The sequence below is a fragment of the Ochlerotatus camptorhynchus genome, unplaced genomic scaffold (genome assembly GCF_037179485.1).
Source record: "Ochlerotatus camptorhynchus isolate MF236.1 unplaced genomic scaffold, CSIRO-AGI_Acam_v1.1 ptg000084l, whole genome shotgun sequence".
Lineage (NCBI taxonomy): Eukaryota > Metazoa > Arthropoda > Insecta > Diptera > Culicidae > Ochlerotatus > Ochlerotatus camptorhynchus.
The window spans coordinates 3,470,909-3,542,997 of record NW_027040574.1 but is presented as its reverse complement, the minus strand read 5'-3'; the positions used below and the strand labels follow the sequence as shown (position 1 = coordinate 3,542,997).

At 41.9% G+C, this 72,089-nt stretch overlaps 2 protein-coding genes across 3 annotated transcripts; both read right to left on the bottom strand.

Moving 5' to 3' along the window:
- Window positions 1-5,811: 5,811 nt before the first annotated feature.
- Window positions 5,812-7,805, bottom strand: Gba1b (Glucocerebrosidase 1b). Its single transcript, XM_065218166.1, has 3 exons — window positions 7,571-7,805; window positions 6,041-7,499; window positions 5,812-5,970 (listed from the first exon to the last, which is right to left on the bottom strand). Exons 1-3 carry the CDS (start codon window positions 7,701-7,703, stop codon window positions 5,871-5,873), a joined length of 1,692 nt encoding a protein of 563 aa, XP_065074238.1. The 5' UTR covers window positions 7,704-7,805; the 3' UTR covers window positions 5,812-5,870.
- A 14,137-nt stretch (window positions 7,806-21,942) lies between these two features.
- nau (nautilus) lies at window positions 21,943-71,688 on the bottom strand. 2 transcript variants are annotated; one of them, XM_065218234.1, is made up of 5 exons: window positions 70,942-71,688; window positions 56,419-56,541; window positions 56,258-56,341; window positions 23,625-23,703; window positions 21,943-22,733 (listed from the first exon to the last, which is right to left on the bottom strand). In XM_065218234.1, the coding sequence occupies exons 1-5, from the start codon at window positions 71,419-71,421 to the stop codon at window positions 22,411-22,413; spliced, it is 1,089 nt and encodes a 362-aa protein (XP_065074306.1). In that variant the 5' UTR covers window positions 71,422-71,688; the 3' UTR covers window positions 21,943-22,410. The 2 variants fall into 2 exon arrangements, with proteins under 2 accessions (XP_065074306.1, XP_065074307.1); XM_065218235.1 differs by having other exon boundaries at window positions 56,258-56,320.
- Window positions 71,689-72,089: the final 401 nt, after the last annotated feature.

Sequence of the window (72,089 nt, the reverse complement as noted above, 5' to 3'; positions counted from 1 at the left end):
TGTAGTTCTATCGAGAGTCTTTCAGAGACGATAGTTTTTGTTTAACTGCAGAAGGATATAAATCGTCCTCTAATCTATGGGAGCTCTTCGAAATCGCCGTGAAGTCATGGATTCCTTTGCAACATATCTGGTGAGATCTTTCCTTTATTGTTCTCTTAACATTCATTCCATTATTATATGACACATTGTATGCTGGGTATGGGACGGTCCAACCAGGGCACCCGATTGAAGCGATTTGGATGGGGAGAGTGGAATTTCCAACTTCCTGTCGTTAACAGATCGTGAATTGAAAGCGGGCTCTTCTTCCCCACCCATTGGGACATCCCCTCGTGCGATGGCTTGTACATTACCGGGTTGTAGGATTTTATTGTTGGAAGGAGATTCTCTTTGATCCCGCGGACTAAGCCCAGGGGTGCGACACATCCAAATTTCAATTTTCGAAAAATCTCACGCTAGCTAATTAAACTATTAAACACCTTTTATCGTCTCTTGCATCTAAATCCATCTGCTCACATCGCTCTACATCATTTTGCAGGAAATCTTCATAATCTTCATCAATCTTCTCTCTATCTATTAAGCGTGCGCGCAGCTGACAACAGCAATGCAAAAAATTTCCTGCATCTTAGATAGAGTCACCCCCCTCGGACTAAGCGTAAGTGTCTCTGCTTACAGGTTCGCTTTTGGCCCTTCATACAATGGTAAATTGAATACAATCAGGCAGGCATGGAAAATCATTTGCATTCATTTCATACATTCATTTACATTCATTTGCCTCTAACTTTTTTCATCAACAGCATTCCGCAAAATGATGTATAAAGCTTTTGTAGGTTTTGTTATTAGCTACAACTTTTGCTCATATCTTAAATCTGTATCTCTTATGCATCACGAACTAGGGCGGGCAGAACTTGTTACTGTTTTTCAGTGAATGTAAAATACATTCACTGAAAAACAGTAGTGGCTTCTGTTCGCTCTGGTTCATCATGCATAAGAAAAACGGATTTGACTTGTTAACAAAAGTTGTAGCTAATAACAAAACCTACAAAAGCTCTATACATCATTTTGCCGAATAGCGTTGAAGAAAAAAATTAGAGGCAAATGAATGTAAATGAATGCACGAAATGAATGCAAATGATTTTTCATGCCTGCAATCAGGTGTTGTACCTGATCAAGTCGTATGAGGTGGACAGTCCACTGTCTAATGGGATCGCTTCACATTTGAATCGGCCGTTATAGATTTTCGAGAGAAAGTTAAGTTTAAGTTTCATGTCGGTTTGTCGGTGGATTGCCTACAAAAAACGCTTTCCCTAATACAGATTAATTACAGACCGAATTGCATCCGGTCTCGCCGAACGGTGCTTATTCACGGTGCGGTGTTCGGTCGGTCGGCATCAGCAGCAGCAGCAGTGCTTTCGGCGCGTGGCGTTGAACATTGTTCTCTAGTACACAACGAAAGGCTGCAGTCCACATGAGCGTCCATTCACCGAAGAACGAGGACGAAGCCGCACCGCTACTGATCTATGCCAAGCGTGTCACCCTCGTTCCAAACAACATACAGCTCGTCAGTCGCATCTGTGTTGAACACCCTAATAGTTCACCATTACTCAACCATCACGACAAAACGGTTCGTTTCAGGACCACCATAAATTTGTTGAAGAGTATTTTCTGGACATTTCTCAACGTCATCAATCGGAGTTCAGTTCCCATAAGTTTAAATCTAACCATGTATTTTAAGGCAACATTGGAGGTGCAATTTCAAAAACCAAAGTTGTTCGCGGCATGAAGTGGTCGGATTTTGATCCAGTGATGATGGATTTTAACTCTTAATACGCCAATCGGTAGGGAATTTTTCTACGAATCCGTTAAAGCTAAGACTTTATCAATTATCAAAAGTTACTATTAGAAATTGCACGAATGTGCAACTGTTGCTATGATAATTGAATTATCACCGATTGCCTGCGAAAAGCACTTTCCCTAACACAGATTTCAAAATCGAATTCTATTCGGTCTCGCCGAACTGTGTTTATTCAATCACTGCGTGTGGTGAGTGGTGGTGTTCGTCGTCAACATCAGCAACAGCAGCAGTGCTTTCGGCGCGAGGGGGTTGTACATTTTTCTCCAGTACACAACGAAAGGCTCCCCGCAAGCAGCTAGCTATCAAGAGCCCTCGATTCACCGAAAAAGGAGGAAGAAGCCGCATCGCTACTGATCGGATTCATCAGCTTTTCGTGAGTCGCTGTGGGCCATATATGCCAAGCGCGTCACCCTTGTTCTAAACAGCATACAGCTCGCCAGCCTCATCTGTGTTGAACACCCTAATAGCTCAGCATTACTCAACCATCACAACAAAAGGGTTCAAATTCTCGCTATGACCGAATACCACATGATTTTGTCAAGTAACCCGAAACACTTCGAATTAAGATAAGGTTTTCTCCTGAACGTTAGAAAAAGCAAAAAAATCTCGAAAATCTCGCGATTGGAAAATTTTAGCAAGAAATTTCTCCAATCAATTTTTGCTTTTTTTATTATCTATCGATTCCTGCGGTATATAATTCGTGCCTGGTGGCCTCACAACTGGATCTCGAATGCCGAGCTCCATCGTCGATGTCATCAGAAGCCGATAGCAACAGAAATTCGAGAGCGAAAGTGGAGGTGGGTCGGCCACACACTTCGACGGGGCGGAAACGAAATCTGCAAGCATGCGCTGGATTGGAATCCGGCAGGACATCGCAGCAGAGGCAGACCCAGGGGCTCATGGCGGCGGAGCCTCAATAAGGAAATTAAGCACGTCGATAGAAATCTGACCTGGGCCCAGGTCAAGGCAAAAGCGAGCAGCCGCCCAGGATGGAAGTCTTTCACGTTGGCCCTTTGCACAGCTGGTGGTGCACAGGACCCTTAACTAACTAACTAAAATAAACCAAAAATTCCGTGCGTTTTGTGCACGAAAATGCATAATTTTGTCATTAGAAAACGAGGTGTTCCGTGATGGGAAAAAGTGGTTTCCCTAACACAGTCGCCGAATATTGATACCGAGCAAGTAATTCTACGTCAAAACTACGGTCGTGTCTTAGATACAACCTCTTTCTTTTTTTTTATTCAGTTTAACACTTTTGGGAACTCCCGCGTCTCCTTTGAAAACTGGATTAATTCCGGTACCTTTTGAAAACATCCAGAGCTGATGGAACTCCGAGAGCTCCATGAAGTTTTTCTAGTAGCCACTTCAAACTGTCTAAACTTTCCGAGCACTTCGAACTTCCCAAATTTCGGGAAATTTGATTGTTTAGGAATGTCGGTGCTGGCAACATCGAACACAACAAAGCTGTTCGGAAATCCTAGATTTACTGGAACACCGAATATTCAGAACTGGGTGATCTCATTGTAGAAACTCCCAGATGTCTAGAAACTTTAATTACTTCGGCAATTTCTGGAACTTTTTGGAAACGTCCTGAAGTGTCGGACTCTGCGTGCTGCAGGAACTCAAATAACTAACAAAAGCTCCCGATAATTTTGAAAGCCTTGAATGCTCTTGAAAGTCTGGATTAATTCTGGATACTTCCAGTGATGCCAGTAGAGCTGCAACAACTCATTGAACTTGCTATGAGTTTCCTGAAAATGGAATCTTGAGAAACTCTCGTAAGTCGTGAAACTCCCCTACAATAATTCATGATTCCGACTAGATTCATGTCCCTAGCGAATAATTATATGAAGTTTCATGGGATTTTTAGAGGTCTAAAATTTGTTTATTTTTGCGCTCTTTAAAGGACTCAGAGGGCTTTAGAAGCTTCTGGTGACGCCGGTGGGTATCCCAGCCCAATACACAATGGCGGACGCCGTAGAGGTGGCCTCATCGGTTGGAGGTTATGTAGTCCGTGGGTATGGTGATGGCTCTATTCCATAGATGTGGAATTCAACCGGCCGAATTCGACTTCTGTTTGTTAACAGACTGACGATAAACTTTCTTAAGACCGATCAACATGCCACTTCGTCTAATTTATTCCAGTAGTTCTTTTGTAGTGTAATGTGGTAGCAAGTGTAGTGCACTTAAATTAGAAGCAGGTATTTGATTGGGTATTCTAATTTGAATTCAAACAAAAAGAGACATACAGAAAACGATAAAACTTCCGTGCATCAAAAATACAGTAACATTTGCCATGTGTTTCCGGATTTTTCTCTGGGATTCCAAATCCTTTGATGCCCCTGCAATGTAACATATGTAGCATTTGTTTTTAAAGCCACCGTAAAGAAGTTGCTGTTCCGATTGAGAAAAATAGTCACCTCTGCGATTTCCTTCTTCACGTACACGGCTTCTAAAATTCGATATTTCAGAACCTATCTCAAACGATTTGCTTACATTTTGTTTGGTGATTTTACGTAGAAATATCAGAATAGTTTCTAAACTCTGTGCATATCTAATGTTGAAATTAAAAAGATCATACAAACATTCAAAGTCAATTTCAATAATTGCTTACTCTACATCCTACAAAAAAAAAACGAATCAAAGAACCCGAAACACGAAGCCACCTCCCAAGTGACTAATTATAAGCTTCTCAGTTGAATGACTCGTTTCTTTAATTGGATTATCTCACATCTCGTAAGGCCGACTAGCTGGACTCAACTGGCACGGCGGAGACACGTGTTATAAATTCCGTAGATTTAACTGCCATTATTAGTAAATCTTTAGCGTGGAGCGAAAAAAAATGGAAAACACTCTTTCCGAAATCCATGCCATAAATACTGTAACCTTCCATCACAGAAGTCACCACCATCGGCAACGAAACACGGGAACTGAGGAAAAACAGAACGAACCCTTACTATACCATGTCAAAAAGACGTGAGTGAGAAGACATCGTAAAATATGACGATTGCGCGCGTCAGACAGAAGGCAAAAACAAGCAGATCACCGCCACCAGAACACTCAATCTTTCCATTTTTTCCACTTTCAGAAGGCGTTCGAAACAGTTCCACAGCACACTACTAATCCTTCTCAATTACATTCAAAATATACTCATCAAAAACGATAAATTTCCTGAAATGATATCTTTATTGGATGACGCGTCGCCTCTTCTGGGTGTCGTTTAAGTGCGATCGCGTCCGCCGTTGTTGTTTGGAAAAAAAAGGCATGTGAATGAATCGCTCCACCGGCGGCGTGGAGCCGGGTATGAGGATGAAGCGCAAACAAATAGGATCATAATCGGCTTCTTAATACACACCCGCGGACATAATTTATCAGCCTCTCGAGAGGTGCAACTCTTCTACTATAAAGTCGTTATCCTCTCGAGAGCTTCGGCATTGTTTCAACTCACATAACTAGTGCCTTCCATTGCCTACTTCAATGACTCTGATAGCACCTGGTGACGCTTAGCAGCAGCACTCCAGTTCAGTTTGATCGCAGGAGTCATGTTTTGCCAGACGGTCTGCCATCATGGGTTGCCATGGCAGCGGAAATGTTTCGAATCTGAATGATCCTGCCCCGAAGCAGGCAGGCAGGCAGGCAGGGCAAGGGGTCGGGAAGGGGCAAAACATGCATATCGTGGAAATAGACCGTGACAGTTTCTTGTCTTCATGTGACAACTGTCGCCGCGCCGCCGCCGCTGCGACACACATCGTCCGCTGTAAATGAATGTTATTTTAAATCGAAAAATGCACCCCGGATGAACGGATGCCCGAACGTGCCAAATCTTTGTTTATGCGTTGGGATTATCCATGGGCCCCGGAGAAGGAGGATGGAAAGAATGCTCCTCGCATGGCTCATTTGTTGCTTAAGGTTAGGGTCGTCGTCGTCGTCGGTGTCGGGGTTTGACAGATAGTTCCGAGTTTGAGCTTATTTTTGGTTTATTGTCTTCCGTTACAAATTTCTGTGACTTGGGCTTCAATTAGGCGTAGAGAATGGAATGTATCGACTTGGGTGGGACCTCAATGTCAGTTAAACCTCGTTCCGGATCGCGGATCTTCAGCTCACACGGACTGGATTTTCTGAAAGGATTAAGGAAAATTCGATTCACCATTTGTGATTAATTATATTAAACGAAAAATCAAAGCTTACTTGTTGTAGAAAACTAGAACCGTGCGGTTGTCAGGTCGCGTAAAGCCTACTACGAGCATCCCGCTGTCGTCGCTTGTCACTTCGAATCGGATCGAGCCTTCTGTGATGAACCTCGAGTAATGTCCCAGCCCGTAGAAAATCGGTTGTTTGTACAGCTCGTCGCCGGTCGTTCCGTTCACAACGACCGCCGTCTCCACATAGTTGTTGGCGTAGTTTGGACCTCCGATCTCGTTCAACAGTAAATTCCAATCGATCCATCCGTGAACGCTGTGCTGAAGGTCTTGCATTATGTAGGTTATGTAGGATTCAGCTCGATCCCAGGAGCCCAGTATTGGACGGTGCGTTTGAAATGGCTTATCCCCGAGCGACGCTTCCGTGTTGAAGATCAACTTGCCCGGATACAGGCTGGCGGCTTGATCCAGCAGTCCAGGAGGAGTCACTCCATCCCAGTACCAATGGACGGCCAAGCCATCCACGTACTGCGTAGCATTAGGATGACCCTGATCCATCTGCGAGAACCACCAGGGAAACGTATACCGCTGATCGTCTCCAGCAAACAATTTGACGTCCTTGAACTCCGAATTCCTCAGCGCAGGGCCCAGGTTATTACCGACCCATTTTCCTTGATCCGTTGCCACCCAACCCAAGCTCATGAACCGGACGAAAAAGAAGCCGATCACGGCATTCATCGGTTCATTACCGGTCGATATCGCCCAGTAATTCAAACCAGCCTCCTTCATCAACTGCAGGTACTTGATGTGGTAGTCGGCCCACGTTTGATAGTACTCCGGCTTGAGCCGACTCGAACCGGTCCAATCATTGTTCGTCTTCATCCACCTCGGTGAACTCCACGCTGCTCCCATGAACTTGATCTCATGATTATCGGACACCTCCATAAGTTCCTTGATTTGCTCGATCTTCACCACATCTCGCCTATCCAGTTCGGTAAAGTTGGATAACTTGCCATCATTCACCGGTGCCTCATTGTAGGCCCACGGTTTCAGATCGAAATCACACCCTCCGATCGGGATCCTCATCAGATTGTATCCGATTCCAACTTTTTTCGAGTAGTACGATCGATAGATACTCTTCCTTAACTCCGGTTTCAACCGGCGCAAATTGTACGAAACAGCCCCGGTAAACGCCCCTCCAAATCCAACCATCCGCTGATACTGCCTCTCCCGATTCAGCTGAATAGTGACCGATCGCGTACTCCTTCGCACTATCCTTTGCTTCGGCACCATGACTACCGCCGGCAAGAACGTGACATTGAGATTGAATACCTTCACAAACTTCCCCCGTGATTGTGCGAATCGGGCTCCATCTCGGCTGCTGGAAACCAGCATGAACTCCCCCGACTCACTTGGATCCTCGAACTGCAACGTATCGCAGTAGGTCACATTGCACACGCACACCGAACCGGTCGGGTACTGACGTAACGCACATGGAAGCGACGCCACTGTTGGAAACAGACATAACCATCAAGAGTTAGGTACACAACTTACATCATAATCTCACGTTCGCACTAACCTGAATCGAAGTAACCGTCGCCGATCACCAAGGTGACGAATGTTACGAACAGGAACTGCCTCAACATGCCTACTGGAACCAAGTTCAAGGTTGTTGTTCTCGTGGAAGGCAACGGCCTTATTTTACACTGCATTACATTGGATTTGTTTGACAACCAGTTTTTTCTTTCTTTCAAATATTCGCGCAAATTGTGACTGCAAGCTGACCGTGTGTGTTGTCACAATCGTGTACCGTAAACAACTGGACGAGCAAAAGGTTTCGGAAAACAAAAACGGCAGTGGAACGCACCATGGCTGGGAAGCATAAAGAGAGAGAGAGGGAAAGTACTAGTTTATGTGGTGTTGATAACGAAGTGATAGGAGATAACAGTGGGAAGAGCCGGCGCAGGTGGTGTAGTGGTAAGTGTAGCTGCTTTCTCACCCAAATGGGTCCTGGGTTCAATTCTGATTTTTCTGAAGCATAAAAATCTCTGGTCACGCCTTCCTTCGGAAGGGAAGTGTAAAAGCCGTTGGTCCCGGCCCATGTGTGTTGAATGAATGGGTGCGCGATATCCTACGCAGGCGTGTGTTAGCGTAGATGCCTTCCTTGCACATTCGATTGCCGTCAATGGATGGCAATCGATGTCCGTCGGTGATTGGCACTAGATTGCGGAACAGAGACCACAGAGACCGATGTTAAAGCTAGACCAACAATTGAAATAGGCGGAACAACTAAACGTAAACAATGGCTTTAAACGCAAATTTCTCGAGAATCATAATACACCCACGCAAACTAACAATGCCATTCGATAAAGGAGATTTGCGTTTAAAGCCATTGTTTACGTTTGGTTGTTCCGCCTATTTCAATTGTTGGTCTAGAAATAAAGGAATGAATAAGAAGAAGAAGAACAGTAGGTAGAGAGCGAATGAATGAGCAGTGAAGTTGTTAATTCTGACTGACGAGGAGTTTAAGCCTAGACCAACTATTGAAATAGGTAAAAACTAATCCTGGTTGTATCTCTTTTTCATTTGCATGCATTCCGGGTGACGAGCGAACATGATAAAGAAGATGGCTTTATCACAGAGCCCCGTCTCGGAACGAGTGTATTGTTGAACGACATGGTCTTCGATTCAAGATTGGTTTCTGTAATGATAAGTATCACGATCTTTATCGAAATGTAAGTGTTATTGACAATAATCATAACAATCAACTCGTATATACATTGAAATACATAAATAAAAGGGAAGGGACGGTCCAACAGGGCACCCGATTGAAGCGATTTGGACGGGGAAAGTGGGAATGCCAACTCCCTGTTGATAACATTTCGTGGATAAAGGGTAGGCTCTTCTCCCCACTCATTCAGGCATCTTCCTGTTTGGTTGCTTGTCTTTTTGACCAATTGGCTGATCAAGTTGCTGGAAGGAGATGCTTTATTGTTCCGTAGATGCATATAGGCGACTTTGCCTATCGATCTACCTTATCCGTTTTTGGCCTTCATACAGCGACATGTTGAGGACAATCAGAGGTTATTGAGCTTGATCAAGACAAACATAGAAGAGAGCCGACTGCTGTCGGACTTAGTTTCCATGCTACAATGGGTGGTAAACCACTATCATCATCAGTAATCATATCAATTAATGATTTCTGTAAAAAATTCTACTTCAGTTGGCTAGTATTTTGATTTCTACCCGGTCATAGGTAGCTTCATTTATTCGCTGAACATTGTTAGCAGCGAGAGGAGCAGGGCGTCGGTCTGAGATGACCACGTTGGTCATGACGAGAGGAGCAACACAATAGTTGGGTAAAGAAGAATTGCATTATAACACACCATCTACTGGAAATGCTCTCGCAAACGTGGGGCTTTAGGTAGTGATGAAACGTCGCTAGAACTATTCCACAGCCGCAGTCAGTTATGAGCAAAAGGAGGACGCACATCTTTTGCCTGTAGACTTGAAAACATACTTCAAGTCTCCGCGTACATCGTACGGGCTAGGCAAAAGATGTGCGTCTGACTTTAAAAACTGTCGCATTAATGGCCCTTCGCTCATTTTCAACTTCTATTCAATTTTTATACTGCCGTACTCTAACGGAACTATCCACCTACCCTCTTCTAAAGATCATTCACTAGCTAAAAAATTATCACACTAAAGCTTCATGTTAGCATTTCCAACCAACTCTGAAAATCGCTAACTTCGCGTATGAAGCAACATAAAAACACTTTGAATGTAGATTTTTGGTTTTCACCACAATATGAACAACTTCTTAGGATCTTCCTTCACAGGACAGTCGTCCTTTGCGTGAGAAGAATCACCACAATTCATTCATTTAGCTGGCACGTAGCAATTTTTGGTTCCGTGACCCCATCCATGGCACTTACGGCACCCTTTCCCTTTTCACTCGGACATGGAGCATTAGACTGATGCAAAATTTGACTTTTTCGCTCCACAGTTCTTAAATGGTTTCAAATCGGGTCCTGATTAGCCTCTCAAAGTTACAACTCATTTGGTTAGAAACAGACTTCGCACAAGCCATTTGAAGTTTACATGTAAATTACTATGGGAAATCTCAACTGTTTGTTCAATGCCTTCTAGTCTTTTTCCATATTGAGCTGCGGAACAGTTCGATAGCCATTGTTATAGAAAATTTTCTCAGCTACAACTTTGCTCAAGATTGTTTCTATGTAAAACGAGATAGGAAAAAGTTATTAATTATTTAAGAGATTGGTAAACTTATGACATGATCAAGCAGCTGCTCTGTAGGCAACACTGTATTTTGCAGTGTGACATAGTAGCCATGATTTTTGTGTCCTATTCAACGCCCCAGAAACACCAATGTTGCCTGCTGAGCAGTTGATTGAGCATGATCATAAGACATCAGCGCATTGAACCATTGATAACTTTCAATCCTTGCATTTAATCAAAAAGTGGTCTTGACCAAAGTTGTAGCTGGGAAAATTTTCTACAAGTACAGTTGAAAGTTTTTGAAACAGACCGATATGGTGAATTATTAGATAGACATGAACAAAAATCTTGGTTTTACCATAGTAATTCCCATACAAACTTTAAATGGTTTGTGCCATCTCAGTTTCTCACCAAATGGGTTCAAATTTTGAGAGGTTAGTCAGGATCCGATTTGGAATCGTTTAAGTATTGTGGAGCAAAAATTTCAAAATTTGCATCACTCTAATGGAGCATATACACTTAGAAAAATTCATGTAAATTTAGGTGCTCTGAGAGTAACATATACGAGCGTCAATTTTGACATAAATTTGAGTCACAAATGACGCGAAATATAGCTTAATCAAATGTACTTTTCGTCTAGCAACGAACTTTTCAGTCTCAGAACACTTAATATTACATGACCTGTTTGTTTACGTCTCATCTTTTATGTCAAAGATGGATTCCGTCACGTGTAAAATTAGTTATTTCTAAGTGTGTAAGGCTAGCTTTTTCCAAGGCCTTAAGGTTGTTTAGGTCACTAGACTTGGAAGTGAATTAAATAAAAATCATTAGAAATCCCGTTGCGCGAATCGCCAGGACGGGATTTCATTTTCATTTTGATTACTTGGAGTGGCACAACTCCAAGTCATTTTGCCAGTTCATCTTTGATCTGAACCAGGGATTCGCCACTCTGCCTACCTTTGTTGATTTGTTTATTTGTTATGTTTGCATCAACAGACTAGAAATAGTCCCAATGATGTGTTGTAAAAAAGTACAGGTTAAACAGACTACATAGCGGTGCCGGTGGTGTAGTGGTAAGCGTGATTACCTTTCACCCCAGCAGGCCTGGGTTCAATCCCAGTCGGCGCCGCCGGGATGTTCTGAGGCATAGCATCTCTGATCACGCCTTCCTTCGGATGGGAAGTAAAGCCGTTGGTCCCCGGTTCATGAGTTGATGGGTCGATAGGTAGTAGGGTCCAGGTGTGGGAGCTGCCTTCGGTCAGCAAAAAAGGCACAGAATCTTCAGCGAAGCATATTCCGTGTCAAGTGGAAATCAAACATCGACGCTACTCGGTTGAACACTCGCTGCAAGCCGTAAATAGCGCTCCCTAACCTATAATTAGTTCGAAGAAGTGGAAGTCTTAGCATAAGACTGTTGCGTAGTGATCGAGGTTGAACATTAATGTTCACTAATGATCGAGGTTGAACATTAATGTTCGACTTCGCACTCGATTCTTCCTTGCAGAGTATCGGCGACGGTTAAGGCTCTGAAAACATCTATTCGGATACGTCAGGACTTGACATTGATCAATTGACAGCGATCGTAGCTTGGAAGACGAAGTGAATATCTCCAAGGCAGCTTACGGAGCGTGAAGCGAAGAAAACTTCGTTGCACAGATTCAATTCGCTCGGCATTGTAGTTCGCAGAGCAGTGTTCCAACGTAGATCGCACGAGAGAGCAATAGAGCGATTTCAAGCAGTAAATGTCTGTGAAGTTCTTAGTAATCTTGAAGACAAAGACAAGATTTCTGGACGCTTTGTCGACGACATACGATATATGGTGTGAGTATGTCAGCTTTGCGTCCAGAAAAAAACGCCTTTCACGCAATGCACCCGTTCGATAGTCGTGCCTAGTAGTTTGTAGTTGAAAATAATCGGTTGTTTCTTACGTGAGAAAGTAATGATTGTAGTGAGCGGATGCGCAGAAAAACTTTCAGATCGTCTGCAAACGAGAATCATGGCCCTGTGATAACATGGTGAACGTCGTCGAAGTAAAGGAGAAATACCAATGGTCCCAGATGGCTACCCTGAGGTATACCGGACTTTGCGCAGAAGCTTGCTGAGCGACAAGTACCCAAAGTTACTGTCAGTTGGCGCTCCGTGAGGTATGAACGAAACCATCTCGAAAGATTTCCACCCCAGATCCCTAGCCTATCAAGCTTAGCGATCGCAATTTCGTGGTTCAGCTTATCGAAGGCTGCCGTAAGATCTGTGTAAATAACGTCCGTTTGGGTCCGAGCAATCAAACTGTCTGTGATGTAAGACGTTAGGCACAGCAGGTTCGTAGTTGTGGAACGCCCAGTTATGAATCCGTTTTGATCTATACTTAGATATTGCTTGCAATGCGCATTTAGGGACTCTATGACAACCAATTCAAAACGTTTTGATACAGCACTCAGCGACGTGATTCCCCGGTAGTTGTTTACGTCGCGTTTGCTTTCCTTTTTATGAACAGGAAACATATCCGCAGTCTTCCAGCAAGACGGAAAAATACCGCTGGAATAGGCGCGCAGTGGATCTAAAAGACTAGTGATGTTCTTTTATAACAACCTTGAACACACGTTCAGTTTTGGTGTCGTAAGTAAAAAAAATGGTACTGTGTCTCAGTAAGATGCTTGAGAAGACGTTTGAATCCGTCCAAGGTTTCAGCCAATACACGACATTCACCCCGACGGCCAATTAGCAGTGAAAACTTGAATTTAACGAAGTTCAAAAGTTCCGTGTAGAGTATGGAGATCGGAAGTTTTATTTTTATTTTTTTTTTATTTTATAATCTTTATTTAAGAGATTTTTAGCCGAAGGCTAGTTCATCTCTAGAAAATTGGAAGTGGTTTTCACAATAGGGGGAATATTTTCCTTCTTGGCATTAAGTCGGGAAAGTTTACTGGAATTTTTCCTGGATGATGAATCTTTCTCATCATCCGTGAGCAAATCAAATTGATTGCTCAAATTAATTTCATCAGAAGGGGGATAAAGAGAATGCCTTTTTCTTTTAAACTTAGGCGCCATGGCGGCAGTAGAAATTTTATCCAAATCGACTTCCAAACAAGGATCGAAGAGAAATAAGAGTCGAACAAGGTAGAAAATGTACAGGTATATTGAGTACTGAAAAGTGCTGCTTAAATTTGTTGTATCTTTAGGTTGCAGTAACACCATAGAGGTAACTCTAAGACTAGAAGGTCCCGAAGAAACGTGCTCAACTTTTTGACTCAGCTCTGGTACTATCTTCGGTCCAAAGCTAATCGATTCACCCCTAGAAACATAGGAAAATCCAATAACCCCTCATTTTATCTGTCAAACTTTCATAGCGAATCAAAACAAACATAGTGTAGTACTAGAATTCCGACTGGAATGGGGTACGTTAATCGATTTGTTTGGGACCAATAGGCTAGTCAAGTAGTGAGCCAATTTAAAATCGATAGTTTCGTATTGATTGTTGGTAACACTTCCTTCAGCAAAAAGCAAATAGATCCGCACGGCAAGAGGCTTTGTCACCTTTTTGCACTATAGCACACGTTGATAATTTAAATTTTTCCTTCGTCGCCACTTTTATGTTCTCTATAGTGGAGCGAAGACAAGGTGAAAGTAGCAGGCTTTTCTCGGTTGCATGGATAACAAAAACGTAGCTTTCTGGTTAAGATTTTCCAAGTGACTAACTATCACCTTTTTTATTCGATCATTCTATGTCTCCTCTCGACCTGTCGAGTCATAGCCAGCTTTGCTTATATCGATCACATCGATCGGATTTTCTCCCGCACTCTAAAAGCGGATACTACATGCACTAGTACGACATAACAGCATGATTGACATGATCATAGTGCTTTACAGATGCAGTTGAGGCTGGTATAATGAGGAATAAGAGAAAGATTTCAATCACGACGGATGAAAATAATAGTAAAATAAATCTTCCGAATGTGTTGAATCACCAGATTTGATTATTTATTCAGGGTAAAAAGCACATAAAAACATATATGATCATCACTTAGACGCTACTGCCACATAATTCCTCGGGATATTCTAAATACTAATTTAATAACATGGAAACGAAATAATCGACTTAGTAATTCCGGTTCAGTTGAAGATCTTATCGGGATGGAAATTGTAAAGTTTAGTTTATTGTGCTGAAATCGAGAGAAACTCTACGATTTTTTTTTCAAAACCTGGCCGACAAAACGGATATACATTTAAGAAACTTTAAACAAACTAACAACAGTTAATTGAATTTACCACTAACGTTTAATCGAATCAATTCCTTCTATTTTCATCAAAGTCGTCACCTCCGGCCTCCGAACGAATCGATCGATTATCGTCACCTCATAATGTCACTTCCATTTCCACACGGCTCTTGTCACCGAAAAACGACTGTGAGAATACGGTGAGAGTTCATCGGCGTTAACCACATGACTTTTCTAATGACGGGGCTCGGTAGCTCAGTGGTTACCGTTTCTGCTTACTGAGCAGAAGGTCGGGAGTTCAATCCCAGGCCCGTCCCCTTCCTTGCAATTTTTCACTTTGCCTTATTCTATATCCACTAGATTTTAATGAAAACAAATTCTTCTTTAACACCGATCGCTTCACTTACCCACAGTGTGGGTCCTGATCTAAAAATAGAAATTGGATGAGTGCGCGCGCGCGCGTGTGTGTGTGTGTGTGTGTGTGTGTGTGTGTGTGTGTGTGTGTGTGTTTGTGTATCATAATCGCTCTACCAAAAAACGATCCCTGCGTGTGCGTGTGCAACCTTTTCCCACATCCAACATCCCAGTGATTTCTCGTGGAAGCGCAGAGGATTTATCGGTTTCCTTCATAGCGAGTACACCACGTCAACACATTCCTTCCCATTCCCTAGTTGACCTGCATTCGGACACGGCCGGCGCTGGTATTGCTTAATATTAGATCTCCAGTTCTTACACATTGAGGATGAATGTTAGTCCCAAACATCATCTGTTGGTTCTCTGTGTAATTGCAGCTGATCTGGTAATAACAGAGCAGCAACCGTGGGCGGTCAATCTGATTCTGATTTTTTTGTTAACCAGGTGACTTTTCTAACTGCATTCGCCAGCCATAATCGGGTGACACAAGTGACTCGAGTTACCTCCCGCGCAGAATAAGCCTCAGCAGTGTTGGAAAAATATCAAAAAATCAAATCTCAACAATGCCCAAGATCACGCTTGATTTTCGTAGAAAAAAATCAACAAGCAAACATCTGCGGTTGATTTTGCAAGCTGTGATATCGCAGCTTGGAATATCAACCTAACAAAACTCATAAGCTGCAAATCTCACCTGACTGTGGTGAGATTGAGTTTAATAAATTTTTGCTTTACCCCGAACACAACCGAAGCTTCCATAACGGCTGGCAGCAGTCCCTTCGTGCCTGTCATCGGTGAAGAGTGAAAAGAGATAGCAAACTATACTTTCTCTTTCTAAGAAAACGATGTGAAACGGAATCATTTTTGTGTCGAGTCAGCTCTCTCAACTTAATTTTTGCACGTTGTAAATAGTCTCGCAATATCAAAGGAGCTTGTAAAATCAATATCCAGCAGGATAGTTTGTTCCAATATCACGCGTGATATTGAGAGCGTATGAGACCACGATGGAAAATGAACAGGTGGGCAGGAACTCACAGTCTCCCAGTGTTGGTGAGTTCTTTGCCGTTAATGTTCACGAAAAGTTCACTATTTTGCTATACAGAAATTCAAAACAAAAATTTTATCTGCGGATTTGAACAGTTTTTGACCTGTTTCATACTACCGGAAGGTGTATGCTGGTCACAAATGCCGTGCCAAACTGATTTCCTACTCAATTAATCAATCTTTGATGTGAAATTCGCTAATAAACACGAGGCGCATTTCGTATAGCAAACATGCCATAACAAAATGGGCATGGTTCATTTAAGTAAACAAACTAACACTTCTTCCGACTGTTACACCTATGTATTAGCCGTCTCGGTATGAGACAGTGAGCATTCATAAGGGCGTATACGCGATGATCGATTCTCTTCATCGATTTTCTCTTTTGTTAATAACTCGCTAGATTTAACGTTTGTCGGCAGTGCTGATAAAAATCCTTTCTTCTACACTCAATTTAGCTGAAAATGAAGAAAACCTTAACAGATAGACTAACTACCTGCATGAATTTGAATTTTGATATAAACAAATTCCCTTGATCTAGGCAACCTCTGAGTATCAAAAATAACATTTGTTTTTCTTCATTCGTGGCTGGATTCTCATTATCGCCTCTGTTGTTGTAAATATTGATATTCGTCTTCATCTTGGTCGGGATGATATTGAGGATCAAATGCAAAATGATTATTTTCATTTTAAACAAATATAGCGCTGAAGAACGTGGTTTTTAGACATAAGTCGACGGCAAATTATTGCCTCAAGCTGAACTGATGATAATATCGATGATTTAGGCAGTGTGGTCGACAATGTTCAAAATAATCATTTTGCCCAAAATGTCGTTGATTATTTTGCTTTTGAGGATCACTTCTGATTTTGACAATTTTGGGTTTGATAATCGAGCACTGGTGAATATCAACAAACGCGTATTCGTTGGTGTATAATAAACTCATTTGTTCATTTTGCTCGTTTCGTAACTACGAAGATGTTCAAAACAAACGCAATTCATCGACACTGGGTTGAAGCGATACTCCTTGCATGTGATGGTAAATGATAAAAACAGACACTGTTTGTCGGTGCGTTTGCTGTTGGTTTTGATAGCCAATGCAACCTGTTACAAATCTATATTGAATAAATTCTACAAAATTGTTTCGCTTAGCTGTAGCAATGCAAAGAGAAAATCGATGAAGAGAATCGATCATCACGTATAGGCCATTATGCATGCTCACTGTCGAAATATTATTTGATTGCTGATTTTGCTAAAACTGAGCCTCAGTATTAACTACATTTAGGGTAGGATCAGAGGAATGCGCAGACTTCTTCAGTGTCTTGTACTCAATCGAGTATTAGTGTAATGGCAAATGCCCACCGTGTGTGTATTTACAATCTAACTACCCACTGGCTGACAGTGGCATTATAGATGTAATCCTTCTGCAACTATCTTTAATATAAATAATTTACTTACTTAAGGGTCCTGTGCACCACCAGCGGTGCAAAGGGCCAACGTGAAAGACTTCCATCCTGGGCGGCTGCTCGCTTTTGCCTTGACCTGGGCCCAGGTCAGATTCCTATCGACTTGCTTAATTTCCTTATTGAGGCTCCGCCGCCATGAGCCCCTGGGTCTGCCTCTGCTGCGATGTCCTGCTGGATTCCAATCCAGCGCTTGCTTGCAGATTTCGTTTCCGCCCCGTCGAAGTATGTGGCCGACCCACCTCCACTTTCGCTCTCGAATTTCTGTTGCTATCGGCTTCTGATGACATCGACGATGGAGCTCGGCATTCGAGATCCAGTTGTGAGGCCACCAGGCACGAATTATATACCGCAGGCATCGGTTGATGAAGACCTGCAACTTTTGAGTGTTCTCCGCTGATACACACCACGTCTCGCTGGCGTATAACAACACAGATTTCGGATTTTGGTGCGTTGACTTATCTGGTTGTCACGGTTACGTTCCGTAAACTCGCAAAGGCAGCCTTAGCCTTCTTGATTCGTGCACCTATGTCGCTCTTGGTCCCGCCGTCCGACGCTATTTGACTGCCAAGATATTGGAAACTTTCGACCTTCTCCAGTGCTTGCCCTGGTACCGTAAAGTTGGAAGGGTTGCCCGTGTTGACATCCAACGATTTGCAGAGGAGCGTTCGGCTAGGTCATTGAGCTTACTCTGCATATCAGAGCGCCGTTGTGCTAGTAGAGCAACATCATCAGCCAAATCGAAGTCGTTGAGATGCTCCATGGTGATAGGTTGCCAAAGCAGCCCACGGTTCGGTACACGGTCAATTGCACCTACCATGATCTCGTCGATTACGATGAGAAACAGTAGCGGTGATAGTATACATCCTTGTCTCACACCAGCGACTACCCGGATAGGGTCGGACAAGGCTCCGTTATGCAGAACTCTGCACGTGAAAGATTTTATCCAGGACTCCCTTGCGTCTCAGGGCGCCCCACAGATTCTCGTGATTGAGACGGTCGAAAGCTTTTTCGTAGTCAATGAATACCAAATAAAGGGACTCTTGGAATTCATTGACCTGCTCCAGGATGATGCGAAGCGTGACAATATGGTCCACACAAGATCTTCCGGCCCGGAATCCTGCCTGCTGCCGTCGGAGAGTCGCGTCGATCTTCTCCTGTATCCGATTCAGGATAACTTTGCACAGAACTTTGAGAACAATACACAGTAACATGATGCCTCGCCAATTGTCGCACACAGTCAGATCCCTCTTCTTTGAGACCTTCACTAAGATGCCCTGCATCCAGTCGGCCGGAAAAGTCGCGGTGTCCCAGATATTACAGAATAGTTGATGCAACATTTGTGCGGATAGCATGGGGTCAGCATTGAGCATCTCTGCTGATATGCGATCGACCCCTGGAGCTTTGTTGGATTTCATGCTTCGGATAGCTGTTTCAATCTCCTACAGTGATGGGGCCTCGGAATTTACGCGAGTGATGCGCCGCACCCTAGGCGGATCATGCCGAGATGTTGATGGCTGGTTGGCCGTCGAAACTTGAAGAAGTTGTTCGAAGTGCTCAAACCAGCGTTTAGCTGGTCAGTGGGGTCGGTAAGCAATTGTCCAGTCGTGTCCTTCACTGGCATCCTCGGGTTCATCCTTGCTCCACTCAGGCGTCGTGAGATATCGTAGAGGAGGCGTATATCGCCAGTGTTTGCGACTTTCTCCCCTTGGTCGGCCAGGGAGTTCACCCACGCTCGCTTGTCCCGTCTGCAAGAGCGCTTGACTTCCTTCTCTAGAGCCAAGTACCGTTGATGGGCTTCGTTCTTGGCTCCTCTGGTTCTCGCCCGCTCTATCGCGGCTTTTGCTTCTCTACGCTCCTCAATCTTTCCTCTGGGTGCGCAGCTCACCCAAGTTGTTCTCGCTTGTTTCTATAAAGGCATTCTTGATGGCCGTCCATTGTTCTTCTACGCTGCCACCTTCTGGAACGTCCGCAGCTCGAGTCTCAAGTTCTTCAACAAAAGACCTTTTTACCGCTGGATCTTCAAGTCGGCGTGTGTTGAACCGCCGCCCGAGTTTCTCCTTCCGTCGCTGGATCCGCGCCATGCGTAGGCGGATTTCACCGATTAGAAGGTGATGGTCAGACGCGATGTCGGCGCTGCGTTTATTCCGGACATCAAGAAGGCTCCGTCTCCATTTTCGGCTGATGCAGATGTGGTCGATCTGATTTTCGGTATGTCCATCACGGGAAACCCACGTGACTTTGTGCACTGGCCGATGGGGGAAGAGCGAGCCCCCGATCACCATGTCGTTATTGCCACAAAATTCTGCAAACAGCTCGCCGTTCTCGCTCATTTCGCCGAGACCATGGCGCCTCATGACACGCCCATAGTCCGTGTTGTCGGAGCCGATCTTCGCATTGAAGTCGCCAGTGTAGATCTTGATGTCACCCTTTGGAACCTTATCCACGACGGCATTCAGTTGACTGTAAAAATTCTTCTTGTCCTGTAGCTCGGCAGCATCGGTTGGCGCATAACATTGGATTATGGTAAGGCTACGAACCCGCGTTCTAAATCTGGCAACGATTATCCTCTCATTAACAGGCTCCCACTTGATGAGCGTAGCACTTGCCTGAACGCTAAGTAGGAGACCAACTCCACGATGGCGGGGAGCGTTTTCACCTCGAATACCAGAGTATAGTAGTACCTGTCCCGACGGCAGTTTGTGTTCTCCAAAGTTTGGCCAACGAACTTCACTCAGTCCCAGGATTTCTAGCTTCATGCGTCGCGCCTCGTTGGCAAGTTGTGCCAGTTTACCCTGCTGGGCTAACGTCAATACATTCCATGATCCAATTCGTGTCCGTTGTTTTGCGCTAAAAGTCGTTGCCGTTATATCAGTTCGATGTCTTTCTCTGTTGGTTTCTGTAACAATTGTAAAGGTTTCAGACACAGTAGGTGGTTGGCCTAAGGTCTCCTATCCGCCGTGATGGGGCTGCCATCTTAGGTGTAGCTTCCGGGGAAGAGCATTTCTTATTCAGCCGCTGGATGCCAGTCAGACGCTGTTTGAACCGCACCTCCATGGTGAACAGACGCCCGGGTTGGCGAAGCATTTCCTCTATCACCGTGCTATGGTTACCGCGCCAGTGTTCGCGTCGCACCTCCTCACTCTGCTATTGTCGGATTGACAACATTGCCCAGGCTACGGAAACCAGCTGTGTCCATGTTTCAGCTGGCAGTCTTTTGTGATCATATGACTCGTGAAGCCGTGAGGTAGGAACTTGTGAGGACCGGAGCTAGGTATATCGCTCCTTCCAGATTGTCACTCACCATTTTGTAGCCCATATAAATAATTGCAAGAAGTTTAAATCCGGAGGTTAGAAAGTGACAGCTCTATCGCAACTCCAAAAGCCCATTTCAAGAACGCAAGCATTCCGACGCTATTTTCGTATACGATAAACCCCGCTTTCAATGTGGGAATCATTATTAATGTACTGGAACTTTCAATCAAGCTGCATTGCTTGATTGACGCGTATTTAATGAGTTCGAAATGTTTGTAGTGTCACTAGTACTAGTACTCGGGAATTAAGTATGAAAATATTATAAAGGATAAAATGGAACGGATTCACCAAATCTGGCCAAGTGAACCCAACAAGCTAGCTTGATGTTTTAGAGGGGAAGTCGCAATTGTAAACGGTTCGCTTCACGGAGTAATCCCATAGAGGTAACTCTAAGACCAGAAGGTCCCGAAGAAACGTGCTCAACCATTTGACTCAGCTCTGGTACTCTCTTTGGTCCCAAGCTAATCGATGCACCCCTCGAAACATAGGAAAATCCACGAACCCGTTATTTTATCTGTCAAACTTTCATAGCTAATCAAAACAAACATATAGCGAATTCGTTTATTATCGGGGTTGGAACCAGTTCCAACCCAGTGCGAAACCGAACTTTTTGTCAGTGCGAACCTCAACCTGAGCTAGGTTTCAAAAACAAACGAGCAAACTGACGTTTGTCAGAAAACAAGCAGACCCAATCCTGATACCCGATCCAGGTTGGAACTGAATAATAAACGAATTCGCTAATAGTGTGGTACTAGAAATTCGACTAAAATGGGGTACGTTCATCGATTTGCTTGGGACCAATACGCTAGTCAAGTAGTAAGCCAATTTAAAATCGTTAGTTTCCCCCGGTTGGTAATCCGGTTTGTGGTTTGTGGTCAAAAATTTGACGGGAGGAAATTTTTTCGCTTCCAGCACTCTTTGATCAACAATGGCAAATTTCCACCGTCTATGCAAATTAAAAACAAAATCTACCTATGGATGGTTGTCAACGCTGGCGAAGATGAGTGTCTAAAACCTCTCAAAATGTGTCCACGTTGAATGCGGACAGCCTCAAGCTAGATATCGATCCTTCGGATCAAACACCAAGCGTCTCCATTGTTTCGTTCCATAACCCGTCCGTACTAGTTTCACAATTGTTCATTTGGGAAAAAGTAAATTAACTCATTTGATGTTTAAAAATAAATTTATTTATACGATTGTATTTTGTTTCCACTTTAGTAAAAATATGTTTCAGTAATGTTCACCAAACTGCATTCTATTGGTTCTACGCTTCTTCTGGTGAAATCATTCTGCAAATAGTCCGAATTCCTACCAAGTAGTCTTTGGCATCCTAATGACTCGAAAAAGCTATACTGATGTTTGCTGCAGTTACTAAACCGAGCACTAATAAAACCTAACCTAGAGCTCCTACCGAAGAAAACTAAACTACACGCGTAATTTTTCGTTTTACCTTTCACTTTTGAATTTCTAAAATGTGTCTGCGCCCTTTTTCTGCTAGCTACTGCCAACTCGCAAATGACTTATGCGCGGTCGCCAAAAACACAAGAAAAGCATTGTTTATTCTCAACGTAGCGAATATTTACAATTAATTAGTGAGGATCCGGTCCCCATCCTAAGAGCAGTAAGGGCGCGAGGCAGGATAGCAAACGAGAGATTTAATATTATTGCACTTATTTGAACTATGGCATTTATCTACATGCACGCATGTGTTTGACGCACAGAAGACTGCGGTCGGTTTCTAAGGTAACGATGTCGTCGTCCGGATTGCTGTTGTTGTTGATGGTGGAACCGCAGTAGCCAAGGGAGGCGGTGGGGGCAACGGGGACACTGAAGCCGCCGATGACGACGAGGAGGATGAGGATGATGACGACGACGACGACGACGGAGACACGAACGAGATTTGGTTTAGCGGAGCGCTATGGTGGTGGCCAATAGAAGAAGGTACTCCGTTTACCGTAGACGCCGCCGCCACGGCCGCCGTTGTCACGTTGGTAATACTTTGCACGATCAGGTTCAGACAATCCAAGCTCGACCCATTGGCCGCGCTCGATGGTGTGTGGCCTGCAAAGGGATGGGAAGAGAGAGATGGGTATAGATACTTTTCAGACCGATTTAGAACTATAATCAGACTTGGGAATCTTTTGGACGGTTGCGAGTTGTTATTGTTTTATTTTTGGTGAATTATTACTAAACATGTATGATGTAGGGTTATGTTTTAGCCGTTACTCAAATGGGGAAGATTTCCTAGCTCGTATAGAAAAGAGGGAAACTAGAGTATAAATAGAACCCGTATTTAATTTATATACTCAAAAATATCTCTTGTGAGGTCATTTCTACCCGAAATCATAGGTTGTAACTAATCCAATTATTCGCATTTTCAAGAATAATAAACCGCATACAAATCACAGGCAAGATCACACAGAAAAACGACCGATATAAATCAAATCACGGATGAATTCCTAATTTTCTAATTTGGAACAAAATCAACTCGCACTGCGCTCGTCAGCTCCCCTCTCTCTCTCTCTCGGTGGTGCGGGTTAAGTTTGATGGCATCACGTTGAGAACGATCACCAATGGCAACCGTCATCATCGTATAGGCTCTGAGCTGAGATCTTCTGCTGGTCTGTTGGCACATCATTAAGTGACGATATTCTCTACTTTCTCAAACCGTTTCGGTCTCACAACCACCGCGTTTTATTCAGGGTAAGGTAAATCCATCAGGAAATGAGCGATTCTCACGATTTGCAGCAAATTCAAATGATGCAAAATGTCAAGTAGCAGCTCGCGTGGCGTGTCGCGGCATGGCATACTACATTTACCTAGTCTTGTAATGGCGATGAGTTGGCTAAATGCGATGAACTTTCCCTTCTGATTTGAATGACGGATGATGAAAATTGTTTTTTTCCTCTCTCTCTCTCTGTTTGTGTTTCTGAATAGGGCCCTATTACTTACCGGTGATTGGAGAGTAGCGATCGCTGTCCTTGCTGAGCTGGTGCAACCGATCGCGCAGGTAACTGTTGGAGCAGCAGTTCTGAAATGGAAGACAAATTCGACAAGGTAAGTTCAAACCATACATTGTAACCGAGTTTCCTGTTTTTGTTTTCTCCAAAAATAACCAAAAAGACCCAAGCGGGCAACAAAATGCCTGATTTAAGTGATTTCCATGAAAATCTGACGAGACTGCGACTGCTCGCTCGGAAAAGTCGGCTCCCCATGTCATACAAATGCGAGAAAGTGTATTCCTACGAGGTGGAATAGGATGGGAATATAACGGAGAGCGGGATTTTACGGCACTTCTATATCGTCAATTAAAAAGATGACATTCGGCAATAAAATAAAATGAAGTCGTAACTTTTGAGATTTTTCCCGCACATATACAGTGCGGATGGGACAGAGGAGGGAGGGAGGTAGAGAACATTTATGTTCACTTCAAAAGGTGCGGTCTATTTCGGGAACGTATCGTAATCTGTTAACCTGGCCTGCACCCGTGACTATTTCTTTTTGGGTTGTCGTTGTTGAAGATTTAGACTTTGAGGAGTTTGCTATGCGAAATTTATCATTTCATAATTCTTTAACGATTAGCCTATTTTTCATTAAACTTCATCAAATCATTTGAGCTTTTAGTTTTCCGTTGAATAATTCCACGAAATTGGTTTTAACGGTGCCACGATTCATCTTCTATAGTTCTGAACCCTCATATCGATGTTTCATCCTTGACCCCATTTCAATGTTTAATGTCATTGTGAAACTTACTGACATCTTGTACATGCTTTGTAAGAAGCTCAGGCATTAAGATAGAACCGAACAATGCTCAGCATAGTTATTGGCTTTTCTTAGAACTGAATGACCCATCCACTGTCCCGGAATAAAATTTCAACCAGAGCATATCAAAATTTTCAGAAATTTATGGTAAATTCATTAGCGATCATGCTGATCGAGCAAAATGAGAATGGCTACCCAATGTCTCCAAAACATGTGGGTATGTTATTAGAGACCATTCTACCCCCGACAATAGCCCCCTCTAGGAGAAGTGGCCATCTCTCAATTCAACAAAAAACTTATCTTGGAAGGGGTTTTTGTAAAAATAAGGGTCCACTGAACCGGGGGAACCGGGAGTCTAAAGCAACCGTGAAATATCCGGGAATTTGATTGAAACTTTAAAATAATTAATCTACAGTCAGGAATCCTTATTGCCGGATTCCTTATTGCCGGGCTATCCGCGAATAAGGATACCCACAGCTTATGGGATTTTCACTAATGGGGGCTGTAGTGGATTATCTCATTTGTTTCAATACATAAAGCTATACTGTCTTGGACAAAGTTGCTGTACTGGGTTAGACCAACAAGCCTGTGCCATTGGATTCAGGTTAAATTGGGAACTACGCCGCTAGAGGCGCTTCACTTTTATGTTACTTATGACGGGCGCTATAATATATGGATCATATTTCCAACATAGAATATTTCGTGACCCTGGCCATATAGAATGTTACTGTCTTCAGCAAAGTTGTTCAGGTGACCAAGTCGTTTCGAATGGTGGCCATATTAGTTCAGAAATCTCTCACTACGCAGTGCTAGTGTGCATGTGCAATTCCTATATAAACTGTATCTCGAGAGCCTGGCCATATAGAAAGTTGCTGTTTTCAGCAAAGTTGTGCATGTGATCAAGTCCTTTCGGATGATGGTCATATTAGTTCAGAACACGCTCACTATGCGGCACTAATGTGCAAGTGAATTTCCTGTATAAGCTGTATCTCGAGAACCTGGCCATATAGAAGGTTACTGTCTTCAGCAAAGTTGTTCAGGTGACTAAGTCCTTTCGGATGATGGTCATATTATTTCAGGACTCTCACACTACGCGGCGCTAGTGTGCACATGAACTTCCTTAATATGTTATGTCTCGAAAGTTTGTCCATATAAGATGTTGCTGTACAATGTGAGAACAGGAACCGGAAAAGGGATGACGTGTAGAGGCCGGAAATCGATGTCAGATGCCATTTTGGAATCCAAGATGGCGGCCATCGGTTCAAGAAAAACTGTAAAATACCCTACAATATTGATATTTCCGGAAAGGGAACGACGTGTAGAGGCCAGAAATCGATGCCAGACGCCATTTTGGAATCCAAGATGGGGACTATCGGGTCAATAAAAACTGTCAAATACTCTACAATATGGGTATTTCCGGATAGGGAACGACGTGTAGACGCCGAAAATCGATGTCAGACGCCATTTTGGAATCCAAGATGGCTGCCATCGGTTCAAGAAAAACTGTCAAATACCCAACAACATTGGTATTTTCGGATAGAAAATGACGTGTAGAGACCGGAAATTGATGTCAGATGCCATTTTGTAATCCTAGATGGTGACCATAGGTTCAAGAAAAACTGTCAAATACCCTACAATATGTATATTTTTGGAAGAAGACGACGTGTAGACGCCGGAAATCGATGCCAGACGACATTTTGGGATCCAAGATGGTGGCCATCGGGTCAAGAAAATCTGTCAAATACTCTACAATATGAGTATTCCCGGAAAGGAAACGACGTGTAGAGGCCGGAAATCGATGCCAGATGCCATTTTGAAATCCAAGATGGCGGCCATCGGTTCAAGAAAAACTGATCAAGATTTGGAGCGTATTTAGGTTTCAATTTTTTTTCCCGGAAAAAAATTTTTAGGCTGGCGGGTATGAAAATCTTTAAATCGATTTATCTCCGTAAATACGGCTCTAATCGAGATTTGGAGCGTATTTAGGTGTCATTTTTTTTCCCGAAAAAAAAATGTCCCAACCCATTATTTTCAGGCTGGCGGGTATGAAAATCTTTAAATCGATTTATCTCCGTAAATACGGCTCTAATCGAGATTTGGAGCGTATTTCGGTGTCAATTTTTTTTCCCGAAAAAAAAATGTCCCAACCCATTATTTTCAGGCTGGCGGGTATGAAAATCTTTAAATCGATTTATCTCCGTAAATACGGCTCTAACCGAGATTTGGAGCGTATTTGGGTGTCAAAAATGTTTTCCCGGAAAATAAATGTCCCAACCCATTATTTTCAGACTGGCGGGTATGAAAATCTTTAAATCGATTTATCTCCGTAAATACGGCTCTAATCGAGATTTGGAGCGTATTTAGGTGTCAAAATTTTTTTCCCGGAAAAAATGTCCCAACCCATTATTTTCAAGCTGGCGGGTATGAAAATCTTTAAATCGATTTATCTCCGTAAATACGGCTCTAATCGAGATTTGGAGCGTATTTAGGTGCCAAAAATTTTTCCCCAAAAAAAAATGTCCTAACCCATTATTTTCAGGCTGGCGGGTATGAAAATCTTTAAATCGATTTATCTCCGTAAATACGGCTCTAATCGAGATTTGGAACGAATTTAGGTGTCCAAATTTTTTTCCCGAATAAAAAATGTCTCAACCCATTATTTTCAGGCTGGCGGGTATGAAAATCTTTAAATCGATTTATCTCCGTAAATACGGCTCTAATCGAGATTTGGAGCGTATTTAGGTGTCAAAAATTTTTCCCCAAAAAAAAATGTCCTAACCCATTATTTTCAGGCTGGCGGGTATGAAAATCTTTAAATCGATTTATCTCCGTAAATACGGCTCTAATCGAGATTTGGAACGAATTTAGGTGTCCAAATTTTTTTCCCGAATAAAAAATGTCTCAACCCATTATTTTCAGGCTGGCGGGTATGAAAATCTTTAAATCGATTTATCTCCGTAAATACGGCTCTAATCGAGATTCGGAGCGTATTTAGGTGTCAATTTTTTTTTCCCGGAAAAAATGTCCCAACCCATTATTTTCAAGCTGGCGGGTATGAAAATCTTTAAATCGATTTATCTCCGTAAATACGGCTCTAATCGAGATTTGGAGCGTATTTAGGTGTCAAAAATTTTTTCCCGAAAAAAAATGTCTCAACCCATTATTTTCAGGCTGGTGGGTATGAAAATCTTTAAATCGATTTATCTCCGTAAATACGGCTCTAATCGAGATTTGGAGCGTATTTAGGTGTCAAAAATTTTTCCCCAAAAAAAAATGTCCTAACCCATTATTTTCAGGCTGGCGGGTATGAAAATCTTTAAATCGATTTATCTCCGTAAATACGGCTCTAATCGAGATTTGGAACGAATTTAGGTGTCCAAATTTTTTTCCCGAATAAAAAATGTCTCAACCCATTATTTTCAGGCTGGCGGGTATGAAAATCTTTAAATCGATTTATCTCCGTAAATACGGCTCTAATCGAGATTCGGAGCGTATTTAGGTGTCAATTTTTTTTTCCCGGAAAAAATGTCCCAACCCATTATTTTCAAGCTGGCGGGTATGAAAATCTTTAAATCGATTTATCTCCGTAAATACGGCTCTAATCGAGATTTGGAGCGTATTTAGGTGTCAAAAAATTTTTCCCGAATAAAAAATGTCTCAACCCATTATTTTCAGGCTGGTGGGTATGAAAATCTTTAAATCGATTTATCTCCGTAAATACGGCTCTAATCGAGATTTGGAGCGTATTTAGGTGCCAAAAATTTTTACCCGAAAAAAAATGTCCTAACCCATTATTTTCAGGCTGGCGGGTATGAAAATCTTTAAATCGATTTATCTCCGTAAATACGGCTCTAATCGAGATTTGGAGCGTATTTAGGTGTCAAAAATTTTTCCCCAAAAAAAAATGTCCTAACCCATTATTTTCAGGCTGGCGGGTATGAAAATCTTTAAATCGATTTATCTCCGTAAATACGGCTCTAATCGAGATTTGGAACGAATTTAGGTGTCCAAATTTTTTTCCCGAATAAAAAATGTCTCAACCCATTATTTTCAGGCTGGCGGGTATGAAAATCTTTAAATCGATTTATCTCCGTAAATACGGCTCTAATCGAGATTCGGAGCGTATTTAGGTGTCAATTTTTTTTCCCGGAAAAAATGTCCCAACCCATTATTTTCAAGCTGGCGGGTATGAAAATCTTTAAATCGATTTATCTCCGTAAATACGGCTCTAATCGAGATTTGGAGCGTATTTAGGTGTCAAAAAATTTTTCCCGAATAAAAAATGTCTCAACCCATTATTTTCAGGCTGGTGGGTATGAAAATCTTTAAATCGATTTATCTCCGTAAATACGGCTCTAATCGAGATTTGGAGCGTATTTAGGTGCCAAAAATTTTTACCCGAAAAAAAAATGTCCCAACCCATTATTTTCAGGCTGGCGGGTATGAAAATCTTTAAATCGATTTATCTCCGTAAATACGGCTCTAATCAAGATTCGGAGCGTATTTAGGTGTCAATTTTTTTTTCCCGGAAAAAATGTCCCAACCCATTATTTTCAAGCTGGCGGGTATGAAAATCTTTAAATCGATTTATCTCCGTAAATACGGCTCTAATCGAGATTTGGAGCGTATTTAGGTGTCAAAAATTTTTTCCCGAAAAAAAATGTCTCAACCCATTATTTTCAGGCTGGTGGGTATGAAAATCTTTAAATCGATTTATCTCCGTAAATACGGCTCTAATCGAGATTTGGAACGAATTTAGGTGTCCAAATTTTTTTCCCGAATAAAAAATGTCTCAACCCATTATTTTCAGGCTGGCGGGTATGAAAATCTTTAAATCGATTTATCTCCGTAAATACGGCTCTAATCGAGATTTGGAACGAATTTAGGTGTCCAAATTTTTTTCCCGAATAAAAAATGTCTCATCCCATTATTTTCAGGCTGGCGGGTATGAAAATCTTTAAATCGATTTATCTCCGTAAATACGGCTCTAATCGAGATTCGGAGCGTATTTAGGTGTCAATTTTTTTTCCCGGAAAAAATGTCCCAACCCATTATTTTCAAGCTGGCGGGTATGAAAATCTTTAAATCGATTTATCTCCGTAAATACGGCTCTAATCGAGATTTGGAGCGTATTTAGGTGTCAAAAATTTTTTCCCGAATAAAAAATGTCTCAACCCATTATTTTCAGGCTGGTGGGTATGAAAATCTTTAAATCGATTTATCTCCGTAAATACGGCTCTAATCGAGATTTGGAGCGTATTTAGGTGCCAAAAATTTTTACCCGAAAAAAAAATGTCCCAACCCATTATTTTCAGGCTGGTGGGTATGAAAATCTTTAAATCGATTTATCTCCGTAAATACGGCTCTAATCGAGATTTGGAGCGTATTTAGGTGTCAAAAATTTTTACCCGAAAATAAAATGTCCCAACCCATTATTTTCAGGCTGGCGGGTATGAAAATCTTTAAATCGATTTATCTCCGTAAATACGGCTCTAATCGAGATTTGGAGCGTATTTAGGTGTCAAAAATTTTTACCCGAAAAAAAAATGTCCCAACCCATTATTTTCAGGCGGGTGGTATGAAAATCTTTAAATCGATTTATCTCCGTAAATACGGCTCTAATCGAGATTTGGAGCGTATTTAGGTGTCAAAAATTTTTTCCCGAATAAAAAATGTCTCAACCCATTATTTTCAGGCTGGTGGGTATGAAAATCTTTAAATCGATTTATCTCCGTAAATACGGCTCTAATCGAGATTTGGAGCGTATTTAGGTGCCAAAAATTTTTACCCGAAAAAAAAATGTCCCAACCCATTATTTTCAGGCTGGTGGGTATGAAAATCTTTAAATCGATTTATCTCCGTAAATACGGCTCTAATCGAGATTTGGAGCGTATTTAGGTGTCAAAAATTTTTACCCGAAAAAAAAATGTCCCAACCCATTATTTTCAGGCGGGTGGTATGAAAATCTTTAAATCGATTTATCTCCGTAAATACGGCTCTAATCGAGATTTGGAGCGTATTTAGGTGTCAAAAATTTTTACCCGAAAAAAAAATGTCCCAACCCATTATTTTCAGGCTGGCGGGTATGAAAATCTTTAAATCGATTTATCTCCGTAAATACGGCTCTAATCGAGATTTGGAGCGTATTTAGGTGTCAAAAATTTTTACCCGAAAAAAAAATGTCCCAACCCATTATTTTCAGGCGGGTGGTATGAAAATCTTTAAATCGATTTATCTCCGTAAATACGGCTCTAATCGAGATTTGGAGCGTATTTAGGTGTCAAAAATTTTTACCCGAAAAAAAAATGTCCCAACCCATTATTTTCAGGCTGGCGGGTATGAAAATCTTTAAATCGATTTATCTCCGTAAATACGGCTCTAATCGAGATTTGGAGCGTATTTGGGTGTCAAAAATTTTTTCCCGAATAAAAAATGTCCCAACCCATTATTTTTAGGCTGGCGGGTATGAAAATCTTTAAATCGATTTATCTCCGTAAATACGGCTCTAATCGAGATTTGGAGCGTATTTAGGTGTCAAAAATTTTTACCCGAAAAAAAAATGTCCCAACCCATTATTTTCAGGCTGGCGGGTATGAAAATCTTTAAATCGATTTATCTCCGTAAATACGGCTCTAATCGAGATTTGGAGCGTATTTAGGTGTCAAAAATTTTTACCCGAAAAAAAAATGTCCCAACCCATTATTTTCAGGCGGGTGGTATGAAAATCTTTAAATCGATTTATCTCCGTAAATACGGCTCTAATCGAGATTTGGAGCGTATTTAGGTGTCAAAAATTTTTACCCTAAATAAAAATTTCCCAACCCATTATTTTCAGGCTGGTGGGTATGAAAATCTTTGAATCGATTTATCTCCGTAAATACGGCTCTATTCGAGATTTGGAGCGTATTTAGGTGTCAAAATTTTTTACCCGGAAAAAAAAATGCTCCAACCCATTATTTTCAGGCTGGCGGGTATGAAAATCTTTAAATCGATTTATCTCCGTAATTACGGCTCTAATCAAGATTTGGAGCGTATTGAGGTTTTAAAAAATTTTCCCCGAAAAAAAAAAGTCCCAACCCATTATTTTCAGGCTGACGGGTATGAAAATCTTTAAATCGATTTATCTCCGTAAACACGGCTCTAATCGAGATTTGGAGCGTATTTAGGTGTCAAAATTTTTTTCCCGAAAATAAATGTCCCAACCCATTATTTTCAAGCTGGCGGGTATGAAAACCTTTAAATCGATTTATCTCCGTAAATACGGCTCTAATCGAGATTTGGAGCGTATTTAGGTGTCAATTTTTTCCCCGATCCATAATTTGGTCCCAACCCATTATTTTCAGGCTGGTGGGTATGAAAATCTTTAAATCGATTTATCTCCGTAAATACGGCTCTAATCGAGATTTGGAGCGTATTTAGGTGTCAATTTTTTCCCCGATCCATAATTTGGTCCCAACCCATTATTTTCAGACTGGCGGGTATGAAAATCTTTAAATCGATTTATCTCCGTAAATACGACTCTAATCGAGATTTGGAGCGTATTTAGGTATCAAAAAATTTTCCCCGAATGAAAGATGTCCCAACCCATTATTTTCAGGCTGGCGGGTATGAAAATCTTTAAATCGATTTATCTCCGTAAATACGGCTCTAATCGAGATTTGGAGCGTATTTAGGTGTCAAAAATTTTTCCCCGAAAAAAAATGCCCCAACCCATTATTTTCAGGCTGGCGGGTATGAAAATCTTTAAATCGATTTATCTCCGTAAATACGGCTCTAATCGAGATTTCGAGCGTAATTAGGTGTAAAAAAAAATTTCCCAAAAAAAAAATGTCCCAACCCATTACTTTCAGGCTGGCGGGTATGAAAATCTTTAAATCGATTTATCTCCGTAAATACAGCTCTAATCGAGATTTGGAGCGTATTTAGGTGTCAAAAAAATTTTCCCGCGAAAAAATGTCCCAACCCATTATTTTCAGGCTGGCGGGTATGAAAATCTTTAAATCGATTTATCTCCGTAAATACGGCTCTAATCGAGATTTGGAGCGTATATCGGTGTCAAAAATTTTTCCCCGAAAAAAAATGTCCCAACCCATTACTTTCAGGCTGGCGGGTATGAAAATATTTAAATCGATTTATCTCCGTAAATACGGCTCTAATCGAGATTTGGAGCGTATTTCGGTGTCAAAATTTTTTACCCGCGACAAAATGTCCAAACCCATTATTTTCAAGCTGGCGGGTATGAAAACCTTTAAATCGATTTATCTCCGTAAATACGGCTCTAATCGAGATTTGGAGCGTATTTAGGTGTCAATTTTTTCCCCGATCCATAATTTGGTCCCAACCCATTATTTTCAGGCTGGCGGGTATGAAAATCTTTAAATCGATTTATCTCCGTAAATACGGCTCTTATCGAGATTTGGAGCGTATTTCGGTGTCAAAATTTTTTCCCGAAAAAAAAAATGTTCCAACTCATTATTTTCAGGCTGGCGGGTATGAAAATCTTTAAATCGATTTATCTTCGTAAATACGGCTCTAATCGAGATTTGGAGCGTATTTAGGTGTCAATTTTTTTTTCGACTAAGTTCCTGAATTTCTTCGATGCTTCTTGAACTTCTTAGAAGTTCCTGAAGTTAATGAAAAATCCTCGAATATCAGAAAATTTCACTAAATTTTTCTTAAGTTCGTTAAATTTCAACAAATGTCAATGAATTTAAACATAGTTCACTGACCTGCTACAAATTTTGATGAACTTTTACTCAATTTTCTGTTCATCTACGAAGTTCGGTGAGCATCTACTAAATTAGATGAATTTCTACAAAATGTGGTGTGCTCCTAGATAGTACCCTGAACTTTTAAAAAGTTTCCTGAAGTCCTACGAGATTCCTTGAAATTTTAAAACGATCCTACGAAGTTCCTTGAAATTAAATAATGTTCTCTTATCTTTGAGTAGTTTCAGGCAAAATAGCGAAGGCATTGGATTTTCTTATTGACCTGTATGGAACATCACAGAAAATGATTTAAATGTATCAAAACATTGACCATGCTCATCGGACTTCGCAGTCAACTCTCCAAATCTTTTTGATTTAGGTCTGAGGATTTGGGAATGACACGCTTAAGTTTTTGGAATAATATGATTTTGAAAAAGGGCCACTTTCAAATGCAGAAACGACGTGTTGAGGCATTTTCCGTAGAAAACTGGTGGCACGTACTTGAACACTATCCAGGAGCACTTTTCACTGTCAGCTATTAAAGATCACTTAGCTCTAATAGTGGCGTTAGGTTACACACCCAAATGTATTCTACCCACTTAAGTAACGAAACGCCGATCGCTAAGGGCCCGCAAACCCTCAGGAGAGAAAGCTGGAAATGCGACGAGGGTGTGACATCGTCGTCTAGGTTATGTGCAGCTCAAAATATTTGTCCTCACCTCAACGAGACGACGAACGAAAAAGACACGACGAAGAACGGAACGGAAAAACTCGTAAAATTTGGAGAAGCAAAGAAACACGCACAACTGAAAAGTGTCGCCCATAATACGGACCACTTAACATAAGATTTAAGATGGCATTTAAGATCGCATATTACAAAATCATGTATCCGTTGGACAGGCAGCTATTTGTATCTTCGGCTGTCCCCTCTCCCGTTCTCGTTTGGATTTTTCCCGTATTTTCCTCCCTCGCAACAAACAAGAAACACTTGAAATTTGAGGTGACAACTATAGAGCGCTGCTACCGATACCGACATGTCATTCCCCTCCCCTCCCGTACTTGGTTGCATGAACAACGATCGTGGAAAAAAATGGCTTTTTGACAGCTACGTGTCAAGCGGTGATAACCGCGCGAGACACAAGAAAAAAATGCTCCGGAATTCATAAACTTTTGCCTTTTTCCCGTCGCCGGAACGTTTGGAGAAAAACAATCCGCAGGAAATATTAAAACGATAATTTGTTGGGAAAACTGACGATTATGGCCGTGCGATGTGTCACAGCGTTTCCACCTTCGTGAATCATGAAAAAATAAGCATCCCCTAAATCTGTCAGCCGTTGCTCAAGCAGGCCACGGATAGATGATGGTACAGTAGGCTTTGCCCACAAACAAAACAAAACCCCCTCGTTCTTCAGATAAAAAGAAAAAAAGATGGCGTTCGCGCGCGCACTCGTACAGTGGATCGTGCGTGACAGCGCTAAACACTTTTGTTTGTTTTCGAAATATTTTCCCGGCTTTGCTGCTGGCTTAGCCATTTGCCGTTGTCACACGTTTTATGCTATTTTATGGCGGTGAAATTAATTTATTATGTTTGAAGCCATCGCGATCCGTGCCGCGCAATCGTAAAATATCAACGCATTGCTGGATTAAAATACGCAAATAGAGACGGTCGACCGGCGGAGGTGGCGATGTCTGCAAAAACTGGCGGCGATGACCGAAACGTCAAATTTTAATGTTCCCCCCCCCCTTTTAAAAAGTGTCATCCCGAGGAGGGGATTAAGCGGATGATTCATAAAAACGGATCAGACCGCATAATATTTCTGGTTCGGGAAAGACAGAACATCATAAAACTACGGGATTGAGACGATCGGTGGCGTGTTTTTGACAGGTCGCCACCATTTGGGTTTGAGTGCTCCTGTACAGGGCTGGCAACACTATAGAGGAGCACTGATGGGGAGTCGCAAGTTTCACTCTGCCGTGAATTTATTCGTGCCGAAAAGATCAAAGCACCACGTCGCCCCAAAATGAATGATTAATCCGTTTTAATTAGATCATAATTTGTTAATCATCTCTGAGGTCGTTTGCTCAACTCTGTCTATCTTGAATTGCTCTCGTATGTCTGGGGAATTGATTGTTGTGTGACAATCTTGTGCAGTTGCAATTCCGTTTACCAAAAGCAACGTTTTAATTCAAATTACCGATGCTCGTAAACCGCGCAAGCAGCGGTAGTAAATTTGCCAAAAAAAGAAAGTTTAGAAGACATGTTTTCCCCAGCAGGAAAATGACATTTCCTTAACGCGACTCATTAGCATCAGCATTTTTCTCCTCTTCCACTGCCAAAAGGGTTCGAGTCGAAGCTAAGGAAGACAGTAGGACGGCTTCTAAATTTGCACCTCGTCGCCATTTTTTCGCTTTAGCTCGTCACTAACAAAGTAAGCGAGCATAATTTTTCCTGTCACCATCTCGGATGTCAGTGAAGAATGTGGATAATCGCATTCCGCTCGCGAGCTCGCTCAATGATGAAAGTTATACTCCATCATCGCGCAGTGTGCGTGAGGTCTTTCCCAATTCGGTCGGGCAGGGCAGGGCAGGGCAGGTTGCTTTGATTAGCGCGCGAAGGGGCGACACGTGGATTTCACGTGACGGTTTTCGAGAAATGTATCACTTTTAATTTTCAACATCATCTATGAACCGACGACATGATTGCGAGTAGAGGTTCCCCAAAATAAACAAATAAATGATGACATTTTTATGTACAGGCTACTACGACGTTGTCGTCGGTTCGATATCGGTTGTAATGTTGAACGGTGCGGGGCAAGCGAACTGAACCGGGCCAAAACTGAGTGTCATCATTCGTTATTGTAGCAATTTTATCACTATACGCTACCGACTTTGAGTTGGATTCCTCTATAGTTAGCTGTTATGTCGTTCCTTGTTCGACCGCAGATGACATTTCGGGTGTGTGGTTTGATCTTCAGGAATTTGCGGCACAAGAAAAGTGATATTAATTTGCTACACTCGCTACACTGAAAAGGTTGATCTGAAGATTAATGCAGTGCAGTATACTTCTTGTACAAAGTAGGCCGTTTTGAGAGGCAAAACATTGGCACCTCTAGTCAGCCATGAGTTTGAATTATTTGTCAAATTGCGAGGATTGAGTACATTATACTTCGCAGTGCAATCGGTTCCATTGCCACAATTCCCGTGTACTCAGCATTTGATTTAATTCTCAAGTTACAAAGTTAACGAGCCCCCTATCCTATTAAACGTTTGGATAATTGCTCAGGAGGCGTCGTAAAATCAATCTATTCCGACCCACGGCCCCGTAAAAGTCAGGGACTATGAAATTCACTTGTATTTACCCCCATAGTTCATCGCCGCCAGTTACCTCTTTTACGAACAAAAAATACTTCCCCAGTTTATGACCCGAAGGACCGTTAAGTATAGACAATTTACGGGAAATATTTCCCTCTTCGCGGTGATGTTGATTTGGCGAATCTAGGAAGACGGAGGTTGCCATAGATTTTACAAACAATCTCTCAATCCAAGTAACCTTTACATCGAGTGTCATCAAATACCCAACTAGACCAGACGTCTGGCCGTCACCGCAGACTAACAAGACGTATCTCCGTTACGAGAAAACCGCACACGGTGCATGTAATCGTACACCAGCCGCTGGATGCATGTTGCAACTGTAGCTACCATCTGGAACAGCATTCATGCCTTGCTTGCATACATGCAAAACCCATTGCCAGATGAAACATGAAGCACTGCCTTTTCGCTTCTCGCACTTCTCCGGATCATTCGTCTTGCGTATCCGTCTTTATGACAGTTTATATGATTTGCGCCCTGCGACCCGGATCATGACGGCTCGGCAGCACAGTTGGTGTGAGCCTTCCTCGCGTGACATGGCCTACTGCGCTGTGTTCCACCGGGGAAGCAATCGATCACAATTAAGAAGCGATATCCTCCGATATATTTAAATCCAAGCAAGCTGCTGGATTAAAACCACCCAATACTGTCGCAATCGAGCAAATTGGACACGCGCGACCGGGACAAGGATAACGAGGCAGGGGAAGGAAACCAGAAGCAACAGCGGTGTGGGGGCGGACCGGCGAAAATTGACTGCTGTCCAAGAAGTCAAAATGTGCTCAAAATTACAACAAAATTAAACACGCTCCGATTCCGCTTTTTCGTCAGCCGCGCTACCATCAGAAGAACGGCAGCCGTGCTTGCTACTTGGTAATTTTGGAACCGAGCTGAGGTGATGGGGGCTTTGCCGGAGACGGAACGCGTTGTACCACATTTGCAAGTACACGCTCTTTAATGAATTTTAATTGCATGTCTCAATAAATTTCTCCACCGCGAAGGCAGATTCACAGTAGGCGAGCGAGTGACGATCAGCGAATGCAGTGTGGGACAGCGGCTTTCACCATTACCCGGTGAGCACATTGGTTCGGAAAACGATTCCAAGCGGTCAACATTTGATCAGCTCCGGAAGGTTGAGAGTTGAAGCTCCTGCAACTATCCTTAAAGTTTCCCAAGAATTCCTGAGCTTTTAAGAAGTATCTGAAATCTTGAAATTTTCTATGAGTTTCAATGAAGTAAGCTCACCAGGGCTGTGGAGTCGGATGAAAACGGATTGACTCCGACTCCAATTCAACAAAATACATTTACTTCATTCAAGCAATCTTTAATAAAATCTATGGTAACTTCTAACAAAATCGGTAACAAACTTTTTCAATGAAAATGGACACTTCTAAACTCGAAATTCGTTAGATTAGAAACAAGAAGGAATTTCATACAAATTTTTTAGCATTTTCAAATCATATTTTCCAATTAAATGTTAAAACGTTTGAACAAAGTTTGCCCCATTTAACAATAAAAAGTTCATAATTCTTAAATGAAATTGACAAGATTTCAAGACAAACATTTAACAACTTTCAACAAACTTGATCACCATTTTACTCCGATTTCAGCAAAGTTGACATGCTTTACAACGATCATAATTTTCAAATAAATTAATCATATCTTTTTACCAAAAAATTTACCATAACTGTTAATGAGAGTGATAAAAAAAAATCCAAAATTGCTGATAGTTTGAATTGTAATGCCGAACTTTTCAAAAATAAGTCACAATTGCAAGACAAATTGGTCGCAACTTTGAATCAAATTCATCACAATGTTTAACGAAATCCACAGCTTTCTTTAAAATGAATCATTCCAACATAATTGGACGAAAATCTGGCGCAAGTTCGAAGAAAATTTTCACAACTTTTGACAATTTTTTTATTTTTTTCAAACCCAGACTGAACTTTTATTAAAATTTGCCAAACTGGTAACAGAAACAACAAAGTTGTTGCATTTTTTACGTAGACCACATCTTACGGGAATGTACAGGGGATAAATTGAAAATCTAAAATTGCGACCGTCACGAAAAGGTGTTAGGTTTTAAATGCTTATAACTTTGTCATTTATTGGTGAAATTAAATTACAAATACACCAATCGATAGGAAATAACTGTACGATTCTGCTGAAATAACTGAAATAACTGACTGTCAAGCAGTACAGTTCGGTTTCTACTCGCTATCTCGAGTTGTTCGCTACGTTCGTTTCAATACTGTTCGCGCTCCTTTTTCGCGGTGTTTGGTGAAGCATCGCCTGACCCCAGCATGGGGAAACCGCCGAGTGTTGACGCGACTGCTATTTCGGCCAGCAAACGATCCCGATCGGACACCACCAGTGCACAATTGGCATCGAAGAAGCTGTTGGCCACCAATCGTTACGCCATCCTGGAAAACGGCGATGAACCGAAGGTGGAAAAGAAGGAGAATGTTCCACCGTTCTTCGTGAAAGGGTTCCCGGAAGACTTGCGGAAGAAACTCGACTTTTACATTGGTACCATGGTGCAAAATGCGCATGTGTACTGAAGGCATCAAGCTAATCAACCACTACAAGGCCGTCGAAAAACAGAAAAACGTGGAGTATTTCTCCCACGATATTGGGGCGACCAAGCCGCTCAAGGTGGTCTTGCTCGGCCTTCCCGATATGGAAACAGTAACACCATAGAGGTAACTCTAAGACCACTGGGTCCCGAAGAAAATCATTATTATTTTTGGCTCACTCAGTACCAGAACAACGGTCCCAAGCTATTTCACTCACCCCTGCATGTTCTGCATGAATCCACACACCCCTGATGTTATCTGTCAAACTTTCATAGCGAATCAAAACAAACATAGTGTAGTAATAGAATTTCAACTAGAATAGGGTACGTTAATCGTTTGCTTGGGACCAATAGGCTACTAAAGTGGTGAGCCAATTTAAAATCGTTAGTTTCGTATTGATTGTTGGCAACACTGTCGGATGAATTGAAGCAACATGGACTCAAGTCGATTCAAATCTTCAATATGAATCGGCATGAGGCTTCACGTAAGTACCGTGACCAGCAGTATATGGTCTACCTAGAAAGGAATACCTAAATGCTTGAAGGACTTCCAGAACATTAGGGCACTTTTCCACATCGGTGTGACTTGGGAACAATACAAGCCAGTCCACCGTGAAGTCACCCAATGCGCGAACTACATGCTGTTCGGGTATGGAACGAGAAACTGCTACATGGCCTACCGCTGCAACAATTGTGGCAAGCAGCACGCGCCTGATGCCTGCAATCTACTGGAGGACGTAAACCCCAAATGTGCCAATTGTGCGAGCGGAATTCATTAATATCCGCAAAAAAGCCTCTACGCATCAGGCAGAACTTTCCTGCTATTTCTCAAGGACGCCAAATTCCGGTGCTACCACCACTTCCACTCAACAACCGTTTTGCTGCTGCTGCATCGGTCCCTCCAACATCTGGGGTACCTAATACTCCGGAAAACTCAAGTCGACAGTCATAAGCGACAACCGCTGCATCAATTTATTTATTTATTTATTTATTTATTTATTTGGAGGGAAAAGCCCACACTAGTGGACGCAAAAGCTCATCATTTCAGCACCAACAGATAACATGGAATCCTACATATACATTTGCTTGAACTAAGTCCTAAACATATAAAAAGATATTAATGATAACATAATAAGCTTAATTTAAATACAGAAAACAGAAACCGTCAGGAAGTTAAAAATACATTATAAAACAGATTCTTAAGCCTAACACGGGAGATATTAAAATCAAAGCAGTTATAACATTTGTTGAAAATTTTGCACATTCTAGCTAAAGGCTCATTAGCGCCGTAGTTTGTGCGAGAAGTCGGGATATTGAAAAATAATAAGAAAGTAAATTTACGCGTCTGATATTGACATTCAACTGCTGCAGAAGTGAACCGCAATTAATGTCCGATCGTAGGAGATCAGCGATGAAGGTAGCTTTAGAGACGCCTCGGCGAACACTAAGTAATTGTAGGGACATCAAATTACAGCGACTTTTATAACTAGGGAGATTGGAAGGATCACTCCAGGGTAGCCAATGAAGGGCGAAACGTACAAATCTTCGCTGAATGGCTTCAATACGATTCACCCCGTTGCTGTAAAAAGAAGCCCATACTACGGAACAGTACTCTAATGTGGAGCGGACTAGCGAACAATAGAGTGTTTTTAAACAGAAAATGTCCCTAAAGTCTTTGGCGAAACGAAAAATGAAACCAAGTTAGCGGAAACATAAGCCACATGGTCCTTGAAGGTGAGTTGTGAATCAAGTAGGACGCCTAAGTCTTTAATGGCAGATTCACGGCTTAATATTTGCTCCAGCAGACTGTAAGCATAACAGATAGGTGTTTTTTTTTATCCTGTAAAACGTTATAATATCACATTTAGAAGCATTCAATACCATCCTGCTCTTGTCACACCAAACAGCAAAAACGTCCAGCTGCTGCTGAAGAAACAATGCATCACTTCGATCTTTGATGACAAAGTATAGTTTGAAATCGTCAGCATATAAGACAGCTTAAGGCAACGGATCGGAAAGTGAACGTCATTTAGATACAATAAAAATATGAACGGTCCCAGATGACTGCCTTGAGGTACACCAGAAGAAACAGCGAACGGTTGAGAAAAATGATCTCCAATCTTCACTGACATATGTCGACCGGTGAGGTACGAGCGAAGCCAATCAAGAAGGGAACCTAGCACCAATAGTTCAAAAAGTTTCGGACAGGGAAAACAAAAGAATCCTTCCAGCAGTTGGGAAAGATCCCAGAATCCAAAGAGAGGTTGAAGATGGATGCTAAAGGTGCGGCCAGCACTCCAATACAGTTCTTAATAACCGCGGAAGGGATTCCGTCAGGGCCAGTGCTGAAAGGATTTTTCCAAAGAAGGCTTGCTCTACGAACATCATTAGTCGAGATAGGAGGATGCGGCCCAACAGCACGGAACATCACTTACAGCGGCTACGATGTGCTCGTTAGGTAAATTTTCTTTGACGAAGACACTGCTGAATTGTGACATGAACAGGTCAGCGATTCCCGTATCCGTATCTGATTCTTCTTGATCCGTATTGTACTTTGTACATTGTAGAAGGTAAGCCCGATTCCTTCCGTTGATCGTTCACATAATTCCAGAAGCTCTTGGGATTTGCTTTGAGTTTAGTTTGTAGATGGCGCTGATGGGCTGTTAAAGCTGTTTGTTGAGCCGCTCATACTGTTTGTTAACGAGGTTGTACTTCCTCTTCGATGCATCCGTTCGAAGTTTACAAACTGTCTTCAAGGCAGCTCGTTTGGATGACTTCAGTTGCTTGAGTCGGTGGTTGGTCCAAGGAGGGTTACTAGATATGGGTGGAGTTGTCATTGGTACAAACTGGTCGATCGCATACGCGACAATATTCGATAAAATAGACGAGGCAGCATTCGCGTCACGATCTCGGAGTTCATCGTCCCAGCTGATGTTTTCGGAAACGGTTGCCGTTCCCTCGTAGTCAGTCCTACGGTAGTCATACGATACGCTGTCCACGGTAAACCGAAAAGTGCAAGCCTGATATAAGTGTAATGATAACTGCAGAGGTGAATGGTGTCTACAACGTTTAACTAGTGGTTCGGGTGCCTCGAAGCACCTTTCCACCTCCGGGGCTATCGAGGCAGCATGAGGTGCTCCCCTTTACCAACGATTGAGAACGCAGAAACTCTGCTTACAACGGCGGAATTTGTTACACTCGTGACAGAAGTTATCATCAACTTCATGCTGCTGTATCTCTCATAAATAAGTATGAACCGTGATGCCACCAAAATTGACAATTGAATCGCTTGCTCGCTCAGGATCAAGAGCATCGAGCTCGTTGAGTTCCTCAACGAACGAAACATCGATATCGCCATCATCACCGAAACGCACCTGAAGCCCGCACCTTCCTTCCTGATTCTCGGCTTGTGAGGCTGGATCGAACCAGCTCCGGGGAAGGAGGAGTGGCCATCGCTCTAAGGAGGAACATCAACTGTCGGCTGCTGCCGAGTTTCCAGCTGAAGATTATCGAAGCCGTATGGGTGGAAGTTTCTACTCCTGTCGGTCCCATTACCATCGTTGCAGCATACTGCCCCAAAACAAGTCAACATCAGGGATGGGTCGACAGCAGACCTACGAAAAGATATTGTCAAGCTAACACAACGGCGGGAAAACTTCATCATCGCTGGTGACCTGAACGCCAAACATCAAGCTTGGGGCAACAGTTGGTGCAGTCAAAACAGAACAATCCTGAACAGCGACCTGCAGGAAGCGCAGTACAACATCTTGAGTCCGGACACTGTCAACTGGGATCAATATCAACACTGCGTCGACACAACCATCGACTACGATATCCAACCGGAGACGTCCGAAGACGGTGAACGGTGACTGCACTCCATCGAGGAGGCAATATCCCGGGCCAGGGGACAACACGTGCCAGTATCCACACAGGTGAGCAATACTCTGAGCCTTGACAAATCTACCAAAGACCTTATAAGACTCCGGAACACCATCCGAAGGCCTGCCAGCCCATAAGACCAAAATTATCCAAGCCAGGATGGATCTAAGAAATAACGAATTTGATAGTCAGATCCGCTCTCTCCCAGATTGTACTAAGCCTTTCTGGAAACTTACCAAAATCTTTAAAAAAAAGTAAGAGGTTGTATCCAAGACACGACCGTAGATTTGACGTAGGATTACGAAAGGTAGTTATGATGTCACAGCAAAAGTATAGTAAATATTAAATTGATTTCTTAACTCGTTATCAGTGAAAAATTTCGATACGTTGAAATTCGAAAGCAATTTGAGAGTTCTGCAACAAGCTGCCAATCCTGGACGATATGTCTAGGATTCAAGCTCTTACTCTTTAGTTTACCCTTTTATTAGTCATTTGTGGTCCTGAAAAGAACCGATGGGTTGGAAGCTTGGAAGCTAGTTAAGAACAATACTGTGGAAATTTTTCCTCGATGTTTTTGGAAATGATAGCGGTGCGGAAATGAAATATGTAGGGGAAATGGATGTAATGTCGGCCTAAATGCCCCTAATTTGGGCCCATACATAAATTCAGCAATCGACTAAATTTTCAATCGCGACCAAAAATATCCATTAGTACCGTCCGTTTCATCTAGATAAAATTGAAAATAGCAGATTTTTAGCGATGGGCCCAATCTTAGATCCATATATCCATAACATTAGAGCCATTTCCACTATTAGGAGAAACACATCAATCACATAATATTAGCCTACCGGACGGTACCTACGTTTATACTTTTTGATGCAAAATTTAAGCCCCTTCTATTAAGAGAATTCGGCAAGCTTTTTTTTGCATAATGCTCTTAATAGGAGGGGCTTAAAATTTGCACCAAAATGCATAAAAACAGGTACCGTCTGGCATGCTCAGTGCTTGGTATCAATATTCATCCACTGTGTTAGGGAAACCACTTTTCCCATCATGAAAACGTCTCGTTTTCTGATGGCATAATTACGCATTTACGTGCACAAAACGCACGGATTTTTTTTATTTTTATTTTATATTTTGGCCGAAAGACGTAATTCCTCTCCTTCAAGTTACCGACCCATCAGCTTTCTCTCAGGGTTATCCAAGCTGTTCGAAAGGGCAGTTTACAGCCGGCTTCTAACATCTGCCGAAGAAAACAACATCTTACTCGAGGAACAGTTTGGTTTTCGAAAAGGTCGATCGGCCGTCCACCAGCTGACCCGAGTTCTTAGACTGAACAAGGCTGTTTCTAAAATACCTGCTATGGTTTTGTTAGACGTTGACGATGCGTTTGACATTGGCTGGTGCACAAGTTGCATCCTCGTGAAGATCATACAAAATTATCTATCAGACAGAACGTTCCAGTTCTCCATTTAGCATCACATCCGAAGCCTGCAACGTTGTTGCAGGTGTGCCCCAAGGAAGTATCCTTGAGCCCATCCTGTTCAATCTTTTCACCTCCGATATTCCGGCTGTCCCTGATGGTGGATCGTTGTCTCTGTTCGCAGACGACACATCCATCGTCTACAAGGGTAGGGTCATCGGAGCTCTGACTACCAAACTCCAGAGAGGCCAGAGATGTCCTGTCTCACACTCAAAATCTCCCAGACTTGTTCCGTTTGAAAATAACAAAATCTGCTTAAAGGACACAGTGGTGGAATGGTCCAAAGAGGTAACTATAAAGAGGTGACTATTGACAGTGGGCTGCTTTTTAGGGAGTCCACCCTGTCCCTGAAAAATAAGCTTGCTGTCTACAAGCAAATCATTCATCCCATAATGGAGTACGGTATGCCAATCTGGAGGAGTTGCGCCAAATTCCATCACCTTAAACTCCAAAGTATCGAGAACAAGATCCTTAGAATGATCCTAAACAATCCTTCACGAACGTGAAATTCTGAGGTCCACCGTCTGGCTGGTATTCGGTCTCTGGAATAGCGAAGAACCGGCTCCTTGGAAAGGTTCAGAGACACCTATCTATCAGATCATCAGCTCATACGTGATCTAGCACGTTAGGTTGAGTTATACTCATAGATAGGTAGGTTAGCACATTTTTCACATCATTCCATAGAACTAGCTCTTTCCAGTGAGCTGAATGACTCGGAACCGTTCGGTGAAAAGAACTATTTTGCCCATCTCTTGAAACCGTTTATAATCCACTGAATAGCGAAATGATACAACATACAAGGCTTGTTTGTTGGGCCCTTGGGAATCCGTGCTGTGGAGGTGTGACGACTACTATCGAGAGATGCTTAATTAATGTCAATTCCAGACTCAAGGTGAAAATGTATGCTGGAGAAAGCAATGAAAGTACAGAATTTATAGTTCCGTTAGGGTACGCAGTGTGAAAATCTTATAAAGAAGATGAAAATGAGCAAAGGGAAATGTTTGATGACGGCTCAAATTGAACAAGCAATTCTTTTCCCTAGATAGGGGAAGGTGGAACTAGTTATAGCACTACTTAAAATTTGCTCCACACGGGAGAAAAAGAGTTTCCATATTCGTGAACCACAGCCGTGAGCCATAGTTCACGGTGTATATTTCGATAGTTGGCCGTGATTTTTAGTTCACGGTCCATTATCGTTTTCGGGAACGGATTTTTTGCCGAGCAGTTTTTGCATTTATCAGCCATGGCCTATGTGAGTTAAATTGGTAGGGCCAACAACTGCTACAATTGCGTAAAGGCTGACTAAAAGTAAATTGGTTCGCACTAAAAGACCTGTAAACCGTGATTCAATAAGTTTAAAAAGTCCATTGATGGTTGCTTTACTGTACTTTTACTAAAACTTCAAAGTTGCAGCATTAGATGGTTACATTTCTCCAGTTCGAACGAAATCTCGAACCTTCCTCTTGATGGAGCCCATCAGCGCTCGCACAGTGGAAACGGACGCGAATTCAGCGCATTTCTTCAATGTTGCCCGCATTTTCTGGATATCCTTGACTGCCCCGCCACTTCGTCGAAGTCGCTGCTTTGAAATTGCCCAGTTTTGTTCGATTGATCGTAATTCCGGGTAATTCATTATCTTGGGGACAAAATCGATCTTGTTGGCAGCATACCACTCCAGAACCACCTTGGAGTAGTGGCAGCTGGCCAAATCGGGCCAAAATATAAACGGCAATACACGCTCTTTCAGTCATTCTACGATGTAAACTTGGGATGTCATCGTGGAGGATGTGACGAATGGTTCAGGTCACAACTGCAAATCGCTTGCCAAATCATGGCCTTTTTCGTGAACTTGTCGGCAAACACGAACTTGAATCTTCCCGGCACATCCCCACGTCCAGTCGCGATGTTAAACTTTTGACCGGGAACTGCTTAAAATTGAGTTTGACGCGAGGGGGACGAAAGTAATCCATTCTATATTTCATTTAACAGATTTAACTAAAATTTGCTAAATGATTCAGAATTTTTGGATAAACTTTATTCATAATGAATAATAACACGCGCCTGCCGATATCATCCGATTTCATCCACTATTCTTCGATAATCTTGGATGAGTTAGAATTATCTATCTGCTTACTCTAATTTGTTTTAGTGTGTTTACTGTCACTTTCATGATCGCGCGGTTTTCGCATTCGGTCAATCTCGAATAAAACGCAAATCGAGCGGCAAATTCTTTTAGGCCACTGCCCACTACACTCTTCCCCGGAGTAACAACAAAAACCACCCTTACCTGCAAATCTTCCGTTCAGCAAAGCAGTTCCGTTTAGTTGATGCAATCTTGGACCCCAAACGTGCGCTTCTAAGTTCTCTAAATTGAATTCCAACGTTTGAACGAACTCATCAACGACAGGACTAGCATCCACCCCCGGATTGGGATTAGTAATTTCCATTTAATTCCACTACCATATTTGCTTATCTTTGACAGATACGCGTATGTCGTCTACAATGTGCAGACTTCTTCAGTGGCTTGTACTAATTGTCGACTGGTACAAGACACTGAAGAAGTCTGCACATTGTACACGAAATACGCGTATCTGTCAAGGATAAGCAAATAGGGTAGTGGAAATAAATGGAAAATTACTAATCCTTCTCTCTCTCTCTCATTATATGTAATGAGTTCTTGAACATTAATTGCCGGTTTTTCGCCGATTATGAGTTGTGTATGTTATTTAGGGAGAGTTTACTTTGAAATTTACTCAACTCTACCTAACTCAATATTGGCTCCCTAACACGAGTTAGGGAAGTAAATTTTGGAAGTTTGTATGGGAAAAGAGGCCGAACTAGTCTGGATTTGCATAGAGTTATGGAGAATATCGAGTATGGGAGAGTTCACTGTATGTTTGTCAAATGCACCATCATCATTCTTAGCTCTTTCTAAGACATTCCATGTACAACTCTTTGGGAAAAAATCCCTATCCTGTTTACCACCATCCAGTGGCGACAAACCCACTGTGCGACGTGTGCGCTTTTCACGCGCATCTGGGCAAACGTTATTCGACAAGCGAACCGACAACGATCCGAAAATTGGGAAACCAGCGTCATCTTAAATCGCTGCTGGCTTGTGCTGCTTTTATCCTGCGACGGAAGTTTTACATTCCAACGTTGCTCTGATCTTTTCCCAAGATTTAAGGGCACTGCTCATACGTCAGCTAATTGCGCACATGTTCTACATGTGCAGGCAGCAGGGCTGGTAATTTCTCAGAAACCCTCAAAGTGGCTCGCCAATGTCCCACGGGACCGATCAATCCCGCTGACGGGAAATTGGACGATAAGCGAGCGATATACAACTGTCAAAATGTTTACCCCGGGACGTAAATCAACTTGCTCTACAAGAATCCCGTCCCAAAATTTAAGCGATTTAATTAAAAAGCGATTAGGGAAAAAGTCCAAACTCCGTGGAAAAGAAACTGCACTTAATTAAGACGGTTGCGTGCGTGTTGTCACGGTTTCCGCAAAAATGCCAACTTGGATGTGTTTTTCCACCGACCGACGCCCATTCTGACAGAGTGACTTTTGGCTTACACCTATAGCATAAAGCATGCCATGGGGCCCCGTATCAGAGCCATGTGACAGTTGCGGATTCGCTCCAGTTCAAAGCGACCAACGAACCGACCGACCGACGGGCTACCAGAAAACTTCCCACTAATTAATTGCATTCAGTGTAGTTCTAATTTCCTAATTAATCAAATGCACTGTAGCGCACCGAGAAGAAGTTGCATAGCCGCCGCCGCCCCATTCAGAAAAGATTCGTTTGAACTTCCACGCCGCACTCCACACAAACGATCGACCTCGGCCGACGTGTTGAAAGGATCATAAAACTTGCGGGAATTGTGCAACAGCCAAGCAACATATTTACTATTTGTTTTGCCGGGCGGGCGGGAGTGTGAATCTTCAAGCGCTCGACACGCCCTCTGGTAGTGTTTAATGCAATTAGCACTTACTCATTAGTTCAGGCTGAGCGCGGTGACACTCCGCGAATCCCGGTACGTTGAGGAGTTCAGTTTAATTGGACCCTACAGTTTGTTTCTTCCTCAGGCGAACTCTTTGAACTTTTGCGAGCATCCAAACACACATCAGACCGGGTTCTGAGCTGCTGCGGGAAATCAGTTCTGACAGGAAGCAAAGAGCCATGCTGGGAGAGTTATTGGAAAATTCGGAAACTTTTGACGAAATTCTTTGAGTTATGTCAAGAGATTTCCCAGAACATGACTGGATTTTTAAATTCAAAGCAAGGGGATGGTCACTCCGCACACCAGTCTTGGGTTATCTTTTTTGTCAGTGTGCCGGTCATACACCGAAAATAGTTTTCATGTAGCTTCCATTGGAAACGCAAATGATTTTCATCCATAAACAAAATTAATGGAATTCATGTGAATTTCACATAACATTTATGCGATCACGTTAATTTTATATGATTTTTCATATGAATTTCATAGGCCTCATACTATTCATGTGATTTTGTGTTGGGATATTTAGCTATGTGATCACATGAAAGGTATGTGAAATTCACATGGTTTTCATCCATTAGATACGTGATAATTTTTTTGAGTGTAGAGCAAGTTTAGATTGTTTGTAAAATACCCATCCCGGCAACCCGGTATTTCTGACACCTTGAATGTTTCGGTTTAAAATCGCAAGGATAAATCGGATTGACGATGATGTGGGAAGTGGCGGGTGAGTGAAATTTTGGAGTGTTGTGTTCATAGGATAGTGTGTTTTAGGGTTTTATAATGCCCTCAAAAGCAGACCAGAAACCTAGCCTTTCGTGATGCGAAAGCAACGGTCTATCAGTGGCCGGAAAGAGTTGGAACCGGTGGGCAACATTGTTGGAGACCGACTATAGAGGATGATGAATAGACTTCTGTAGTTTGTTTTGTGTGAGTTGCAGAATTATTTGAATTAAGGGTACTGATAAACTGCCTGTTTCTCTTGAGCCCACTCTAGAACCTACATTTCGTAGTTAGATCTATGAGTGAACTGGTGGTCTGGTGTCTCTGGTATATTCAATTATAGACCTTTTTTGACGTTTAATCAGCTTTCTCTATCTAGCACCTGTGATGGATCGCTTTTTTGGGGCTTTTTCATTACTTTTTATTGTAGAATGCTAACGTAAAATTCAGTTGGATTTTAAGTTAATTCCTCGTAAAATCGATAGTTTAATGCTATTAATCTCATTATCAAAATGCAAAATTTCCCCACCACAGAGCCACACTCTGTGTTTTCACTGAAGCTGCACTCAAGAGCGCTCTCAAGTGTATCTTGAGTAAAAACACAGAGTGTAACTCTGTGGTGGGGAAATTTTGAATTTTGATAGGGAGATTAATAGGACTAAACTATCTTTTTTTTAAGATGGGTTAACTGAAAATTCAATTGGATTTAATGTAAGCATTGTAAATTAGAAAGGAACGAGAAAGTTCCAAAAGAGCAATCCATCCCTGTCTAGCACACATCGATGAATGGACGGTTTGTTTTCCCACTAATCTGTTTCCCTCTTGCTCGCACTCGTTCGCTATAAATGGTACAGTAGTGTGCGACGATTAAACGTCAAAAAGCTCTAGAGGATGTTCCTGAATATACAGTCAAACAGCACGTAATATTGTGAACAACTTCAATGGCAGTTGTCCAGCAGTGCTCCCATTTTATTTACAACAATCCAATGCCTACGAGATTGTGCCGAAGGTGTGTCGATGGATGTGCCCAAGATGTGTCGAATCTAATTTCGGCACAATGTGCTGAGTGACTTACCCCTTGATTCAAAGGGAAACATGTTTGATTCAGGGCGTATCAATTAACAAGACGGTATTTTAAGAATCTCTGTAGTTTTCCTAGGAGATTGAATTGGAGTTATTTAGATTTAACTTTAGAGTCCTTTGAACTCATCTTAGAAGTGCTGTGGACTTGCCCCCGAAGTCCTCTAAAATGTTCCTAGAAGTTCAATCTACAATATATAGCAAATAAGGGCCCATGCATTAATTATGTCATGCTAAATCGAGGAGAAATTTACCCTCCCCCCCTATCGTGACGTTTTTCCTATACCTAATGCATTGCTTGTCACAAAATCTTAGACCCCCCCCCCCCCTAGAGCGTAACATGATATATGCATCAACCCTAAAGGAAATTCATGTTCACACGAGTACCTCCAAGTGAGAGAATTATCAACTCATGCGTCTACTATTCGGAGGAACTTGTTCATCCGAACAACTTTGCCGAAGACACTAACTTTCTAGATTGCCTAGACGTCAAGATATATCAAGTATTGGAAATTCATGTTCACTCTAGCGCCGCCTAGTGAGAAAAATCTGAACTCATTTGTTTACCATCCGGAGGATCTTAGTCAGCTGAACAACTTTCCCGGCGACACTAATTTAAAGATTTGAAAAATTCAAACCCCAAAAATGACGATCACGGCTTTATTCACGGAGATAAACGCGTTTGAAGATTTGAAAAAGTCAATGCTTTGCGACGATAAAAACACTAGTAATCAGTATACAACATAGATCAAGGATTATCATTTTTTTTTGTTACACATCATGATCAGCAACAAACATTATAATCCACTGACATGAGAACAATCATTGTTTAATATACCTCGAAATCCCGGCCATCTATGAAGTTGCTGTGCGGCAAAGTTGTTAGATAATCAAAGCCTTTTAAATCGTGGTCAGATTAATTCAGAATTCTGCCACCATGCAGCGCTAGTGTGCATGTGAAATTTCAAAGAGTGCTATATCTCGAAATCCTGGCTATCTGGAAAGTTTCGGCAGAGTTGTGCAGATACCCAAATTGTTTAAAACAGTGAGCAGATAAGTTCGGAATTCTGCCACCATTTGGCGCTAGTGTGCATATGAAATTTCAAAGTGTATTATATCTCGTGATACTGTCTTTCTGAGACGTGGCAGTCTTCGGAAAAGATTCAGATAGCTAAAGCCTTTCGAATGGTGAGTAGAATAGTTCAGTATAGAGAGGGTCTAGTATAAGAGAGGAGCTGACTGGCTTGTTTAGAGCCAAACGAACTGTCAAAGCCAGAGCCAATTGAGCAGCGCCTATCTTGATTGCATTGATAGTGTTGCTAGAAACAATCTAGGCTTAGGTTGCCATGGCAGTTAGTTTTAAATCCGCTTCTCTCTTATACTAGACCCTCTCTAGTTCAGTATTCTGCTGGTACATTACATACATTTACTTGTACAACATCACATTTAAGATAAGACATAATTAACAATAGTACGCCAAAGTACTCGGTTTGCGGCTGCCGCTCTGCATCCTCGGTCATGCCCAATGCTCGCTAGATCTCGCTCTACCTGGTCCGCCCATCGTGCTCTCTGCGCTCCACGCCTTCTTGTGCCAACCGGATCAGTAGCGAACACCAACTTTGCAGGGTTGTTGTCCGGCATTCTTGCAACATGCCCTGCCCACCGCATCCTTCCGCCTTTGGCCACCTTCTGGATGCTGGGTTCGCCGTAGAGTGCAGCGAGCTCGTGGTTCATTCTTCGCCGCCACTCACCGTTCACCTGCACACCGCCGAAGATCGTCCTTAGCACACGTCGCTCGAAAACTCCGAGTGCTTGCAGGTCCTCCTCGAGCATAGTCCATGTCTCGTGTCCATAGAGGACATTTGGTGCGGGGGTACATTTGGTGCGGGGGTACATTTGGTGCGGGGGTACATTTGGTGCGGGGGTGAATCTTTTTTGACCGTAGTCTCTTCTGGAGCCCGTAGTAGGCACGACTTCCACTGATGATGCGCCTTCGTATTTCACGACTCACATTGTTGTCAGCCGTCAGTAAGGATCCAAGGTAAACGAATTCCTCCACTACCTCGAAAGTATCCCCGTCTATCGTGACATTACTTCCTAGACGAATCCTGTCATGTTCGGTTCCGCCTACTAGCATGTACTTTGTTTTTGACGCACTCACCACCAGTTTAACCTTTGCTGCTTCGTGTTTCAGGCGGGTGTATAGTTCTGCCACCGTTCCAAATGTTCTTGTGATAATGTCCATGTCGTCCGCAAAACACACAAATTGACCGGATTTCGTGAAAATCGTACCCCGGCTGTTGAGCCCGGCTCGTCGCATTACACCTTCTAGAGCGATGTTGAAGATTCGAATGAACTGGATAGTTCACTTGAAACCCTAACGCAGTTTTGCACACCGTCCATCGTTGCTTTGATCAGTCTGATCAGCTTCCCAGGAAAGCCGTTCTCGTCCATGATTTTCCATAGCTCTGTGCGGTCGATACTGTCGTATGCCGCCTTAAAGTCCATGAACAAATGATGCGTTGGGACCTGGTATTCACGGCATTTCTGGAGGATTTGCCGTACGGTGAAGATCTGGTCCGTTGTCGATCGGCCGTCCATGAAGCCGGCTTGATAACTTCCCACGAACTCGGTCATTTTAGGTGATAGACGACGGAAGATGATCTGGGATAGCACTTTGTAGGCGGCATTCAAAATGGTGATCGCTCTGAAGTTCTCACATTCCAAATGGTCGCATTTCTTGTGAATGGGCCGGATTACTCCCTCCTTTCACTCCTCCGGTAGTTGTTCTGTTTCCCAGATCCTGACTATCATCCGGTGCAGACAGGTGGCCCCAACTTTTCTGAGCCCATCTTGATGAGTTCGGTTCCGATACCATCCTTACCAGCTGCTTTGTTGTTTTTGAGCTGCTGAATGGCTAACGATAAGGGAGGCTGTGTTTGAAAAAGGTGTTACGAATGGCCATGTTCTTGGAGGCGGCGAAATCGATGAGTCGTAGGCCGCTCCCGTTCGTCAGCTGGTGGGCACTGAACTTTCCAATCGTCGGTCTGAAATCCTCCTCCTGGCCTACCTGAGCATTTAGGTCTCCTATGATGATCTTGACGTCGTGGCTTGGGCTGCGATCGTACTTGCGGTCGAGCTGCGCGTAAAATGCGTCCTTGTCATCATCAGTGCTTCCGGAGTGAGGGCTGTGCACGTTGATTACGCTACCGATCACGCGCTTGTGCATTTCGCCCATCACGATGAAAGCTGTGCCCAGCTCGCGTGTGTTGCCGCAACTCTGGTAGATGGTATGATTACCTCTAAACGTTCGCACCATGGATCCTGTCCAACACACCTCCTGCAGCGCTACGATGCCGAATCCGCGGTCCTTCAGTAGATTGGCGAGTATTCGGGTGCTCCCGATGAAATTGAGAGATCGACAGTTCCACGTGCCGAGTTTCCAATCGCAAGTCCTGTTTCGTCGCTGAGGTCGTTGCCGTTGGTCTTGGTTCGTATTCCTCTGTTTTCCGTTGCAATGCTTTTTTACGGCCACACCAACCTCCTGACTTCCCGGAGGACCAGGGTGCACAGTTGTGCGTAGAGTCCTTCACTGGCACTCGGACGTAGATCAGCCGCCCCTAACATGGGGAACAGACGCTGTTGTGAGCCGCTCCTCCTGGAGAACAGACGCTCAGGCTTGACGAAGCAAACACCCCCTTCCCTGTCAGCCTATAACCAAAGTTCCCACCGGGGTTGGTTACCCGATCTTCCCTAAGGTTGCTCACAGTTCCCGGCCGGTACCACGGAGAGGTAGGGATAGGAGTTGCTGGGAAGAGGCTAGTGATCTCAATGGGATCTGTATTGCGCATTACCCAGCATTTACCGACTCTGCTAGTACGTGGCGCTAATGTAAAAATGGAATTTCAAAGTGTGCTATATCTCGAGGTCCTGACTATCTGGGAAATTGCTGAATAATTTTGTCGTAGACAGCTAATTCCTAAATGCAGGGTAACCAGTGAACCGGGAAGTCCGGAAAACCGGGAAAAAGCCGAGAATTCTAAATCACCGGATAAAGCTCGTGAATGTTGATGGAAAATCGAATTCTATATTCTAAAAATATAACATTCTGGACCATGATAAAAAGATCCTTGTAGTGAACTATGTTTCCAGAATACAGTCACTTTGAAGAACTATTTACCTTTCAGTACTCGTGCCAACTTTTATAACACAAACACTCGCGTATTGTAAAATTTTAAGACGAGTTAAGAAGAAAAGCAGGAGCCATTTGCTCAAAATTATACAAAGGGTATCTTTATTTTAAATGTCAACAACCGTTCGCCAATCCTTTCATTTCAAATCGTTAACATGGAGACGCACAGTTGTTGAAACTTCAAATGAAAACCGTTTCTGTCTATAATAAAAACAAAGAAGATCTCTAAGGACCTAAAATTGTAGATTTGATAAACCTTCTTACTCAGGCATAAGATCAGATTAGTTAGTTATCTTTATTAAGGAGACTTTCAGCCGAACGCTGGTTCGTCTCCGAAGATCAAATTGTGTCAACCAGAATACGAATACTGCCTGTTCGTCAAGAAGCATAACTTAATTAATAATTCTGCTTTCGCAGCAACCAAACGTGCCAAACCACCCAGAATCATGTAAAAACAAATGTCTCCTCCTCTGCGTCCGTCCGTAGGTCAACAGCGTCATTGAACTCGAACCAAAACTAATTTCTCAATTTCTACTCACGAGACTCCATAGTCCACACTCCGAACCACGTTGCCCAAGTCCGTCCGCGAACCCAAACAACACAACCGATCTCACATAATAATATTCTCAACTATCCAATTGTAACTGTCCGTCCCCCTCACCGTACACCCGCACCATGACATTTGTCCCGGAGGCAAGCTCCCTACCTCGCACCGCACGTAACAGTAGTAGTCAGTCAGCATGACAACGTGACATATTATGACTAGCGGCAAAATAAATGGTTCGAAATTTTTCAACTGCCCTCAAATGCCGTCGAGTGACTCCCCATGCTACAGACAGACTTCCAGCCAGCCGCATCATCGCCGCATCGCAGCATGCCCTGCGTTCACATCGCTCGATGGAGATCGTGATCTAATGCAAAAGATTTTGGAAAATCTCCCACAGCAACTACGCGCGCAGTCAAGAAGGCAGTCGGTAGAAATCGTGATGACACCAGATCACTGCACTTAGAAACTAATTATGTTTTCAAAACCGGTGACACAGACCGATGCTGATGCCACGGTGACACGATGTCACGAACTGCGCTGCTGGCTGTCAGCGGGCGTTTGCGCTTTCACTAATTGAGATTTCTGCTTTCCACACCTTTTCCGACCGGGTTTGGGGAAAATCTGCGCTCGCGCTCCAAGTCCGGAAAAGTCCCTGAATCTTGCAGGCAGTTATTAATCTTATCGTCACCTTGTGTTGCATGACAAACAAAAAAAAATAGCAACCCAAACACCCAAGCTGGAGCGGAATTTTTCAACAAAGTATAAATGCTTAATTTTCGCGTCCTGTCCCACCCGATCCTCCTCGTCTGCTAACGATTAATGATCACCCGGAGCACTCCATTCGTCAACAACATTAATCTTCTTATGTGCGAATCGTTCTCTCCTCCCGCAAATGCAAAGCAAATGACAATTTGGTAAACTTGGAAGACCAGAAGAAAAAGCAGGCGACGATGGAGATTACTGCTAGCACTGGAACCCGTGTGAAAACCAGCCCAGGTTCCGCAACCGAATCCGTGACCATTGGCAAAGTATGCGGAGCATGTTTATCAACAAATAATTAAACGACAATATATTCCCGCTCACGCACGCGGCACGATGACAACATATCCCCCTAAATGCCACCCACCGGCACGCCCAGATGACGGCCGCACCACACGGCATGCTGAGATTCGAAAACAAGGTACGATCAAAAAGCCCTAACGGGTCGTCAAGGTGTGAGCTGATGCGACCGGCGCTGCTAATAGGGATAACGTGCATTTCACTCACCATGTAGTCCTGAGGTGACGAGAAACTGGATGCCGAGCTGCTGTCGGTGAGAATGTCGGGAATCTGTCGGATCGGTGGTGTTTCCTGCAAAAAGAGCAGATGGAAAATTTCGGAATCAAATTTGGCTATATTCAAAGTTGCCTCGTTAGGGTTGGGGTTACCTCTAGCAGTGCTTGCAGACTGTCGATGTACTCGATGGCATTGCGCAGGATTTCCACCTTCGGTAACCGCTGGTTCGGATTCGTGCTGGTCCGGCGCTTCAGTACTTCGAACGCCTCGTTCACCTGCAAGGGATGTTGAGCTATTAGGTGGGGGAAACTGGACACAATTGATCCCGGCCCCAGAAAGGTTTTTGTCTATACATAAGGAAATGTTATGGTCATATTTGTGTCAGATTGTGGCTCTTATGGATGTAATGTCGGCCTAAATGCTCCTAATTTGGGCCCATACATAAATTCAGCAATCGACTAAATTTTCAATAGCGACCAAAAATATCCATTAGTACCGTCCCAATCTTGGTCCCAATGACGTGTTCATCTAGAGAAAATTGATAAATAGCAGATTTTTAGCGATGGGCCCAATCTTAGATCCATAGGCCAACATTAGAGCCATTTCCCCTACCAATTCAATGATTGTACTTATTCGTAAGGCCTGAACATACTCATTACAGCTAAAATACTACTTTTCGAAATTAACTATAATATATTATAATAATAATTTTTATATGTAAGATGCAAGAAGAGGAGGTAAAGATTGTGTATGACACATAAAACCAGTAAATTTTGCTTTCAGTGGGTCACAATTAGCTATTTTAGCTGTAATGAGTAATCGTCATTAGTAATTACTATTCGTTACAGCTAATCGCCAATTGTGACACTCTGGAAGCGAAATTGACAGGTATTATTTGTCATACACAATCTTTCCCTCTTCTTCTTGCAACTTACATAAAAAAATTATTATTATAATATCATATAGTTTCATAATTTCGAAAAGTAGTATTTTAGCTGTAATGAGTATGTTCAGGCCTGCTTTTTAGTCCCTCCCTTACCTCAGTCGGTAAAGGCGCAGTTACAAAGCAAGACCATGCTGGAGGTGGCTGGGTTCGATTCCCGATCCGGTCTAGGAATTTTCCGAGGTTGGGAAATTTCTCGACTTTCCTGGGCATAGAGCATGATTGTACTTTGACACACAATTTTACTAATGCAGAATTGTAATAAATAATTCATTAAAAAAAAAAGAGTTGTTACTGTATGCTTAGTTCCTATAGTTTGGAGTTCATAAAATAAATGGCAAAATTCATGTTTGTTAGCGTTTGTTAGCTGATTCTCGGTAAGTTTTTCAATGTGATCCAGCAAAATAAAATGCCGAGCTGCTCGGTAGTGCCCATCCCGGCAAAAAAGATTAAGTGGGTATGTGGTAAGGATATGGCACCCCTATCTCTACTAATAACTTGTAGCTATAGTTGATAATAGAAGAGCTACGCAGACTGAAACCAAAATCTAACTGTCTTAACCGTTTACCTATCGAGCATAGTAGACAAACTGAATCGGTTGCGTGGGAAGTATTGTTATCGGAAATAGAGGAAACTTTCACAACCCAGGTGAAGTAAACCCTAATAAACAAATACCATAAACGAACTGTATCCCGGATGGGTAAACTATCCCACAAATGATTTGGATTATACTCCAAACACGTCGAAGCTCTCTTTTATGGTAATTTTTATTAGGGAAGCCCTCTAGTTAAAGTATGAACGACTGTCACCACAAAACGGAAAAAAAAGCTGTTCCAATCGAGCAAAGCGGTGCATTTTGACGATTCGATTGGAACAACTTTTGACAGACGTCCATACTTTTACTGTAGGGCTTTAAGGTGAAGTCATCCGAGGTGTAAACAAAAACAAAGGTTGCGTGCCAAGCGTACTCTTCTATTATCAACTCTGGCCATAGCGAGCATAGACGTGGGCCCACGCTCTGGGCCCTCTCGGATTGATATTGGAGTGGAGATCATTACTCCAACATCATCGCTAGGGCTAACAGAAATCTGGGATTCATCTTCCGCATTTCGAAAGAGTTTCGCGACCCGTACTGCTTACGATCACTGTACTACCATAGAGGTAACTCTAAGACAAGTAGGTCCCGAAGCAGAGCTGCCAGGTGGTTTTATAAAAAATCTGTATCCACTCTATTAAAAAATCTGTATTTTCTGTATTGACGATTTTTTTCTTAATTAATCATGTTTTGTTGTTTTACAAATACAGTGCATACAAAATAACCATAAAAAGTGCTGAACCACCTATTCAGGCTATCGTACTAACCATACGGGATATAATTGCGCCATTTGTGATATCGTCCGTACTTATTTATAAGAGTGATATGAAGCCGTTTGAAAATGTATGGAGATTTTAGTTTCTATTCATTATCTTCCTGATAAGCAGTTTTAAATGCAAAAAAGTGCACGAGTTCATTACTATTTGATATTTTTAATATAGATGAATACAATTAATTACATCATTTGTGTGGTAGTTACACCGAAAAGTCGAGAGATGTCGCCCCGTCAGTGCTGGTAAAATCATTTTTGCAGTATGGAGAATATCAGAAAATTCGCAATTTCTTACGAAATACATTTTCAATGCAAGTAAAATGTTTACGAGTACTTGTATTTGTACCATTTTAATGTGCTCGGGCACTTTTCTTGTATTTAACATACATGCTTATATTGGAAATATTCAATTAATACTGTAAATCCCCATACAATCTCAAATCGTTTACTACCAGCTCCATATGCATCCGAAAGCGGTTGGTCCTCTGGTTGAGAATGCTGTCAAAAACACCATAACATGATTAATTGTCGATGGAAATTTGATAGGTTCCCGAGCAGAGGGTGAGAACAAAATGAAAACAAGAATTATGTTGTTTTCATTATTCCTGATAACTCAAATTGATTTCATTTTGATGGAGTTGATGGCTAACAGAACAAAAATGAGAGCTAAAAGATATGCGAAGAATATCAAAATTATAACATGTATTGATATTAGTGTAAGTGCTAGTGTCTTTGTTTCGAGTATTTTTTAGATTATCGTTGTTTTTTGTTTAGTTCCGTAATAGTGTAAAAAATGGCAGGTAATGTTCGTGAGTGTTGTGCAGTTTTCTCCGTTGTCAAACTCCCTAGTAGGCAGAGGTAGGACAGCTTACTGTAGAACGCAACAATCCACCCCACCGAGAATTACAAAAACCCGCCACCAGATGGACAAACAACTGCCTGTTGGGAGGCCATGGGGGGTGGCGATAGAGATGGCCATTTTGAATGGACGATAACGGGCACGACAAACTGGCGATGAACGACGAATGGCCCGGGTCACTGGCCGACAGCCTGGAGCAGTGACCCAATGACTCACTCAACTCTGAAATTAATAATGACTGATCGTAAGACCACCAGCGAAAACGGTTTATCAAGAAAGCAAGCCAGCTAAATTGACGCAAGTAAGAGTGGAAACAGTGAAAAAGTGTGAGGAGAGAGTCAAGGACAGCAGGACCCCGCTGTATTTAGTACAAATTACCTGTACGCAGTGAAGTTCCGGTAGACGTACCGGAAGGTTACACCGTCATTGCCTGCCGGCCGAGTTCGTCACCAACTCACAGGCCCAGGAAGAGTAACCTGGTGCTCGTCATCGCCACCCCGTACAGCAAGCGCGCGAACGAGATACACGACGAGAAAGTGGAGAGGAAGCGGACGTCGACCGAGGACAAGCGGTCGACAATCGAAGACACATAGTGGAGGTGTTGCGAGGGGCCCCGACGAAGAAACCTGGTCAGATAGATTGTAAGAAAGTGGGAGAATAAGGTAGTAAAGAGGGAGAATAAAAGTTCAGGAAAGTGCAATAAATGTCTATTCTTGAGTAGTGAAGTGCTTGTGGAGTTTTTTCTGTGTGTCACGTGCGATCATTCCCTGCCCGCGTAATTGCAATCGGTAAGCGTGCCGACCCTGAGGCCATTGGAGTCAGGGAGTCTCGAAAGTGCTCCTGACTAAGGTGGCTGACACTTACATTAGTGAGAACTGCTTGATAACTTATTTTGATATAGATTATTTTTTCCCAAGCATTTTATAAAAATCTGTATAAATCTGTATTGTAATTTAAAAATCTGTGATAAATCTGTATTCTGTATCGGGTCTGTATTAAGATTAAAAAATCTATATAATACAGATAAATCTGTATAAATGGCAGCGCTGTCCCGAAGAAACGTGCTCAACTTTTTGGCTCACCTCTGGTACTATCTTCGGTCCCAAGCTTGTCAAATCACCCCTCGAAACATAGGAAAAACCAATAACCCCTCATTTTATCTGTCAAACTTTAGCAAACTATAGCGAATCAAAACAAACATTGCGTAGTACTAGAATTTCGACTAGAATAGGGTACGTTAATCGTTTGCTTGGGACCAATAGGCTACTAAAGTGGTGAGCCAATTTAAAATCGTTAGTTTCGTATTGATTGTTGGTACTACTCCCTTGTAAAGGGTGATACGGTCAAAATTTGGTCAATATCAACTTGACGTATTTCTTTCAATTTTGCATTTAAAAAACCTGAACACCCCTCATTTTGAAGGTGTGTGTGTGTAGAATGTTGCTCCTATTTTGATTTTGGAATTCACTCTTCAGTTGTCAAAATGCCGTCCAAGCAAGAAGAGCAGCGTATCAAAATTTTGCTCGCGCATCGCGAAAATCCGAGCTACTCGCATGCAAAGTTGGCAAAATCGCTAAAAGTTGCCAAATCAACCGTTACAAATGTAATTAAAGTGTTTGGGGAACGTTTGTCGACAGCCAGGAAGTCTGGATCGGGGGGAAATCGAAAACCGGAAGCCGCTGAGACGACAAAGAGAGTTGCCGGTAGTTTCAAGCGAAACCCTAACCTCTCTCTCCGAGATGCCGCAAATAAGCTGGGTGTATCGTCTACAACCGTGCATCGAGTCAAAAAACGAGCCGGACTATCGACTTACAAAAAGGTAGTGACTCCAAATCGCGATGATAAACAAAATACGACGGCCAAAGCGCGATCCCGGAGGCTGTACACGACGATGCTGACGAAGTTTGACTGCGTGGTAATGGACGACGAAACCTACGTCAAAGCCGACTACAAGCAGCTTCCGGGACAGGAGTTTTATACGGCAAAAGGAAGGGGAAAGGTAGCAGATGTTTTCAAGCACATGAAACTGTCAAAGTTTGCAAAGAAATATCTGGTTTGGCAAGCCATCTGTACCTGTGGCTTGAAAAGCAGCATTTTCATAGCTTCCGGGACTGTCAACCAAGAAATTTACGTGAAAGAGTGTTTGAATAAACGTCTGCTGCCTTTCCTGAAGAAACACGGTTGTTCCGTACTGTTTTGGCCGGATTTGGCATCTTGCCATTACGGTAAAAAGGCCATGGAGTGGTACGCCGCCAACAACGTGCAGGTGGTTCCCAAGGACAAGAACCCTCCCAACACGCCAGAGCTCCGCCCAATTGAGAAATACTGGGCTATTGTCAAGCGGAACCTAAAGAAGACCAAAAAAACTGCTAAGGGCGAGCAGCAGTTCAAGGCAAACTGGCTTTCTGCGGCGAAGAAGGTGGACAAGGTGGCTGTACAAAATCTGATGGCAGGGGTCAAGCGTAAGGCCCGGCAATTCGGATTTGGAAAAGCGGAAGCCTAACTGAATATTTTTCCTGAATTTTATACTAATTGAACTTGAAAAAGAAATTTAATTTGATTTTTTAAATAAACGATTTCACCGATTTACACGCGTTTTCCCTTGACCAAATTTTGACCGTATCACCCTTTACGTTCCGGGCTAGAATCTGCTTCTGTCGTGTGGAGTCCTCACCACGAGGTCTGGATAAAAAGGATAGAAGCAGTTCAATCACGATTCGTAAGATACGCGCTCCGGTTCCTGCCTTGGAATAACCCAAACGATTTACCAACGTACGAGAGTCGCTGTCGCCTGCTAGGAATGACAACTCTGGAAAGCAGGCGAAGCCAACAGAAAGCAGTATTTGTTGCTGCTGTTAGGAAAAATTGACGCTCCCTACATACTCTCTCGAATAAACCTTGGTATTACACCCAGACAACTCCGTCAACGGCAGATCTTGAGGCTTAACTTTCAGAGGACCGATTATGCTCAGAATGAACCTATTAGGGCAATGTGTGTTGAATTCAACCAAGTTTTTTTTATATATTTGATTTCAATGTGAGTATTAATGTTTTCATTCAACGACTTCGATCAATGCTATAGTGTTAAGGGTGCCTAGTGTAAGTTAATTCATGTAGACCGTGGTTTGTCCGATGAATAATAATAATAATAATAATAATAATAATATGTAATCACATTTTTATGCTGGCTACAAACATATGGCGGCTTATCAGGCCCTTGGTATATGGTCTCTAAACCAAAATGTTTTTTTTAACAACAATCTTAAATAACACCCCCAATGTTCGAAATTTTTAAAATATGAGTTGATGGTGTACTCGACTAGACTAACAACCTACAATTTTGAAAAATAGATCGGTTTTTATATATAATCTGAAAGAGCTTCATTTTCTGAGAACAGCGATATTTTTTTTCGAACCCACAAACTTTCATCTCGATTTTTAAATCAAGGTTTAAAGCAAAATAATAACTTCACTGTTTGATACTAAACTGACAAACTGACATCTCGCTCCCATACAAAGTGACAAGGTGATTTTTGCAAATGTAATCGTACTTATTTAAAATAGTTCCAGTGTACCAAAATTGATGAAATTTTGGGTTTGGATTCCATTTTTAATGCAGATTACGAATATGCATTTACCTCAATACCCTTAAAGAACCCAATTAGAATTTGCGCCACTAAATTACATGAACGTGTGTCCAATGAAATCTATATGATTTTTCACATAGAAATTTTGATGTTATGTGATATTCAGATAAATATCATTATTTTTGTTTTTGAATAAATATTCTGTGCTTTCCTAATAGAAACTACGTGAAAACTTTTTTCAGTGTAGTGCTCAACCCTATTCCAATGTGAGGAGAATTACAGGTAATCGCGCACAGGCGATTAAAACAAAATACGACCGTCTAGCCAGCGTCTCTTCGCGCAAAGATCGACAGTTTCTTATGGGATTTTTAGTAAAGAGCTACATAATCACCGTCAACGCCAATGAATGCTATTTATTTGTTATCAATATTGAATACAATACACACAATACAGAACAATACCATAGAGGCAACTCTAAGACCAGAGGGTGCCGAAAAAACGTGCTCAACTTTTTGGCTCAGCTCTGGTACTATTTTCGGTCCCAAAAAAAATCCATGAACCCCTCATTTTATCTGTCAAACTTTCAAGGCGAATCAAAACAAACATAGTGTAGTACTTTAATTTCGACTAGAATGGGGTACGTTAATCGATTTGCTTGGGACCAATAGGCTAGTCAAGTATATGAGCCAATTTAAAATCGTTAGTTTCCACCGGTTGGAGCTACAGAATCTGCCCCTTGGAATCTATTAATGTTGGCAGTCTTCTTGATATGATGTCTTTGATCTAATTCTTAAATAGGAACTTGAATATTCCTTCCAAGCATTCTCCGAAGCTGATACATCAGCGGCAAAAGGTGGCATTTGTTTTTCAACTCATCATTTAAGATTGCGTTACCAAATCATCATTGCTTTCCGTCTGCCTTGCCCCTTAAACAACTTTTATTTTATTTGCAACAAAAACAGATCCCATTTCTGCCAAAAAAAAACAGCTTTATTGCTAATTTTTAAGGGATCATGGGAATTCCGGGGAAATAACTTTTAGAATTTCCGATTCCCGAGTTAGTTGATTCCCGAGAAATTTAGAAACCCTAGCTACAAGGGACTTCTAATTATAGTTCCAAGAAAATGATGAGGAGAATTCAAATGAATTGAAAGAATTTCAAGTATTTTCTAAAAAGAATTCCAAGTTTCCTTGGGTAGAATTCCAGGATAATTCTTAGGAGAACTCGATGGAAATGTACAACATAATTCCAAACGAATCCTTAACGTATTAAGGATTACGAATTCTGAGGACAATTCCGCAGCAAATTTATCGGAGAGCTGCAAAGAAATTCGGTGTCGAATTTAAATGGGATTCCCTGCACCGTTCATCATCGCAATTTCACTAGTCAAAATATTAGGATTTTTGCAAATGCACGTAGTTCAAACTACTACTTGTTCTTTGGTGTAGAGAAGCAAGCAATGTCTAAAAATTACAGATTTAACAAACATCGTAAATCGTAAATCACGCGAAGCGTGATATGAAAAAAGACTCCCCAAAGAAACACCTTAACCGAAGACAACATATTAAGACGACTGGCAACTCTCGCGTTTTCTTCTACGACCGCTATGTGACATGGATAATCGCGTTATCTACCGTACCAAGGTAAATTCCTGGAACCAATTTGATAGCACAGACTCCCGTCTTCGAAAAGAGGTTTGTGAATTTGCTTATTCTACTACGCGTTGCTTCCACATTCGCTCTAGTGCTACTGTATCTGGCCCTTGGATTCTAACAAAGTTGCCAGTTTTCTTGATGCGATGTCTTTGTCTTAACGCAATGCCTTTGAGAATTTTAATGGAAATCGAAGAAGGCTTCCATGAGAATTCTAAGCAACATTTCAAAGAATTCTCAAACAGAAATCCAAAATAATTTAAAGGAATATAAAAAATGGCTCTAATGTTAGCCTATGGATCTAATATTGGGCCCATCGCTAAAAATCTGAGATTTATCAATTTTATCTAGATGAACGCGTGGAACGGTACTAATGGATATTTTTGGTCTCTATTGAAAATTTAGTCGATTTCTGAATTTATGTATGGGCCCATATTAGGGGCATATAGGTCGACATTACATCCATTTCCCCTACTATTTAATTTTTGGGAGAATATTTATAAAGCGCTAAGAAAAATTCCAAGAGAATTTTTAGAACATTTCAACAAAGAATTTCATGAGTTTGTAGATAATTTCTAGCGTGCTATGAACGAAATTTATACCAGAGAAAGTATCAAGATTGAGAGTTGGTTGGAAATGCTAACATGAAGCTTTAGTGTGATATTTTTTTAGCTAGAGAATGATCTTTAGAAGAGGGTAGGTGGATAGTTCCGTTAGAGTACGGCAGTATGAAAATTTAATAGAAGTTGAAAATGAGCGAAGGGCCATTAATGCGACAGTTTTTTTTAAAGATAGACGCACATTTTTGCCTAACCCGTACGATGTACACTGTACACAAACATCATCCTCTGATCGAATGAAACCTCAGACCATTCAAAACAAATCACCGAAATCGCTTTTTCGAATAATACCTGCAACGGATGACGGTTGTTTTGAAATCAGATGATTTTCCTCTAGAAAACAGGATGAAAATTGTTATGAGAAGGGATAGGGCCTTCAGTTGAAATGCGTAATGCTCTCTGCAGAATGACTGTCATACTAAATGGAAATGCATATGGTTTTGGTTCAGCCCCATAACGCAAATCATTCAAAACGATGATGTAAATAATTCTATCGAATGTCATTTGCTGATCTGAGCTGACAAAAGAGGTGGAAGCTGTTTCGAACATAGGTAAAGGATGAAAACCAATGTTTGGCTAATTCGTGGTGGAGGCTTCCTTCACCACGAAAACATTTTGGATCCATAATGGAATGGCTTATTATGGCTATTCAGCATAGAAATGTAGATAATCAAATTATAAATCCAATTAAAAGCACTTGCATGTAATACTATTCTTAAATGTTTGTCCTCTGAGTGCCGTATGTTTCATAGCAAATTTTCAAACGAAAATCATCCTGTATTTGGATGACAGTCATATGGATGTTCATCATCTAACGACGAATTCAACCATAAGAAAATCATCCGAAATTCGAATGCATATTGTTAAAGGGCTCGAGCAATGCAATAATCATTCGAAGTATTGCGGATGTTTTGGTTCAGTGTACGCGGAGACTTGAAGTATGTCTCCAAGTCTACAGGCAAAAAAATGTGCGTCCTTCTTTTGCTCATAAACTGACTGCGGTTGTGGAATAGTTCTAGCGACGTTTTCATCACTACCTAAAGCCCCACGTTGCGAGAGCATTTCCAGTCGATGGTGTGTTATAATGCAATTCGACAGTGAGCATGCATAAGGGCGTAAACGCGATGATCGATTCTCTTCGTCGATTTTCTCTTTTGTTAATAACTCGCTAGAACTAACGTTTCTCGGTGCATTTGCTGTTGCTTTTGATAGCCAATACAACCTGTTACTACTCTGCATTGAACAAATTCTAGAAAATGGTTTCGCTTAGCTGTAGCAATGCAAAGAGAAAATCGATGAAGAGAATCGATCATCGAGTATATGCCCTTATGAATGCTCACTGTCGAATTTTTCTTTACCCAACTATTGTGTTGGTCCTCTCGTCATGACCAACGTGATCATCTCAGAGAGAAAGCAGTAGGGTGGTTGTTGCGTGCTGTACCATCATCAGCATTGTTGACGGCTACTCCCGCCTTGAGTTGTTACATTCAAAGTGTTTTTTATGTTACTTCATACGCGAAGTTAGCGATTTTCAGAGTTGGTTGGAAATGCTAACATGAAGCTTTTAGTGTGATAATTTATTAACTAGAGAATGATCTTTAGAAGAGAGTAGGTGGATAGTTCCGTTAGGGTACGGCAGTATGAAAATTGAATAGAAGTTGAAAATGAGCGAAGGGCCATTAACACAACAGTACTTCCAGTCTCCGCGTACATCGTACGGGTTAGGCAAAAGATGTGCGTCTAAATTTAAAAACTGAAGCATTAATGGCCCTTCGCTCATTTTCAACTTCTATTCAATTTTCATACTGCCGTACTCTAACGGAACTATCCACCTACTCTCTTCTAAAGATCATTCTCTAGCTAATTAATTATCACACTAAAAGCTTCATGTTAGCATTTTCAACCAACTCTGAAAATCGCTAACTTCGCGTATGAAGTAACATAAAAACACTTTGAATGTATCAAGATTAGTTTTGAGGAAATTCTTGAAAAAAAAAATTGTGTAGGGTTCTGAAAATAATTACGATGTAAACAAATTTTCAAGATCTAAGATACAGCAAAAATTCAAGTTCTAGATTTGGGAAAGTTTTTACAATTACGAGACCTGTGTGAATTCTCATACTAAGAAGAGATTTTACTATCTCAGTTCATCAGGACTCTGGGGCACGGTTATATGAAATGCCGGGCTTAAAACTTAAAATAAATCATATTCCTTTGGATTTGGATGATTTTGGATCTTCACATATTGTCAAAATCTTGGACTTGTATAAATTTTTGAAACTTAAGGTTTAATGTCGTTCAAGATATTCCACACTGAGCAAAAATTAAATATTGAAGACTTAATTTTTTTTCTCTAAGATTCATAGGCTATAGGAAATGCTTTTTCAATACTCTCAAATTCTCTTTCCTTGAAGCTTGATCGCTTCACTCAAGATTTTTTAATCCTGTCCCCACTTTTGCTCGAAATTACCATTTCAAGTAGTTGAGTGAAATTTGAATTCAGCATTTCGTTTGTCCGCAATTCGATTTGTCAAATGAGCGGTTCGATCTATCAAACGGGCGATCAGATCTGTCAAACGAGGTGAGACGCAAACCAAGTCAATATAAATTGTACGTGTGTACGTGTCCTTGCTTACGATATGACGCGATCGGATGCGTAGATGGCGGTAGTGTTTAATGTATTTTAAATATGGCATCTTGGGCAAGAATTTGAATGTGGCTTCTATGAGCTGTCACGTCGGTTCGTCGGTGGTTATCCCTAATAAACAAATACCATAAACGAACCTTATCCCTGATGGGTAAACTATTCCACAAATGGTTTGGATGATACCCCGAACACGTCGTTAAGCTCTCTTTTATGGTTAATTTTATCAGGTATATCTTCAAACGCCTTCACAAAACATGAAATGTCTTCAAAATGTCTTCGAATTCAAAATGTCTTCACAGAATTTTAAATATCTTAAAATTAAACACAAATCTTCAAATTTTACATTCCTGGCCCTCATTACCGTTTTGATGGTTCCCGTATTCACAACCAAAGGCTGAAACGATCGTTTAGTTTTAATTGGATTCGTCTATATAGCAAAGGACCAAGCGCAATGACAGCGAAAGCGGAACGGCAGCGGCAGCGGAAACACCCGATCTGAGTAAGCCTACTTGTCGAATTGAAAACTAGTTAGAATCAAATCGACTTCGGTTAGGCATATTGACGTCATTTGTGACAACTGTCAAACTTGCCGTTTCCGTTCCGCTTCCGCCCACATTGCGTTTGGGCCTTAATAGATAACATACATAAATAAAATAAGACGTACTCAAATACGTATCTGTCATGGATACCAAAAAGAATTAAGTGGAATTAAATGGAAGATAATCGTTTTTGCTGTTTTATTTAAGCATTCCGCTAACAACCCAATTTCATTACTTCAAGATAACAGACGTTGGGGTTCAACATGATGGCGCTGGCGTTGCACAACTTACACTAGACTCTACGGACAATTTCATAGAACCTAGAGAGCCTGAATTTATAAATATTAAATTTGACAGGTCTTCTACTCGATTTGAATAACTTTACTTATGACTTTGACAGATAATCGATTGTTCCAATTTTGACAAGTCGTCTCTTTATAAATTCAGGCTCTTTAGTAGACATCACTGATATGCATCTGTTTTGTTTTTATTCAACACAGCTGATGTGATGACAGAACGAGGGAAAAGCAACTTGTAAGAAATGCATCAACGAGGGATGCTCCGGTTACAAATTAATGCTTGGGAATGTACACGGAGAAACAAATACTACCTAAAATTTGAGTTCTTTTTACTTTATGTTGAGTTGAGCCTCTCACTTGCACTCGTTATTGTTGTCAAAAACTGGAACGAGATACTCGACCCAACGATATACTTCAGCTCAATAAGTTACTTTTGAGTAAATAGCATATTCTTAAATTTACGTGAATTAAACTTAATTTTGGGTAGAATATACTTGAGGCCCAAACGCAATGTGGACGGATGCGGAACGGAAACGGAAAGTTTGACAGTTGTCCCAAAAGACATCAAGATGCCTAACCGAAGTCGATTTGGTTCTAACTAGTTTTCAATCCGACAAGAAGGCTTACTCAGATCGGGCTTTTCCGCTGCCGCTGCCGTTCCGCTTCCGCTGTCATTGCGCTTGGGCCTTTAAGAGTAAAAGGAAACTACTATATGTGATTTACTCAAATTTGAGTAATTGGCCTGAACCCGGAAATTGAGGGAAAAGTACTTAATTTTGGGTAGTTTTTCATCTCCGTGTACATGATGAAGAGTTTGAAGAATTTTCTTAAAAGAGTTATGTCTGTTTGTCTGTGGATAGATTTCGTAGGGAAATTCGAAAATCTGCTTATGCTGTGTTCCATTTGGTGAATTTTCTCTTAAATTTGATACTTCGACAACAAAATGTTGTTGATCAACCGATTTTAGAGAACGTGTCTCTCAAAACTAATTATTTGTCTGTCAGAAATAAGTTTTCTATTCTAGAAGGTTTATTTGAATATTTTTCTTCTGTCAAATTCAAGTGAAAATTCACCAAATGGAGTCTTATAGTACGTTCAGACTACAGAGTTATAGCATGTTATAGCGCTATCTTGATGGTGGTTTCTGTGTTGCAATTATTTGACAACCGTTATAACATGTTATAACTCTCCAGTCTGGACAGCGTTTTAGGCTGTGTTCCATTTTGTGATTTTTTTACTTAAATGTGTCACTTCGAAAATAAATACTAACGGTACTAATGGATATTTTGGTCACTATTTAAAATTTAGTCGATTGCTGAATTTATGTATGGGCCCAAATTAGGGGCATTTAGGCCGACATTACAACCATTCCCCTTATATGATTTGTAAGATGTTGAGGCTTAAGGTGTTGATTGCACTGTCGCGTTTCTTACAACGTTTTGGTCAACACATTTTGACTATTTTATGTTTATTTTTAGAGTGAGCGGTAAACGAAACCTTCGATTGAGCTTGGTTCTCCATTCACCGCTCATGGGAATGTAAACAAAAGTTATTTGTTTCTGCAATAATGTGTATAACGTCACAAATCATTAGCAGGCATTTAAAATGAGTGAATTAATCGGTAAAATGTATGTTTAAAACTTGTTTTGTGAACTTTTTCAGCAAATTTTGAAAAAAATGAGTGGTGATTGAAGGTCGAGCGGATAACGCGCACAACACGGTAATTATTCAGGAGCAAAATGGATGAAATCCTCGAAAAATTGCGAACCTATTGCATTTATTTTGGAAAAAACACTATTTTCGAGTAAATGGACGTGAGTGAATCAAACTAAATTCAAAATGCTTGGAGTTTTGAAAATTGTAATTTTTTTCTACTATGGTTGAACTTATGCCCCACCTTACTTCAAAACATTTGGGAAACGTCAAAGCCTGCATCAACCTTTACCATTTTCTGCACAGACTCATATTTTGGAGTTATGAATCAAACTGGAGGGTGGCCTTGCTTTCGGTAAAATATGTAACGGCAAGTTGAGAATGTTTGAAAAATCATTACTCAGCAATTTACTGATATATTGTAAACCTATTGATACCGAACTACAATTGATGGAAAGTGTCACATTGCTCCATCTGTTCCCCAGCAGCATACACACACAAAACTGACCTTCCTCAACCGCCGCCTCTCGCGCATCGTGGCCGCTTTCCGCCTATCAACCGTAACGCCCTTCTTCTTACATGCCTTGCAAGCCCACGCCAGACACGGCCTATTCGGGCTAGCCATGCATCCCGAGGCCGGTGCCAGCACGTGCGTTTCCTCCGAACTGCCACTATTATCGTCGTAATCGTTCAACTGCAACTGCTTCTGCCTGATCTGCAAGTGTTGTATGTTCAACTTCAACTTCTGCTCAGCCGTCAACCCGCTCCCGTTGAACCCACACAAGAACTCACTATCACTTGCTCCCCGATGCATAGCCCCAACAAACCCGACACCACCCATAAATCCACCACGTCCCATCCCCATGTTTGCCGTATCACTCTTATGCTCCATTTCGTAACCCTGCTTCATCATCGCTTGATTCGTCGCCGCCACCACGCTCGTCGTTGATGTGGTCTTTCTGCAGAGATTCTTGTTGAACTTGGTCATGGTCGGACAGCCAAAGGCTCACTTTCCACAGTGTACGCTCTCAAACACGCACTATCTTCACTTTCTTCGTCTTCGTTGTCAAAGAACCCACGTGCACATTCCTTTCCACCTTTCCACGATCCACGCTCTCAACACCGCGCGAGCATCATCCGGTAACCATCGACGACGAAATCCACGATCAGACTAAGGAACGGCTTGCTTTGATCCTAACAGCCAAAACACGGCACCAGCACGGCGGATCAGTGCGCGATCGCAAGCAACATGCTCGCGTGTTTGTCACATTGGTGACACTACTGTATCTGTTTTCCCGTAAAATTTTCCTCACCTACTGTGTGATGAAGAGCAACATAAACGAAAGAACACTTGCGACACTTTTCCACGTGCGTGACAAATTCGAATCTGCTTCTTGGTGGTGGAGTTTTTCCTCTTGTCTTTTCCTGCATTTCTGGAGGCGGGACTTGGGAACGATCCTCCCATCACCCGACGACGACGACGACGAAGAGGATGCTATCGTGACGGCGTGACACGCAGATGATCGGAAAAGTCTTGTTGGAATTGGACAACTTTTAATGCTTAAAGTATGTGTATACTTTAAGGCGTCAGATGGGAAGCTTTTTGATTTTCCCATTTTCCTGATTGCTTTTGATGATGCAAGTAGGTATTTATTT

Excerpts from the sequence above, each read along its gene's own strand:
- nau (XM_065218234.1), bottom strand. The coding sequence starts at position 71,421 with ATGACCAAGTTCAACAAGAATCTCTGCAGAAAGACCACATCAACGACG. Across the intron at positions 56,542-70,941 it reads AGAGGCGGCGGTTGAGGAAG|GTGAACGAGGCGTTCGAAGT; the intron begins GTCAGTTTTGTG and ends CATCCCTTGCAG. Across the intron at positions 22,734-23,624 it reads TCGCTACTCTCCAATCACCG|GCCACACACCATCGAGCGCG; the intron begins GTAAGTAATAGG and ends ATCCCTTTGCAG.
- Gba1b (XM_065218166.1), bottom strand. The coding sequence starts at position 7,703 with ATGCAGTGTAAAATAAGGCCGTTGCCTTCCACGAGAACAACAACCTTG. Across the intron at positions 7,500-7,570 it reads CGACGGTTACTTCGATTCAG|TGGCGTCGCTTCCATGTGCG; the intron begins GTTAGTGCGAAC and ends TGTTTCCAACAG. Across the intron at positions 5,971-6,040 it reads GTTCTAGTTTTCTACAACAA|AAAATCCAGTCCGTGTGAGC; the intron begins GTAAGCTTTGAT and ends TAATCCTTTCAG.